This window comes from Coregonus lavaretus (assembly GCF_964263955.1).
Source record: "Coregonus lavaretus genome assembly, chromosome: 8".
NCBI lineage: Eukaryota > Metazoa > Chordata > Actinopteri > Salmoniformes > Salmonidae > Coregonus > Coregonus lavaretus.
This window is the reverse complement of record NC_139995.1, coordinates 5,298,710-5,370,798: the sequence shown is the minus strand read 5'-3', so window position 1 is coordinate 5,370,798 and position 72,089 is coordinate 5,298,710. Positions and strand designations below refer to the sequence as shown.

At 44.9% G+C, this 72,089-nt stretch overlaps 1 protein-coding gene across 1 annotated transcript; it reads right to left on the bottom strand.

Moving 5' to 3' along the window:
* Positions 1-33,145: 33,145 nt before the first annotated feature.
* Positions 33,146-34,637, bottom strand: LOC311133419 (uncharacterized protein; the record flags this gene model as incomplete). The annotated part of the gene is made up of 3 exons (XM_084166912.1): positions 34,525-34,637; positions 34,329-34,437; positions 33,146-34,089 (listed from the first exon to the last, which is right to left on the bottom strand). The coding sequence occupies exons 1-3, from the start codon at positions 34,597-34,599 to the stop codon at positions 33,146-33,148; spliced, it is 1,128 nt and encodes a 375-aa protein (XP_084023038.1). The 5' UTR covers positions 34,600-34,637.
* Positions 34,638-72,089: the final 37,452 nt, after the last annotated feature.

The following is a 72,089-nucleotide window of genomic DNA, read 5'->3' as shown; positions in this document are numbered from 1 at the left end:
TAAAAGACACCTGTCCACACACTCAATCAAACAGACTCCAACCTCTCCACAATGGCCAAGACCAGAGAGCTGTGTAAGGACATCAGGGATAAAATAGTAGACCTGCACAAGGCTGGGATGGGCTACAGGACAATAGGCAAGCAGCTTGGTGAGAAGGCAACAACTGTTGGCACAATTATTAGAAAATGGAAGAAGTTCAAGATGACGGTCAATCACCCTCGGTCTGGGGCTCCATGCAAGCTCTCACCTCGTGGGGCATCAATGATCATGAGGAAGGTGAGGGATCAGCCCAGAAATACACGGCAGGACCTGGTCAATTACCTGAAGAGAGCTGGGACCACAGTCTCAAAGAAAACCATTAGTAACACACTACGCCGTCATGGATTAAAATCCTGCAGCGCACGCAAGGTCCCCCTGCTCAAGACAGCACATGTCCAGGCACGTCTGAAGTTTGCCAATGACCATCTGGATGATCCAGAGGAGGAATGGGAGAAGGTCATGTGGTCTGATGAGAAAAAAACAGAGCTTTTTAGTCTAAATTCCACTCGCCGTGTTTGGAGGAAGAAGAAGGATGAGTACAACCCCAAGAACACCATCCCAACCGTGAAGCATGGAGGTGGAAACATAATTCTTTGGGGATGCTTTTCTGCAAAGGGGACAGGACGACTGCACCGTATTGAGGGGAGGATGGATGGGGCCATGTATCGCGAGATCTTGGCCAACAACCTCCTTCCCTCAGTAAGAGCATTGAAGATGGGTCGTGGCTGGGTCTTCCAGCATGACAACGACCCAAAACACACAGCCAGGGCAACTTAGGAGTGGCTCCGTAAGAAGCATCTCAAGGTCCTGGAGTGGCCTAGCCAGTCTCCAGACCTGAACCCAATAGAAAATCTTTAGAGGGAGCTGAATGTCCGTATTGCCCAGCGACAGCCCCGAAACCTGAAGGATCTGGAGAAGGTCTGTATGGAGGAGTGGGCAAAAATCCCTGCTGCAGTGTGTGCAAAACTGGTCTAGACCTACAGGAAACATATGATCTCTGTAATTGCAAACAAAGGTTTCTGTACCAAATATTAAGTTCTGCTTTTCTGATGTATAAAATACTTATGTCATGCAATAAAATGCAAATTAATTACTTAAAAATCATACAATGTGATTTTCTGGATTTTCACCCTCCCCACTGCCGCAGCTCACATAGTCAATTCTCTATCAGATACAGAGGTACCATACTCTGGAATTCTTATCTTCACATTGCCAAAACCTCATCATCCCTCAATAAGCGAAGACTGTGGGTCAGCCTGATGAACCAAACTACCCAAGAATCCCCTCCATGTAGCCTAACTCTCACACTCACAGACACACACATAATCAAACATGTTTTTTCTTGTATACTGAGTATATCATGTACAATTATAATTAATATGCTTTTTAACTGATTAAACAGACTATAATTTTTTGTACTTATATTTGTGGTGTTGTTTTCATATAAGCCCTTTGGGGCTTCCAACCTCACCTGCACATCGTTTTTACCAGTTTTTTTATCTGTACTGTTTTGTCTTTCACATATTTTCTTTGATGCAAATAAATAAAACCTAAATAAAACCTAAAACTTACCTTGCTCTCAGTATTCCCTCTCAACTGTGTGTTATCTGGCGAGTGTCCACTTCTGACCAATGCAAAGCTTATCATTGTTTACATTGTGTAACCCTGTGACTGGAGGTGACATTCCTGCCCTGGAACAGCACGGCAGGCAACCTCAGTTCCGAATATAGAATAGATAGGGTCTGAGAGGACTTCAGGCATACATGACTGCAAGATATAGGATCCGATAGGACGTTTCCCTATACTGCATGATGGAGCACCTTGCCATAAGGCAAAAGTGATAACTAAGTGGCTCGGGGAACAAAACATCGACATTTTGGGTCCATGGCCAGGAAACTCCCCAGACCTTAATCCCATTGAGAACTTGTGGTCGATCCTCAAGAGGCGGGTGGACAAACAAAAACCCACAAATTCTGACAAACTCCAAGCATTGATTATGCAAGAATGGGCTGCCATCAGTCAGGATGTGGCCCAGAAGTTAATTGACAGCATGCCAGGGCGGATTGCAGAGGTCTTGAAAAAGAAGGGTCAACAATGCAAATATTGACTTAATTTAATGTAATTGTCAATAAAAGCCTTTGACACTTATGGAATGCTTGTAATTATACTTCAGTAGACCATAGTAACAATTTACAAAAATATCTCATAACACTGCAGCAGCGAACTTTGTGAAGACCAATACTTTTGAACACGACTGTAGGTAACCTTGTTGATCCTCCTCAGGACTTTGAACGGCCCCACAAACCACGGGCTCAGCTTCCGGCAGGGCAGGCGGAGGGGCAGATTCCGGGTCGAGAGCCAGACCAGATCACCCGTTACGAAGACCGGGGCCTCACTGCGGTGGCGGTCAGCGTTGGCATTCTGACGACGCACGGCGTGTTGGAGGTGGACGTGAGCAGCGTCCCACGTCTCCTCCGTGCACCGAAACCAGTCATCCACCGCAGGAGCCTTGGTCTGGCTCTAGTGCCACGGTGCCAGAACCGGTTGGTAACTGTTACGTGAATTATTTAACAAACTATTTCAGTTTCTCTGTGCATCTCCCAAAAGGTTGTAAGTCTTTTGGGATTTAAGTAACGGCCAGAGTCCCGGTCTGCATAGTCAGAGATATTTATTCATTGAGAATTCTGCCATCACAATTTCAGAGTCCATCTTTTATACTCATACGTCATACAAAAAGAAATCCCTTCCCTCTGTAGGCGGGCTGTAGTTTTCCACTCTAAAACTGCTCTACTGACCTTCAGTTCACACACACACACATACACACATGCATACACACATACATACACACACACACACACACACACACACATATCCTACTCCCTGCTTTACTCAGTTATTGCCGTTCTCACAATATTCTGCACCATGTTTTCATAACAGTTTCTCCCCTCCCTAAATTGGGAGGCCTCTTTATCTTAGTTTCTCAGTTGTCTTTGTTGTCTGGCCTAACTCTTACTCACATTGCTAAATAGTGGCTCAATGCCATAGCCTTTACTGGTCCTACACTCACACATTTCTAACACATTATACACAGTTTCAGGGTGTAATAATTAGTCATTAATAATTAATCTATCAGTAACCTAAAACACATTGGAATGGTGTTAGGTTAGTGGAGGAGTGACGGAGAGAGTTCTGGGCATATTCGGCCCATGGCAAGAACACCGACCACTCCCCCGGCCGGTCCTGGCAGTAGGACCGCAGGAAACTACCCACATCCTGATTTACCCCATTCCACCTGTCCATTAGACTCGGGGTGGAAACCAGAGGTCAGGCTGACCGAGACCCCCAGACGTTCCATGAATGCCTTCCAGACCAAGGATGTGAACTGGGGACCCCGGTCAGACACTATATCCTCTGGTACCCCGTAGTGCCGGAAGATGTGTGTAAACAGGGCCTCCGCAGTCTGCAGGGCCGTGGGGAGACCGGGCAGAGGAAGGAGGTGGCAGGCCTTGGAAAAGCGGTCCACAACGACCAGGATGGTGGTGTTACCTTGAGAGAGGGGAAGATCCGTAAGGAAATCAATACTAAGGTGAGACCATGGTCGTTGTGGAACTGGTAAAGGCTGTAAATTACCCGCTGGGAGGTGCCTAGGTTCCTTACTCTGGGCGCACACCGAGCAGGAGGAGACATACACCCTCACGTCCTTAGCCAAGGTAGGCCACCAGTACTTTCCAGTCAGGCAGCGCACTGTACGACCGATACCTGGGTGACCAGAGGAGGGTGATGTGTGTGCCTAGTAGATCAGACGGTCACAGACAAGAGCAGGCACGTACTGCAGCCCAGCTGGACACTGAGGTGGAGATGGCTCTGTGCGTAACGCCTGCTCTATATCTGAGTCCATCGCCAATACTACCGGCGCCACAATGCAGTAGGCCGGGAGTATGGGGGTGTTGTCTCTGGGCCCCTCCTCTGTGTCATACAGCCGTGACAATGCGTCTGCCTTCACGTTCTTCGTACCTGGGATATATGATAGAGTGAAATCAAACCGGGTGAAGAATAGGGCACACCTGGCCTGGCGAGGATTCAGCCTCCTCGCTGCCCAGATGTACTCCAGGTTACGGTGGTCCGTCCAGACGAGGAAAGGGTGTTTCGCCCCTTCAAGCCAGTGCCTCCACACGGTCAGGGCTCGGACAACAGCCAACAGCTCCCGATCACCAACGTTGTAGTTCTGCTCCGCCGGGCTGAGCTTCTTGGAGAAGAAGGCACAGGGGCGGAGCTTGGGTGGCGTGCCCGAGTATTGAGATAGGACAGTGCCTATCCCTACCTCGGATGCACCCACCTCCACTACGAATGGTAGTGATGGATCGGGGTGGGCCAGTACCAGGGCTGAGGTGAACAGACCCCTCAGGTTACTGAAGGCCCTGTCAGCCTCAGCAGACCAGCGGAGCCGGGATGGCAAAACCTTCAACAGAGATGTAATGGGAGCTGTGACCTTGCCAAAGCCCCGGATAAACCTCCAATAGTAGTTGGCAAAGCAAATAAAGCGCTGTACCTCCTTAACCGTGGTTGGAGTCGGCCAATTACGCACGGCTGAAATGCGATCTCCCTCCATCTCCACACCTGAGGTGGTAATGCGGTATCCGAGTAAGGAGACGGACTGCTGGAAAAACAGACACTTTTCTGCCTTGGCATAAAGGTCATTTTCCAACATTCAGGCCAGCACTTTGCGAACCAGGGCCACATGCTCGGCGCTCGTAGTGGAATACACCAGAATTTCATCGATGTAGACCACTACACCGCGACCAAGCATGTCCCGAAACACCTCGTTCACAAAGGACGGGAAGACAGATGGAGCATTCATCAAACCGTAGGGCATCTCCAGGTATTCATAATGCCCCGTGGTTGTGCTGAATGCCGTCTTCCACTCATCCCCCTCTCGGACACGCACCAGGTTGTACACACTCCGGAGATCTAATTTGGTGAAGAAGCGCGCCCCATGCATTGACTCGAATACTGAAGGAATGAGGGGGAGAGGATAACTAAATCGTATCGTCTCCTTGTTCAGTGATCAATAATCAATGCAAGGGCGCATCAAAAAAGAAGCTTGAGGAGGCGGGCGAAGTGAGGGGACGTATAAACCCCTGGCGCAGGGACTCGGTGACGTATGTTTCCATAGCCTCCGTTTCAGCCTGTGACAGGGGATACACATGACTCCTGGAAGGCACAGCGTCTACCTGGAGGTTTATCGCGCAATCCCCTGCCCGATGAGGTGGTAACTTGGTCGCCTGCGTTTTGGAAAATGGGTGCGCCAAATCGAGGTATTCGGGGGGAATGCGCTTGGTGGAGGTACTGTCTGGACTTTCCACCGTGGTTGCACCAATGGAAACACTGAGACACCTACCCTGACACTCTCGTGACCACCCCTTGAGGACCCTCTGCGGCCATGAGAAGGTGGGGTTGTGGAGTGCTAACCAAGGATTACCTAATACCACAGGGAAAGTAGGAGACTCAATAATAATAAAAAAGTGACTTGCTCGCAATGAGTCTCGTGGGTAACCATGGTGACTGGTGCTGTAACTTCCCTAACAAACCTGGACCCTAATGGTTGACTGTCAAGTGCTTTGATGGGCAGTGGAATGGATAGGGGAACCAATGAAATGCCTAGACTGTGTGAGAATGCCCTGTCCATAAAGTTCCCAGCTGCGCCTGAATCTACTAGCGCCTTACACTGGGGAACTACAATGTGATCAGGAAAGTGGATGGGTAGGGTACAGTGCGCAGCAGAGGGCTCTGAACGAGTGTGGGTGTTCGATACCTGGGGTGACGCGAGAGTGCCCTGCCTGCCGCCTCCAGACCAAAAGAACGCTGACGATATTGTGCGGTGTTATGTCCCTTCGTGCCACCAGAGTGACACTGGCGCTGTCGTCCTCCGCTCTCTCGGATCGCCGCTCCATCCAGCTCCATCAGCTCGGGATCCGAGTCGGGCGGGGTTGGAACAGGCAGATCCCCTCCAGGATGTCCTCTGGGCGCCAGCAGGTTGTCCAAGCGGATGGCAATGTCCACCAGTTGCGTGAAGGACAACATGGTGTCCCGGCAGGCTAGCTCCCTTTGGACGTCCTCCCGCAGATGGCACCGGAAGTGGTCGATGAGGGCCCGCTCGTTCCACCCGGACCCAGCTGCTAGAGTCCGGAACTCCAGGGCGAAGTCCTGCGCAGTCCTCGTCCTCTGCCTCAGGTGGACAAGCCGCTCGCTCGCCTCTCGACACTCGGGCGGGTGATCGAAGATAGCCCGAAAGAGGCGAGCGAACTCCCCGTAGTTGTCCAACGCAGCTCCTCCTTCGTTCCAGACAGCGTTGGCCCACTCCAGGGCTTTCCCCGAGAGGCAGGAGACGAGGGCGGACACCTTCTCCCATCATGATCTCACACACCTGCTAAACTGTCACGTAGACAAAGATTATAAAAGCTGAGACTCAACTCTTGTTCATTGGGCTCTTAACTGTGCACCATTGAATGAATTGTTAACCGCTCCAGAATTGCAATTCTTATAATAAAGTTGTTGTTTGAAGAATCTACATTCTCTTCCTTTCTGGTTAGAATTTCCACGACACTGGTCATAGGAGTAACATGAATTGGTGCATGAGGCAGAAATAATGCAGTGCGATTCGAGTTTCGCCATCAGCTGGAAGACCTTTTCTCAGCAAAAGGAAGGAGGCAGTCTCACCGCTCCTCCCTCTCCTCAGACCGACCATCAGATGGTAGGCCATCAGTCCAGTAAAAACAAAAGAAGCAAATGATTATGCTCACTTAGCTGTGCCTCACACAAAATTATCTATTACCAGTGTGATCATATACCCACATTAAAAAAATATAATTTCAAAATGGTCTGAGAAAAACAACATTGGCAAGGCAATTCAAGCATAGCCAATACAGTGAGGGAAAAAAGTATTTGATCCCCTGCTGATTTTGTACGTTTGCCCACTGACAAAGACATGATCAGTCTATAATTTTAATGGTAGGTTTATTTGAACACTGAGAGACAGAATAACAACAAAAAAATCCAGAAAAACGCATGTCATAAATGTTATAAATTGATTTGCATTTTAATGAGGGAAATAAGTATTTGACCCCTCTGCAAAACATGACTTAGTACTTGGTGGCAAAACTCTTATTGGCAATCACAGAGGTCAGACGTTTCTTGTAGGTGGTCACCATGTTTGCACACATCTCAGGACGGATTTTGTCCCACTCCTCTTTGCAGATCTTCTCCAAGTCATTAAGGTTTCGAGGCTGATGTTTGGCTCCCTCCACAGATTTTCTATGGGATTAAGGTCTGGAGACTGGCTAGGCCACTCCAGAATGTGCTTCTTCTTGAGCCACTCCTTTGTTGCCTTGGCCATGTGTTTTGTGTCAATGTCATGCTGGAATACCCATCCACGACGCATTTTCAATGTCCTGGCTGAGGGAAGGAGGTTCTCACCCAAGATTTGATGGTACATGGCCCTGTCCATCGTCCCTTTGATGCGGTGAAGTTGTCCTGTCCCCTTAGCAGAAAAATACCCCCAAAGCATAATGTTTCCACCTCCATGTTTGACGGTGGGGATGGTGTTCTTGGGGTCATAGGCAGCATTCCTCCTCCTCCAAACACGGCGAGTTGAGTTGGTGCCAAAGAGCTCGATTTTGGTCTCATCTGACCACAACACTTTCACCCAGTTCTCCTCTGAATCATTCAGATGTTCATTGGCAAACTTCAGACGGGCCTGTATATGTGCTTTCTTGAGCAGGGGGACCTTGCGGGCGCTGCAGGATTTCAGTCCTTCACGGCGTAGTGTGTTACCAATTGTTTTCTTGGTGACTATGGTCCCAGCTGCCTTGAGATCATTGACAAGATCCTCCCGTGTAGTTCTGGGCTGATTCCTCACCGTTCTCATGATCATTGCAACTCCACGAGGTGAGAACTTGCATGGAGCCCCAGGCCGAGGGAGATTGACAGTACTTTTGTGTTTCTTCCATTTGCAAATAATCGCACCAATTGTTGTCACCTTCTCACCAAGCTGCTTGGCGATGGTCTTGTAGCCCATTCCAGCCTTGTGTAGGTCTACAATCTTGTCCCTGACATCCTTGGAGAGCTCTTTGGTCTTGGCCATGGTGGAGAGTTTGGAATCTGATTGATTGATTGCTTCTGTGGACAGGTATCTTTTATACAGGTAACAAGCTGAGATTAAGAGCACTCCCTTTAAGAGTGTGCTCCTAATCTCAGCTCGTTACCTGTATAAAAGCCACCTGGGAGCCAGAAATCTTTCTGATTGAGAGGGGGTCAAATACTTTTTTCCCTCACTGTATGTAGTGATAATAATGGACAAACCTCATTGTTTTTAATTGGCCTGCATTTTGACTTAGAAAGTGATCTTGACTCAGAAAAGGTTGGTGACCACTGCATTAGATGTATTACATGTATTTACATCCATATGAATCCTCTTTACTTTGCTACTGTAGCTAGAGCTTAAGCTTACCTAGAATGCGTACATACACAGCTAAATAAATGCTTTCAAATGCTTGAGCTATCCTGCAACACCATTGGATTATGCCATTGTGTCCTATGTGCTGTAGTGAGCTGTTTGAGATGTATGGTTGGATTGATCCTTTGTCTTCCACAGTGAGCTGTTTGTGATCAACTACATCCAGGCCATCTACCACATGTTCATATCCATTCTCTTCCTCTTCATCATCAGTACATTGACCAGGGCAGCTGTGTGTGTGTGCCTGCCTGTGTGTGTTAGTGTTGCATGGTATACAGAAGCTTCTGTACTTTTTTGATACTAGAACATGAAAACAGTTCGGTACTACACTCTTAGAAAAAAGGATTCCAAAAGGGTTCTTCGGCTGTCCCCATAGGAGAACCCTTTTTGGTTGCAGGTAGAACACTTTTTGGTTTCAGGTAGAATCCTTTTGGGTTCTATGTAGAACTCTCTATGGAAAGGGTTCTTCACAGATCCCAAAAGCATCCTACCTGGAACCAAAAAAGGGTTCTTCAAAGGGTTATCCTATGGGGACAGCCGATGAACCATTTTTAGGTTAAACTTTCGGTACTTCTGTAAAATGTGTCTCATGGATGAAGCCTGTCTATCAGAATAGCCAACCTCTTATTATAGTGCGCACCGTGCCTGCTCCACTTACTCATTGCTAGCCTGCTCTGGGAGTCTGTTAACACACTTGAATAATGCGACATGGCATGTAGGAATGTTGAAACTGTTAATTACTGTTTGCAAAACAATGTCCATACAGGCTAGAACACTTTACAATTTAAGCAGATACCCCGGGCGCATCTAGCCTAGCGGTTAGAGAGGTGAGCCAGTAACCTGAGGGTTGCCAGTTCAAATCCTGGGTCTGATGGGGATGATCTGTCCGGATGTAAACTGGCAACTATAGGGTTGTTGGAATGAAATCCAGATGCCCTTGAGCAAGGCACAACAGCAGGGCGCCCAGTGTGGCAGCCCCTTGCACCTTGACAAAAAACCTGTGTACTGTATTCTGTGTGTCTTTTGAAGGGGTTGGGTTAAAAGCGGAAGTCAAATTTTGGTTGGACCTTGTGTGCAATTGACCAATAAAGTAATCTTGATCTTGTAGGCTAGCTGACAGCTAAAGCTAACATCAATTCAATACCCTAGTACTTTGTTTGTGATAATATGCAAACCACAACGCAAAATATGCTGATTTCAAAGCTGATTGTGACCAAAAACTTTATTCATTCACTTATTCGGTCTCTCTCTCTCTCACATCTCTCCCAAAGAATATCTGTTGCCTCAGCGAACTGACTGTGCTCCAACAGGCCGCCCCCCTCTTACCTAGTGAATGACATCATTACTCGTTAAAGAGACAGCACACATTTTTATAAAAAAAGCTACTTCTATGCCCATGTTGTTGACCAGTATAATAAAATAAGTCCCAAATGTAAGGGAAAGAGATTGTTTGTCATCTGTAGCCCCATGAAATCAGCCAAAACAAACTCAATAAGTCAACGCATGCACACACTCCTCCTTTTGAATATGCATTCACCAATATTGTGGATAGGCTACATCTCGATTTACCCAACAGATAATCTTTGGTAAAGATGTGAGAGAGAGAGACCGAATAAATGAACTAATAACGTTTTTGGTGGCAGTCCGCTTTGAAATCAGCATATTTTGCGTTATGGTTTGCACATAATCACAAAGTACCAGGGTAGTAATATTCAATGAAATTATGTGGCTCCAACATGGAATAGATGTTGAATTGACGTCTGTGCCCAGTGGGAGGGCACTCCACAGCAACTGTGGGAAAAGATTAACAGCTCAGAAAATCTCTGGCTGGCTGCCTCTGAGACTTGTTATTATTGACACTTCAACCATCTTCACACCCAAGAGTTTTGAACTGTCTCTTATCTGTCTTCCTCAATCTCCCTCATCCCGTTCTTAGAATCATATGTTTCTTAGAGTTTGGCGACAGCGTGGTTGTCTTGTGGTTAGTACAACCTTCCCACAACTTTCTGGGAATGGTGCAGTAAAGTTACTTGGCTTTGGAACATTCTCAGCACATTTAAGGAACTTGACAAAATAACGCTATTTTCTTGGTATTTCACTATTTTAACAGAACGTTTCCTAAAAGTTAAAACATGGTTACATTTTTTTATTTTTTTACAACGTTCTAAGAATGTCCTCTAACTGGTTTGACATTGGGAACGTTATCAAATAATTCAGAGAACATTTAGAAACAACGTTCTTCTTTGGGAATTTCAGTACTTCAGTATAACGTTTCCTCCTGTTCTCAAATTGTTCCAAGAACATTTGTCAGAAGGTGCTGTGTGTAGATGTGGTGCAGGAAATCAAGCGCAGGACGCAGAAGCTCAGTCCAACAGACTTTAGTAATCCAAAACTCAAACACGATCCAAAAGAGCCTTGAGACAAGCGATTACGCACACAGGCGTAAACCAAACATGAAAATACAAACGCGCACAACAAGTGCGAAAAACCTCTCCAAAACAGAGGAGGAACGAAGCACAGTCTAGTCGACAGTAAGCGCAATCACACATACCACATGACTAACAAAACGAGAACTTATAGGACACACTAATGAACGATAAACGATAACAGGTGTACAACATTAAGACAAAACCAAACGAACATAGAAACATACAACGGTGGCAGCTAGTACTCCGGGGACGACGACCGCCGAAGCCTGCCCGAGCAAGGAAGAGAGGCAGCCTCGGCCGAAACCGTGACAGTACCCCCCCCTTGACGCGCGGCTCCAGCCGTGCGCCGACCCCGGCCTCGGGGACGACCAGGAGGACTCGGAGCAGGGAGCGTCGGGTGACTAAAATGAAACTCTGTCAGGAGAGACGGGTCTAAAATGTCCCTCCTCGGCACCCAGCACCGTTCCTCCGGGCCGTACCTCTCCCACTCCACGAGATATTGGAGACCCCCCATCCGATGTCTCGAATCCAAGATGGACCGAACGGTGTACGCCGGAGCCCCCTCGATGTCCAATGGGGGCGGAGGAGTCTCTCTGATCTCATCGTCCTGGAGTGGACCAGCTACCACCGGCCTGAGAAGAGACACATGGAACGAGGGGTTAATACGATAATCACTAGGCAGTTGTAACCTGTAACACACCTCGTTCAACCTTCTCAGGACTTTAAACGGCCCCACAAACCGCCGACCCAGTTTCCGGCAGGGCAGGCGGAGGGGCAGGTTTCTGGTAGAGAGCCAGACTCGATCACCGGCCCCTCACTGCGGTGGAGATCGGCGCTCGCTTTCTGACGACGGATGGCCAACTGCAGGTGGACGTGAGCAGCGTTCCATGTCTCCTCCGAGCGCCGCACCCACTCATCCACCGCAGGAGCCTCAATCTGGCTCTGCTGCCACGGTGCCAGAACCGGCTGGTAACCTAACACACATTGGAAAGGGGTTAGGTTAGTTGAGGAGTGGCGGAGAGAGTTCTGGGCCATTTCTGCCCAGGGCACATACCTCGCCCACTCCTCCGGCCGGCCCTGGCAATGAGATCTAAGAAACCTACCCACATCCTGGTTAACACGTTCCACCTGCCCATTACTTTCCGGATGGTAACCCGAGGTCAGGCTCACCGAGACCCCCAAACGCTCCATAAACGTCCTCCAGACTCTGGAGGTGAACTGGGGACCTCGATCAGACACAATATCCTCGGGTACCCCGTAGTGCCGAAAAACGTGGGTGAATAGAGCTTCGGCGGTCTGTAGGGCAGTAGGAAGACCCGGCATTGGGAGCAGACGACAGGCCTTAGAGAACCGATCCACAACGACCAGTATAGTAGTATTCCCCTGCGAGGGGGGAAGGTCTGTGACAAAGTCCACCGAGAGGCGAGACCATGGTCGTTGTGGAACGGGCAGGGGTTGTAACTTTCCCCTAGGCAGATGTCTAGGCGCCTTACACTGGGCGCACACCGAGCAGGAGGAGACATAAACCCTCACATCCCTGGCTAACGTTGGCCACCAGTACTTAGCGCTAAGGCAGTGCACTGTCCGGCCAATACCAGGATGTCTAGAGGAGGGTGACATGTGAGCCCAATGAATTAATCGATCCCGAACCTCGAGCGGAACGTACGTCCGACCCTCCGGGCACTGTGGAGGACTAGGGTCGGTACGCAACGCCCGCTCGATTTCAGCATCGACCTCCCACACTACCGGTGCCACCAGACAAGACTCCGGCAGGATGGGGGTGGGCTCAACGGACCTCTCCTCCGTGTCATACCGCCGAGACAGTGCGTCTGCCTTACCGTTCTGGGACCCAGGGATGTACGTGATCTTAAATACGAACCGGGCTAAAAACATGTTCCACCGCGCCTGGCGAGGGTTCAGTCTCCTAGCTGCCCGGATGTATTCCAGGTTACGGTGGTCAGTCAAAATGAGAAAAGGGTGTTGAGCCCCCTCAAGCCAATGCCTCCACACCTTTAGGGCATGTACCACGGCTAACAGCTCCCTGTCCCCTACGTCATAATTTCGCTCCGCCGGGCTGAGCTTTTAGGAGTAAAAAGCACAGGGGCGGAGTTTAGGTGGCGTGCCGGACCGTTGCAAAAGTATGGCCCCTATACCGGCCTCGGAAGCGTCAACCTCTACCTGAAATGGTAAAGCGGGATCCGGATGCGCCAGCACCGGAGCCGAAGTAAACAGGTCCTTCAGTTTCCCAAAAGCCCTGTCCGCCTCGGCTGACCACTGCAAACGCACCGGACCCCCCTTCAACAGAGACGTTATGGGAGCTGCCACCTGTCCAAAACCCCGGATAAACCTCCGGTAGTAATTTGCAAACCCCAAAAACTGCTGCACCTCTTTTACAGTGGTTGGAGTTTGCCAATTACGCACGGCTGACACCCGGTCAACCTCCATCTTCACCCCTGACGCAGACAACTGATAACCCAAAAAGGAGATCGACTCCTGGAAAAACAGACATTTCTCTGCCTTGACATACAGGTCGTGCTCCAACAGCCTCCTCAACACTCGGCGCACCAGGGCTACATGCTCGGCTCGGGTAGAAGAGTACACAAGAATGTCATCAATGTACATGACCACCCCCTTCCCCTGCATGTCCCTGAAGATCTCATCCATGAAGGATTGGAAGACTGAAGGAGCGTTCATCAACCCGTATGGCATGACGAGATACTCGTAATGACCTGAGGTGGTACTAAACGCTGTCTTCCATTCATCGCCCCCTCTAATGCGCACCAAGTTGTATGCGCTCCTGAGATCTAGTTTTGTGAAGAAACGCGCCCCGTGCAATGATTCCGTCATAGTCGCAATCAGAGGGAGTGGATAACTGTATTTCACCGTGATCTGATTGAGACTACGGTAATCAATGCACGGGCGTAATCCTCCATCCTTTTTCTACACAAAAAAAGAAGCTCGAGGACGCAGGGGAAGTGGATGGCCGTATGTATCCTTGTCTCAGAGATTCGTCTATGTAAGTCTCCATAGCTCTCTTCTCCTCTTGAGACAGAGGATACACATGGCTCCGTGGGAGCGCTGCTCCTGCCTGGAGGTCTATTGCACAATCTCCCTGCCTATGAGGAGGCAACTGCGTCGCCCTCGATTTACTGAACACGATCGCCAAATCCTCATACTCAGGGGGAATGTGCAGTGCGGGCACCTGGTTTGGACTCTCCACCGAGGTCGCCCCCACGGAAACACCTAGACATCGCCCCACACACTGGGCAGACCACTCCATAAGAGCCCTCTCTTGCCACGAAATGGAAGGATTATGGGTACTCAACCAGGGAATTCCCAGCACCACCGGATACGCAGGAGAGTCGATCAGATATAGCTGGATCGTCTCCTCATGACCCCCCTGCGTACACCTCCTAAGTGGCGCTGTGACCTCCCTGATTAACCCCGATCCCAACGGACGGCTATCTAGGGCATGAACGGGAAATGGGACGTCAACCGGAAGAAGGGGAATCCCTAATTCTACACAAAATTTACGATCAACAAAATTCCCAGCCGCGCCTGAATCTACTAGCGCCTTATGCTGGGAATGAGGTGCAACCTGTGGAAATCGCACAGTTATGCAGAAGTGCACAACAGAGAGCTCTGGGTAAGTGGGACGCCTACTCACCTGGAAGGACTCCCCAGTGCGGGGCCTGCCGTCTTCTCCCCTAGGAGACCCTCCCCAGCACCTGGCTGCGGTGTGTCCTCCACGGCCACAGTTGGTGCAGGGGACGGCCCCCCTCGTGCTCCGACCCCTCCTCTCTCTAGCGCCAGCACCCCCGAGCTCCATCGGGCTCGGCTCGGAGGTGCTGGAGGGTGGAATGGACGAACCCCACTCGGGACGTCCGCGGGTGGCCAGCAGGGTGTCCAGCCGGATGGACATGTCCACCAACTGGTCCTCCCGTAGACTACAACGGTAGTGATCTATGAGGGCCCGCTCATTCCACCCTGCATCCGCCGCTAGAGTTCGGAATTCCAACGCGAACTCCTGGGCGCTCCTATTCCCCTGCCGGAGGTAGAATAGACGCTCCCCCGCCGCTTTCCCTTCAGGTGGATGGTCAAACACAGCACTGAAGCGGTGGGAGAACTCAGAGTATGTGATCGTGGAGGCGTCTATCCTCCTCCACTCGCCGTTGGCCCATTTCAACGCCTTGCCGGTGAGACAGGAGATGAGGGCGGAGACGCTCTCGTGTCCCGAGGGCGCCGGGTGTACGGTGGCCAGGTATAGTTCCACCTGCAGGAGGAACCCCTGACACCCGGCAGCGGTGCCCTCATACGCCCTCGGGAGCGAGAGCCTAATCCCACCGGGTTCCGGAGCTTGAATGGGCGGACTGGCCGATGGTGAGGGCAAGGTAGGTGGAGCTGTGGGTGCCCCTCTGTTCTCCCATCGTTGCAGGGTGTTTATCACGTCCTGAAGGGCGGTCCCGTTCCGAAGGATCTGGTCGTTCTGCCCGCGGACACGCTCCTCCAGTGACTCAGGTGCTGCTGCTGCTCCTGCTGATTCCATCGGGATGTGTGATTCTGTCAGAAGGTGCTGTGTGTAGATGTGGTGCAGGAAATCAAGCGCAGGACGCAGAAGAGCAAAAGAGCCTTGAGACAAGCGATTACGCACACAGGCGTAAACCAAACATGAAAATACAAACGCGCACAACAAGTGCGAAAAACCTCTCCAAAACAGAGGAGGAACGAAGCACAGTCTGCTCGACAGTAAGCGCAATCACACATACCACATGACTAACAAAACGAGAACTTATAGGACAAACTAATGAATGCTAAACGATAACAGGTGTACAACATTAAGACAAAACCAAACAAACATAGAAACATACAACGGTGGCAGCTAGTACTCCGGGGACGACGACCGCCGAAGCCTGCCCGAGCAAGGAAGAGAGGCAGCCTCGGCCGAAACCGTGACAACATTAAGAAACTTCTTCTGTATGAATTTCAGTACTTCAGCATAATGTTTCCTACAGGTTTCCTCATGGTTCTATTTGAAGTCACATTCTCAAATTGTTCCGAGAACGTTAAGAAAACTGATGTTTTAAAAAATATATACATTCCATTCTCAGAATCAACAAAACTCTCTCTGTCCTCTATCTTGTTAAGTGTGTACAGATGTGTTGGCTGTGCCCACTAATTGGTCACACCTGATCTTAGTGAGTGCTTGTTTCCTTATCTAAAGGGTCTGTTTGAATAAACTAAAATGAACAGCTTTGTATGCATAAAACATGGGATGCAAGCTCCATCCTGGTGGCGGAGTTGACTAATTCCATGGATAGAGAACAGAAGGTTAGAATCTCACTGATGCCGAGTCACAATAGAAAATATGTGTTTGAATGATTAATGCCTAAGGAAATGTATTTCCATGTGTCCTATCTGTGCTTGTAGTTCAAAAAAGTTTACCCAAAATAAGCTACCAGTATTATTAACAGTCTTATTGAAACATTCATTGAAAGTTTTAAGGAAGTTATTCAAAAACCTCCTAATAACCTATAATTTCTGTTCTCAGGGCGTTAATAAAACCTCCCAGGAAACTTTCAGAGAACCAATAGTAAAACATTCTCAGAACCTCCCTCCAACCTATAAATGAAAGTTACGAGAACAGGCAAAATTTCCACTTCCGTTCTCAGAAGGTTTAAAAAAAACTTTCAGTTTAACCAGTCAGGATATTATAGCTTTGTTCCCAGAACAAATGGGAAACCAAAAATGTGCGTTCCCTCAGCTTCGAAGGACCCAAATGTGCTAGCTGTGTATGTACTATGTGTATGTTATTGTATATACAGTGGTGAAAAAAGTATTTAGTCAGCCACCAATTGTGCAAGTTCTCCCACTTAAAAAGATGAGAGAGGCCTGTAATTTTCATCATAGGTACACGTCAACTATGACAGACAAATTGAGAATTTTTTTTCCAGAAAATCACATTGTAGGATTTTTTATGAATTTATTTGCAAATTATGGTGGAAAATAAGTATTTGGTCACCTACAAACAAGCAAGATTTCTGGCTCTCACAGACCTGTAACTTCTTCTTTAAGAGGCTCCTCGGTACTCCACTCGTTACCTGTATTAATGGCACCTGTTTGAACTTGTTATCAGTATAAAATACACCTGTCCACAACCTCAAACAGTCACACTCCAAACTCCACTATGGCCAAGACCAAAGAGCTGTCAAAGGACACCAGAAACAAAATTGTAGACCTGCACCAGGCTGGGAAGACTGAATCTGCAATAGGTAAGCAGCTTGGTTTGAAGAAATCAACTGTGGGAGCAATTATTAGGAAATGGAAGACATACAAGACCACTGATAATCTCCCTCGATCTGGGGCTCCATGCAAGATCTCACCCTGTGGGGTCAAAATGATCACAAGAACGGTGAGCAAAAATCCCAGAACCACACGGGGGGACCTAGTGAATGACCTGCAGAGAGCTGGGACCAATGTAACAAAGCCTACCATCAGTAACACACTACGCCGCCAGGGACTCAAAATCCTGCAGTGCTAGACGTGTCCCCCTCCTTAAGCCAGTACATGTCCAGGCCCGTCTGAAGTTTGCTAGAGTGCATTTGGATGATCCAGAAGAGGATTGGGAGAATGTCATATGGTCAGATGAAACCAAAATATAACTTTTTGGTACAAACTCAACTCGTCGTGTTTGGAGGACAAAGAATGCTGAGTTGCATCCAAAGAACACCATACCTACTGTGAAGCATGGGGGTGGAAACATCATGCTTTGGGGCTGTTTTTCTGCAAAGGGACCAGGACGACTGATCCGTGTAAAGGAAAGAATGAATGGGGCCATGTATCGTGAGATTTTGAGTGAAAACCTCCTTCCATCAGCAAGGGCATTGAAGATGAAACGTGGCTGGGTCTTTCAGCATGACAATGATCCCAAACACACCGCCCGGGCAACGAAGGAGTGGCTTCGTAAGAAGCATTTCAAGGTCCTGGAGTGGCCTAGCCAGTCTCCAGATCTCAACCCCATAGAAAATCTTTGGAGGGAGTTGAAAGTCCGTGTTGCCCAGCGACAGCCCCAAAACATCACTGCTCTAGAGGAGATCTGCATGGAGGAATGGGTCAAAATACCAGCAACAGTGTGTGAAAACCTTGTGAAGACTTACAGAAAACGTTTGACCTGTGTCATTGCCAACAAAGGGTATATAACAAAGTATTGAGAAACTTTTGTTATTGACCAAATACTTATTTTCCACCATGATTTGCAAATAAATTCATTAAAAATCCTACAATGTGATTTTCTAGATTTTTCTTTCTCATTTTGTCTGTCATAATTGACGTGTACCTATGATGAAAATTACAGGCCTCTCTCATCTTTTTAAGTGGGAGAACTTGCACAATTGGTGGCTGACTAAATACTTTTTTTCCCCACTGTACTGTGTCCTATGTCTTGTTTTTTATGATTCTGCTGGAAGAGCTATTTCCTTTTGGGGATACTACTATCTGAAAGTAGTGTTTGGTACAATGCACATGTTATGAACTCCCTCTGAATATCTGAGGTTCATCTGAGTTTTTCCTCTGGTCATTGAAAACAACAAAAGCATGGGTGATTTTTCCATGAAACCTCAATCTGTACCCCTCTTTCTTCACACAGATTCTGGGCAGTCTGTAATATGGTTATTTCATCCTGATGAGACTGTGCATCCCTGTCTTCATGAATAAGCACAGTAGTGGAGTGGAGAGGGATGGATACCAAGAAACCAGACACCACACAATGATATTTGTAATACAGTAAACTCCTAATGAATACTATTGACAGTCACAAATGCATCCAAATGTAAATAAAATGCAGGCTATAATTTGGAGTGGTGAAGATGGTATATCATACACTACAGTTGAGGAACAATGGGAAAGGAATTCTGCTTTGAAAGTTGATAAACTTGTAACCCCAGTTTTGAGAAAATGGCCCTTAAATGTTTTGGTACACCTACTGGAGAACTCTCCTTTGTCTACACCAGGGGTGTCAAACGTACGGCCATTTTTTTTTTTAAGTATAAAAATGTTTTGCAATTTTTCAATAAAATAAACTGCTGTTCCAATTGCGTCCACTGGATGGCGCAATAGCAATTGTGTTAAGCAAGCAAACTGTTTATACCGGGGCAGAGCAAGTAGGTCAAGCACGTGCAGCCAATGAGCTACTTTGTTTTGCCCGCAATATTTATTACGGCTTCTACTTTTAACATTATGTGCTTTGGCACCCTCATTGCCCCAATATGTCTCTGTCAAAAAAGAGAAAAGTGGACGCAGAGTGCAGAGTGTTCCAAGAAAAATGGTCATCCTATTTAATCACGGAATTGAATGGGAAAGCTGTATGTTTGGTGTGTTCAGAGCATGTTGCAGTGCTGAAAGAATATAACCTTCGTCGCCACTATGTGAGTCTTCATGCCGACAAATATGACAACTTTCAAGAACAGCGGAGATGAGAGAAGGTGAATGAACTGTTGGCGGGTCTGAAGAAACAGCAGTCTGTGTTTACTCACAGCCGAGACATCAGTGACGCTGCAGTGAAAGCTAGCTACCTCATTGCTAATGAAATCGCAGTGGCTTCAAAACCATTTAGTGAGGGTGAATTTGTAAAAACATGCATGATGAAGGCAGCGGATATTGTGTGCCCTGAAAAGCGGCAGGCTTTTGCACATATCAGCCTGACAAGAAACACAGTTGCAGACAGGATTTCCGATCTTTCAGTGGATTTGGACAGCCAGTTGAAGCAAAAAGTAAAGTCATTTATTGCGTTTTCGGTTGCAATTGATGAAAGCACGGACATTACAGATGTTGCACAACTGGCCATTTTTTCATCCGCGGAGTTGATGACACATTGACCGTCACCGAGGAGTTCGTGGAGTTGGTGCCGATGACAGATACAATGACAGCAGCTGATATTTTTACCGCACTTGTCGGCGCGCTGGACAGGGTCGGAGTGGACTGGTCCCACGCTGTCAGCCTGGCTACAGATGGTGCGCCCTCAATGATCGGGAAAAAAGCAGGCGTTGTGACAAAGTTCAGAGAGAAAGTGCAATCTGCAAATGGAGGACGTGATTTTTTGACTTTTCACTGTATTTTGCACCAGGAGGCTTTGTGTTGCAAGTCATTAAAGATGGATAACGTCATGAAGGTGGTCATCCAAACTGTTAATTTCATCCGATCCAGAAGCCTGAATCACCGTCAGTTTGACAGCCTTCTCAGAGAGAAAGACCATATCTATGGGCTGCCATACCACACTGAGGTAAGATGGTTAAGCCGAGGTGCTGTGCTGAGGTGTTTCTTTGATTTACGAGAAGAAATTGAACAGTTCATGGAAGAAAAGGGCAAACCAGTGTTAGAATTTCATTCCGCAGAATGGATGCCGGACCTTGCATTTATGGTGGATGTTACAGAGCACCTGAATAACTTGAACAAACAGCTGCAAGGGCGCAACAAAGTTGTCACGTAGTATTATGACAGCATACGTTCTTTCAAGTTGAAGCTGTCATTGTGGGAGACGCAACTTGCCGGTGGTGATGCAGCTCACTTCCCCTGTCTGAAAAATGTGTGTGCGACCCAACATGTGGCAGACATGAAGCGGTTCAAAGATAAAATAACTGGACTGTTTCGGGAGTTTGAGCAACGCTTTCAGATTTATGTTTATATGTTTTTATGTTGATGTGCTATTGTTTTTAATTGTTTTTATTTTATTTGTATATTTAACCTATTCTTGACTCTGTGGTTCTTGCACTTGTTTGGGGAACAGGATTTCATTATTTGTATCTACATTTCTGCCTGAGAAATGACACCCTGATATAGTTCTGTGATCTGTGAAACAGTTATGTGAATCACTGAGGCATTGTGTGTTTGTGTGTTTTTTCTTTAGAATTTTCAAATAAACTTGAGGTGTTTTATGATTAATAGTGATGTTGTGCTTGTACTATTTTGGACACACTGTCCTCAGGCTCCAGCTTTATGTTTTATGTTGATAGTATTAAAACAAAGAAAACAATCTGAAGTTGTTGTTTTTAAGTTATATATACCATGATTTTACCAGTCCGGCCCACTTGGGAATAGATTTTCCTCCATGTGGCCCCTGAGCTAAAATGAGTTTGACACCCCTGGTCTACACCCATTCAGCATGGTTCACACCCTCTTAAGCCTTAGCCCCACCCATCTCTTTAAGGATTCACATGTGAGGCCATTTGCTAAACAGTGAGTACGGTAGTGTACTAAACAACCAAAGATTTCAAGACTTAAGGCTGGGTTATACTACAACTATCAACATGTCTGTATACAGTTGTCGCAGTGACATCATGAACATTCTATTGTCGTCCGTTATCAAACTTGTCGTTGTCGTTATGAAAAAGTATAAACACAAAAAAGACAGGCTGCATGACATCAGCAGCCCGATTGTCCAAAATAGCATAACTGGTGTATTTTAACACCAATAAACCCAACGGTTTCAAAAACAATTTAGTATATGTCAATCTAACAAACCAGGCATCTAAAAGCAACTTCCTAATCACTGATTTGGTTAGTTTCTAGCTTGTTAGCTAGCTAGCTAACGCTAAGTTCAAAGAGTTAATGTCTTAACTTTAGCGAATTTGTATGAATTATTACAGGAAAATAAACTCACAACAAGATCCTTAATTACAAGTTTATGGCAAGCTAATTACAGAAAATAGCTCAAGGTTGTGAGTGTGATGAAATAAATGCAGGGCATTCTCCCAGAGAATTTTAGAACTTGGACACTGTCTTGTTGGCCTAATGTTATATCCTAATTTGACTTTGGTGCAGGTCATGTTTTTCTTCACATTACCATCTCTGTTAAACACACACTATATCAAATAAAATCAAAGTTTATTTGTCACATGGTCCTCTGTAGCTCAGCTGGTAGAGCACGGCGCTTGTAACGCCAAGGTAGTGGGTTCGATCCCCGGGACCACCCATACACAAAAATGTATGCACGCATGACTGTAAGTCGCTTTGGATAAAAGCGTCTGCTAAATGGCATATTATATATTATTATTACATGCACAGGATACAGAAGGTGTAAACGGTACATTGAAACGGTTACTTGCATAGTGGAGTCTTTTGTTTAGACATGTAGCTAGCTAGCTAGCTAGCTAAACAATGAACCATAATCCCAACTCATAACGTTACTACCCTACATGAATCTACAGGTAGCTAAAGCTAACCAACTAGGTTCAATGTTAGCTAGCTAGCTAACATTAGGCCATAACTAGCAATGTAAATGGCTCTGAGATACAAATAATATTACTACACAGATCATACATGTAACGTTAGCTAGCGAGCAAGCCAGCCAGCTAACATTATCTAGCTAGCTAACAGTATGCTTTAACTTGAAACTTGCAATGAAGATGTAATCCAGCCTTCTGTGTGTTCTCTTTTCTGACTCCCTCCACATTATTGCAATCAAACGCCTGAATTCTCTCTATTTCCTTAGCTATCATACTCTGCCGGGCATTCCACTGATTTCAAAACTCGGTCCTCAAGAAAGTGGAAAGCATTAGCAACACTTTGGCAGTTCTTCGTGATATCTTTAAAAAAAGCTGCGTTAGAAAGTATTACCCACATATACTGAGCAGCTCATGTTATAGACAGAAGCGTGCTACATGGCAGACCAATCCGAACTCATCTCTCGGCATGTCCAGCCCATCCATTATCTCAGCCAATCATGGCTAACGGGAAGGTTCCTGTCTTTTTCCGTGGCTAAACCAACTAGGCTCATAATTTAACAATTGTATTTGTATTGCTAAATGTCTGCTAAATGACTAAAATGTAAAATGTAAATGTTTCCTAAAAAAAGTCACATATATAGTCTTGTCAGTGCAAGATGCGGTCACTGCAGTTAGTCTGGGTAATCATTTAATTAACTATTTAGCAGCTTTTTGGCTATTTAGCAGTCTTGTGGCTTGGGGGTAGAAGCTGTCTCGGAGCCTGTTGGTCCGAGAGCTGATATTAGGCTACTTATTTTTTGATAAGTACAACTTTAACTTTAACTATTGTGACCGATGGGATTAAATGGGTTAAATCAATGCATGCAACAAGAGAATAATCAGACCACATGCCAGGCTGCGATAGGACAACATGTTACCTCACCATACAACAATACCCCAACTAACAGATGTCACATGGTTTTCGGACATGGTGTATAAAACATTAGCAGGTATAGTAGGAAAGAACGTACTGAGAACTGCCTCACCCCATTGTAAACAGATGAGACCTGTCCCTCGCAACGAAGCCATTATCATCATCATCCGTCCCAATACAGCCAGTAGATGGATTGTGTCGATTCAGATTTCTCTGCCTGTGTCGGTGGTTGTTGGTCATATTTCGTTTTATTAAATTTTTATTTTCGGTACTATGCCAACATGCTGTCCAGTCCTACGCCTTTTATCAATTAGATTTGCTCACCTCCTGCGTCCCTCTCTCCTCCGTCCTCTCTCTCGCCTCTTGAAAAAGGTCCAGGTTAATCAAAGAGAGTCCGCTAGGAGAGTGAACTTGGATGGACTGCTTACTTGAAATGAGACGTCCATTTGCGTGTCATTAGGTCAATGACGTTTACAGGGGTGGACCCAAAATAAATGTGGAAAGTGATCAAAACAAATGAAGTTAGTTGTGCAAGACATTTTGTAGATAAAACAATAAGTAAAATAATTTACTAAAACTGGTTACAAATGACGGAGTCACCCATGATTCATCAAATTATATTTTGAAGGAGGAATCAAAGTACTTTAAGCATATGTTTTCGTTTCAGTCTCCTCCATCTCCTCTAACTGAAGCTGATTGTAGAGATTTGTTTTCTATTGATAATGTAAAATTAACAGCAATACAGAAAGACTCATGTGAAGGTGAAATTACAGAGGAGGAACTTCTGGATGCAATTAAAGACTTTAAGTCCAGGAAAACTCTGTGGTTGGATGGCATACCAGTCGAGGTATACCAAATCTTTTTTGATATACTCAGAGGACCGTTATTAGCATGTTTTAACCACTCCTATGTAAATTGTAGATTATCAGACACTCAAGAAGAAGGTCTGATTTCATTACTACTGAAACAGGATACAAGTGGAAAATACAAAGATCCAGTCCATTAAGAAAATTGGAGGCCCCTTACACTTCAGTGTTGTGATGCAAAAATTCTAGCAAAATGTATAGCTCAAATGTATAGAACACTATGAAAAATCTGGGATACCAGGCCTGCTATTCATAGCAGACTTCGAAAAGGCATTTGATAAAGTATGACTGGGGTTTATATATAAATGTCTGGAGCATTTCAATTTTGGAGAATCTCTTATAAAATGGGTTAAGATCATGTATAGTAACCCTAGGTGTAAAATAGTAAATAATGGCTATTTCTCAGAAAGTTTTAAACTGTCAAGAGGAGTGAAACAAGGTTGTCCACTATCGGCATATCTATTTATTATGGCCATCGAGATGTTAGCTATTAAAATCAGATCCTACAATAAAATCAAAGGATTAGAAATCCAGGGCTTAAAAACAAAAGTGTCATTGTACGCTGATGATTCATGTTTTCTTTTAAATCCACAACTTGAATCCCTCCACAGCCTCATAGAGGATCTAGATACATTTTCTAACCTCTCTGGATTACAACCAAATTATGATACATGTACTATATTACGTATTGGATCAATAAAAAATAAAAATGTTACATTACCATGTAGTTGACCAATAAAATGGTCTGATGGTGATGTGGATATACTCGGAATACATATCCCAAATGAAATAAATGATCTCACTCCAATAAATTTAAATAGAACGTTAGCAAAAATAGATAATATCTTGCTACCTTGGAAAGGTAAATACCTGTCAATTTGTGGAAAAATCACCTTGATTAACTCTTTAGCATTATGCCAGTTTACCTATTTGCTTATGGTCTTGCCTACGCCCAGCGAACAGTTTTTAAAATTATATGTGAAAAAATATTCCATTTTATTTGGAACGGCAAGCCAGACAAAATTAAACGGGCCTATATATATAATGAATATGAATTCGGAGGACAGAAATGATTAACTATTAAAGCATTAGACCTATCACTAAAAGCTTCAATCATACAAAAGTTATACTTAAATCCGAACTGGTTCTCTAGCAAATTAGTAAGATTGTCTCACCCAATGTTCAAGAATGGCCTTTTTCCCTTTATTCAGATTACAACCTCACACTTTCAGTTATTTGAAAAGGAAATGATCTCCCAAATATCACTATTTCTAAAACAAGCCATAGAAAGTTGGTTGCAATTTCAATTTAATCCTCCAGAAACGACAGAACAAATAATGCAACACATAGTGTGGTTAAACTCAAATATACTAATTGATAAAAAAACAATTTTTTTGACAAAATGTTTAAAAAAGGTATAATCTTCGTAAATAATATCATCGGTAGCACTGGTGGAGTTGTGTCGCACATGCAGCTAACAAAAACATATGGAAATGTCTGCTCTACCCAAAATTACAACCAAATAATTGCAGCATTCCCGCAAAAATGGAAGAGGAAAGTGGAAGGGGGAAAATGTAAGGAACTTGTCTGTCGGCCTTGCATTAAAGAACATAATTGGTTAAAGAAAACTGTGATAGTATACCAGTTTCTTTTAAGGACCAAAGGATTGACAGCCGTCCCATATAGATTGCAAAATAGTTGGAAAGAGATTTTTGACGTACCGATCCCATGGCATAGTGTTTATGAACTGATACACAAAACGATGCCGGATTCAAAACTTACAATTTATCAACTTAAATGATTATATAAAATTCTTGCAACCAATAGTATGTTATTTATATGGGGGATACAATCTTCCCAGCTCAAAAGATTTAGCTGCGAAGAGACAGAATCATTAGATCATTTATTTTGGTACTGTCCATTTGTAGCTTGTTTTTGGACACAGGTCCAGGAATGGCTAAAGGATTGCAATATTTACCTGGAGCTAACCCTGCAGATAGCATTACTGGGTGATCTGAAAAGTCATAGTCAATCGATCAATAATATAATAATGCTTTTAGCAAAAATATTTATTTTCAATTTACAATCTGTAGAAACAATGAGAATAGAAAGGTTCAGAACTTTTGTAAAACATCACAGTACAGTTGAAAAATATATGGCAAATAGAAATCCAATATGGATGGTGTTAAGAGATAGATGGGTGGTGTTGAATGGAGTTGAAGGATGGGACTAATAACAACTAACAACAACTAATAACAACAAGATAACTTATAATGTAAGCATACTGTGTCCATAATAAATATATAGGTTATAGGTTGAGAGCTTTTGTGAAAGAGCACAGTTAGAAAGATATGACATATAGAAGCAAACCGGATGGACATCATGAAAATGATCGGAGAGGTTGAGGGTAGAGGAAGTTCAGGAGTAAAAACAAACAAAATAGAATTATTGTAAAATTGCCTGTGTCCATAAAATACATATAGTATGTATAAGCTGGATGTAGAGGACTAAGCATTGTTGTTCACTAGTTTACTCCAATTAGGGAAGGGGTGGTGGGGTTGGAAAGTAATTGTCACGGTTTCGGCCGAGGCTGCCTCTCTTCCTTGCTCGGGCAGGCTTCGGCGTTCGTCGTCTCCGGAATACTAGCTGCCACCGTTGTATGTTTCTATGTTCGTTTGGTCTTGTCTGGTATTGTACACCTGTTGTCGTTTAGTGTCATTAGTGTCCTATAAGTTCTCGTTGTGTTTGTCAGGTGTTGTGTGTGATTGTTTTCACTGTCATGCATTTGCGCCTTCATACACGGTTTGCTCGGTTGAGCTGTTCTCCTCTGTTTAGGAGAGTTTATTCGCACATGTTTAGTGCGCCCGTTTGTTTTACGCCTGCGTGCGGAGTTCTCGCCTCAGGGCTTTTCTTCGTGTTTCAGTTTGTGCATTTACTAAAGTCTTTTGGACTTATTTCCTGCGTCCTGCGCCTGATTCCAACACCACACCCACCTACAGCAAACACTGACAGAATCACACACCATTAGAATGGAATCAGCAGGAGCTGCAGCAGCAAAGGAGACGTTGGAGGACAGGGTCCGGGAGCAGAATGACCAGATCCTGCGGATCGGGACCGCCCTGCAGGAAGTGATCACCACCCTCCAACGCTGGGAGACCCGAGGGACACCCCCAACGCCACCTTCCCTGCCATCACCATCGGCAAGTCAGCCCATTCCCGCTCCGGAACCCAGAGGAGTTCGACTCTCGCTCCCGAGGGCCTACGATGGGACCGCTGCCGGGTGTCAGGGCTTCCTTCTCCAGGTGGAGCTTTACCTGGCCACCGTGCACCCGGCGCCCTCGGGACACGAGAGCGTGTCCGCCCTTATCTCCTGCCTTTCCGGCAAGGCGTTAGAATGGGCCAACGCCGAGTGGAGGAGGATAGACGCTACCACCATCACTTACGCTGAGTTCTCCCGCCGCTTCAGGGCGGTGTTTGACCATCCACCGGAGGGGAAAGCGGCGGGGGAGCGTCTGTTCTGCCTCCGGCAGGGGAAGAGGAGTGCCCAGGAGTTCGTGTTGGAATTCCGTACTCTAGCGGCGGATGCAGGGTGGAATGAGCGGGCCCTCATCGATCACTACCGCTGTAGTCTACGTGAGGACGTCCGTCGGGAGCTGGCCTGTCGGGACACCAGCCTCTCTTTCGACCAGTTAGTCGACATGTCCATCAGGCTGGACACCCTGCTGGCTACCCGCGGACGTCCCGAGGGAGGTCCGTCCATTTCACCCTCCAGCGTCTCCGAGCCGAGCCCCATGGAGCTCGGGGGTGCTGGTGCTAGAGAGAGGAGGGGTCAGAATACGAGGGGGTCCATCTCCTGCACCAACTGTGGTCGGGGAGGACACACCGCGGCTAGGTGCAGGGGATGGCCTCCTAGGGGAGAAGACGACAGGCCCCGCACTGGGGAGTCCTTCCAGGTGAGTAGGCGCCCCACTCACCCAGAGCTTTCTGTTGCGCACTTCTGTATACCTGTGCGTTTTCCACAGGTAGCACCTCATTCCCAGCATAAGGCGCTGGTAGATTCAGGCGCGGCTGGGAATTTTGTTGATAGGAAATGTTTTTTAGACTTAGGGATTCCCCTTCTTCCTGTTGACGTCCCCTTCCCCGTTCATGCCCTAGATAGCCGTCCGTTGGGATCGGGCTTGATCAGAGAGGTCATGGCGCCACTTAGGATGTGTGCGCAGGGGGGTCATCAGGAGATGATCCAGCTATTTCTGATCGACTCGCCTGCGTATCCGGTGGTGCTGGGCATGCCCTGGTTGAGTACCCATAACCCGTCTATTTCGTGGCAGGAGAGGGCTCTGATGGAGTGGTCTGCCCAGTGTGTGGGTCGATGTTTAGGCGTTTCCGTAGGGGCTACCTCGGTGGAGAGTCCAAACCAGGTGCCCGCATTGCACGTTCCCCCTGAGTATGGGGATTTGGCTATTGTGTTCAGTAAGTCGAGGGCGATGCAGTTGCCTCCCCATAGGCAGGGAGATTGTGCGATAGACCTCCAGGCAGGAGCTGCGCTCCCACGGAGCCATGTGTATCCTCTGTCTCAGGAGGAGAAGAGAGCTATGGAAACTTACATAGACGAATCTCTGAGACAAGGATACATACGGCCCTCCACTTCCCCTGCGTCCTCGAGTTTCTTTTTTGTGAAGAAAAAGGATGGTGGGTTACGCCCGTGCATTGATTACCATAGTCTCAATCAGATCACGGTGAAGTACAGTTATCCACTCCCGCTGATTGCGACCATGACGGAGTCATTGCACGGGGCGCGTTTCTTCACTAAATTAGATCTCAGGAGCGCGTACAACTTGGTGCGCATTAGGGGGGGCGATGAATGGAAGACAGCCTTTAGTACCACCTCGGGCCATTACGAGTATCTGGTCATGCCATACGGGTTGATGAACGCTCCTTCAGTTTTCCAATCATTCGTGGATGAGATCTTCAGGGACATGCAGGGGCAGGGGGTGGTTGTGTACATAGATGACATTCTCGTCTACTCGTCTACCCGAGTCGAGCATGTGGCACTGGTGCGCCGAGTGTTGCGGAGGCTGTTGGAGCACGACCTGTATGTCAAGGCAGAGAAGTGTCTGTTTTTCCAGGAGTCGGTCTCCTTTTTGGGTTATCAGTTGTCTGCGTCAGGGGTGAAGATGGAGGTAGACCGGGTGTCAGCCGTGCGTAATTGACAAACGCCAACCACTGTGAAGGAGGTGCAGCAGTTTTTGGGGTTTGCGAATTACTACCGGAGGTTTATTCGGGGTTTTGGACAGGTGACAGCTCCCATAACGTCTCTTTTGAAGGGGGGTCCGGTGCGTCTGCAGTGGTCAGCCGAGGCGGACAGGGCCTTTGGGAGGCTGAAGGACCTGTTTACCTCGGCTCCGGTGCTGGCGCATCCGGATCCCTCTTTACCATTTCAGGTAGAGGTGGACACGTCAGAGGCCGGTATAGGAGCCGTGCTTTCGCAACGGTCCGGCACGCCACCTAAACTCCGCCCCTGTGCTTTTTATTCCAAGAAGCTCAGTCCGGCGGAGCGAAATTATGACGTAGGGGACAGGGAGCTGCTAGCCGTGGTACAGGCCCTAAAGGTGTGGAGGCACTGGCTTGAGGGGGCTCAACACCCTTTCCTCATTTTGACGGACCACCGTAACCTGGAGTACATCCGGGCAGCTAGGAGACTAAACCCTCGCCAGGCGCGGTGGAATATGTTTTTGACCCGGTTCGTATTTAAGATCACGTACATCCCTGGGTCACAGAACGGTAAGGCAGACGCGCTGTCTCGGCTGTATGACACGGAGGAGAGGTCCGTGGAGCCCACTCCCATACTGCCGGAGTCTTGTCTGGTGGCACCGGTAGTGTGGGAGGTCGATGCTGAACTCGAGCGGGCGTTGCGCACCGACCCTAGTCCACCTCAATGCCCGGAGGGTCGGAAGTACGTTCCGCTCGAGGTTCGGGATCGATTGATCTATTGGGCTCACACTCACCCTCCTCTGGACATCCTGGTATCGGCCGGACAGTGCACTGCCTTAGTGCTAAGTACTGGTGGCCCACGTTGGCGAGGGATGTGCGGGTTTATGTCTCCTCCTGCTCGGTGTGCACCCAGTGTAAGGCGCCTAGACATCTGCCTAGGGGTAAGTTACTACCCCTGCCCGTTCCACAACGACCATGGTCTCACCTCTCGGTGGATTTCATCACTGACCTTCCTCCCTCACAGGGGAGTACTACTATACTGGTCGTTGTGGACCGGTTCTCTAAGGCCTGTCGTTTGCTCCCTATGCCGGGCCTTCCTACTGCCCTTCAGACCGCCGAAGCGCTATTCACCCATACTGCCAGGACCGGCCGGAGGAGTGGGCACGGTACGTTCCCTGGGCAGAAATGGCCCAGAATTCCCTACGCCATTCCTCCACTAACCTAACCCCTTTCCAATGTGTGTTAGGTTACCAGCCGGTTCTGGCACCTTGGCAGCAGAGCCAGATCGAGGCTCCTGCGGTGGATGAGTGGGTGCGGCGCTCGGAGGAGACGTGGAACGCTGCACACGTCCACCTGCAGCGGGCCCTCCGTCGTCAAAAGGCGAGCGCCGATCTCCACCGCAGTGAGGGACCGGTGTACGCACCTGGTGATCGAGTCTGGCTCTCTACCAGAAACCTGCCCCTCCGCCTGCCCTGTCGGAAACTGGGTCGGTGGTTTGTGGGGCCATTTAAAGTCCTGAGAAGATTGAACGAGGTGTGTTACAGATTACAACTACCTGTTGAGTATAAATGTATTAACCCCTCGTTCCATGTGTCTCTTCTCAGGCCGGTGGTAGCTGGCCCACTCCAAGAAAATGAGATCAGGGAGACTCCTCCGCCCCCATTGGACATCGAGGGGGCACCGGCGTACTCCGTGCGGTCCATCTTGGATTCGAGACGTCGGATGGGGGGTCTCCAATATCTGGTGGAGTGGGAGGGGTACGGCCCGGAGGAACGGTGCTGGGTGCCGAGGGGAGACATTTTGGACCCGTCTCTCCTGACGGAATTCCATCGTAGTCACCCGACGCGCCCTGCTCCGCGTCCTCCTGGTCGTCCCCGAGGCCGGAGTCGGCGCACGTCTGGAGCCGCCTGTCAAGGGGGGGCTACTGTCACGGTTTCGGCCGAGGCTGCCTCTCTTCCTTGCTCGGGCAGGCTTCGGCGTTCGTCATCTCCGGAATACTAGCTGCCACCGTTGTATGTTTCTATGTTCGTTTGGTCTTGTCTGGTATTGTACACCTGTTGTCGTTTAGTGTCATTAGTGTCCTATAAGTTCTCGTTGTGTTTGTCAGGTGTTGTGTGTGATTGTTTTCACTGTCGTGCATTTTCGCCTTCATATACGGTTTGCTCGGTTGAGCTGTTCTCCTCTGTTTAGGAGAGTTTATTCGCACATGTTTAGTGCGCCCGTTTGTTTTACGCCTGCGTGCGGAGTTCTCGCCTCAGGGCTTTTCTTCGTGTTTCAGTTTGTGCATTTACTAAAGTATTTTGGACTTATTTCCTGCGTCCTGCGCCTGATTCCAACACCACACCCACCTACAGCAAACACTGACAGTAATAAAGGGAAATATATTTAAAAAAGGAAATGTATATGTATGTGTATATATGTATGTATATATGTATGTGTATGTATGTATGTATGTATGTATGTATGTATGTATATATATATATATATATATATATATATATATATATATATATATATATATATATATATATTTGCGAGAGAAAAAAAAGATATGGGGGATTGGATGTGATGCAGACAATAGGCCCTTTTCACGATGACGTCAACTAACTTCCGCCTTTCCGCGTAGCAGGTTAACTTCACTTCCGTTCGCCCGTTACCTGAGACTTCTCTTCTGAGGTACGTTTAAGTTAAATTAGTAAAGTTAAGAGTAATAATGTTTACGTATATGCAATGGTTTGTAACTTGCTAACGTTATTGTTAATTCATAATTGTTCACTGCCTTAGTTACTTAAAAGTGGGCTAACGTTAGCTAACAACAACTTAGTACCAGATACCGATAACGTTAAAAGGTAGCGTTACATTGCTGCCTGGCTGTAATGTAACAAGTTTACTTAGCTAGCTATCTAACCCTTTGTTAGGCAGTTAGTTTATTCATGAATGTATAGTAACTCACCTATTCAAATACTGTTGTGCATGATAGCTAGATAAATATTGATTCCTGGTCAAAGCTGAATGTTAATTTAGCTGTTTCTTTTCTCCCGGTGTCTGTATCGCAACAGTATCCCATCCAACACCGAAGCATGGCACAATCTTCGAGAAGATGCTATTGCAGTGTACCATTTTGTTCAAACAACAAACAGAAATTCCCGTATCTTCCCGTAAAAATCTCCTCAGCTCAGCAGGGAGGACACTCTTAAGACCCAGGCCATCGCCCGGCTGAGGATTTTAGTCGAGAGGGCCATACGGAGGGTGAAGGAGTACCATATCTGGGATGGGCTTGTTCCTCTTTCCACAGTGGGTTCAGTGAATCAGCTGTGGGCCATCTGCTGCCTCATGTCGAACTATCAGGGACCTCTTGACATTAAAGGAGACAAACCAGTCTGATGTTTTTGTCAACTGGAAGTTGTATATTTCCTGAGTAAGCTAGATGGGCTGTAAATAGAAGTACTTTTATATTACTGTATTGTATGTACAAAAAAATGTAAATATGAATTAACTTTGTTGGTAATTTAATTGATCTAATGTTATACTGTATGTTTTTGTTAAGGGTAATAACTTTTTCATAGCTATTAATGAACCTAATGTGATATATTGTAAAAATATCCAACTATTAACCATGTTATGTGCTTATGTGTCATGGCACTGATGGAACTATTAAATATATGTTTGCAAGCAACTGCTTCCAATCCTTTTTGATTTTGGTAAGAGCATTTACAACATCGCAATCCTTTTCAAAATTTGTATTTCAATACATAGATATACAGTATATAACACAATTAAGTTCATTTGCAGTTAAAGAAAAACATGTCGACATTTACATCACAATCCTTTTCAAAATGTGTGTTTCAGTACATAGGAGATATACAGTATATGACAAGTTAATTTGCAGTTAAAGAAAAAAATGTCAAAGGTTCACCTTCCACATTTACCTTAACACTATTTACACATAAAATTCTGCCTTATGTTTTATAACTTAAGAAGACATCCATGTAGATGTTATAATAGAAATGATCAAGCTTCTGTTGCATTGAGTGGATAATCTCCTCATCCCTAAAGATTCTCTCAACTGTGAAGTCAGTGCGGGTATCTGTAATGAAGTCACACCACTGAAGTCCGCTTAAGGCGAGTTGGCCTTGAACCTGATAGTAGTATTTGTGGCTCTTCTTAAGGCAGGCCTGGCCTTTAACTGTGATCAGGTGTTTAACTTGGGTAACATTTTCAACATCGCAACTCTTAACCTCAGCAAGACCAAATGGTGGTGCTTCTGTTGGGCAGAAGACTTTAGCATCCGGGCTGGCTGCAAGGTGAGGTGAATCAGGGTGGATGATGACCCCGCATTGTTTCAGAGAGACATCACAAAAATCAGAATATTGCCTCAGTATCTCAGGTTCCAGATCCAACCCTCTTCTCATAGCAGCTGTCTGAGGAGTTCCTCTCAGAATGCGGGTTGCCAAAGCCTTGGCAGACAACTCCCCACGAACATGGCATATTTCACGGAATCTGCTGGCTGTCAGTCGGGGTTTGCGTACCTGGCTCCACAGCTGGCATTCTGACTGCATTCTTGTTTCTGCTTCAATAGCAGCAGACATCTCCTCTGACACAATCAGGCTGTCCAAATGACATTGTTGTATGTAGTTGGGCTCAAAATCAATGGGAAATTTAAAGTTGTAACCTTCAATAGGCAACTGAGGAAACTCACTGGCACCAGGGTGTTTAATAATATCTCTACTTAATTCTAGAGGGCACTGGTAAGAAAGCACAGACCCAAATGGCACAGGGCCAAATTTAGAGTCCACCAAATTAAGGCCCTCAAGCCCGTGCAGCAATTTGCAAATCCCTGGTTGTGGACGGATGTCTTTCAGTTTCTCAGCACTGGCCATGACGTGAGGATCCGGAATAGGCCCTGGCATGAAAGTGAGATATGTCAAGTTTAGATTTCATTAAATGCCACCTTATCTTTTTCACTAAAAAAGACAACCACACTCATCCAGTCTCGTACATGCTTCTAATACAAATAAAAAAATATCCACTGAAAGTCTATATAAAAAGTAACAAATAATAATCACTTTTATGTTTGTATTATTTTAGAAATGCACTAAAGTCTTTGTGCTCTAGTACAGGCGGGGGCTCATTCAGACTCACCATCATAGGCTCGGTACAGTGTGCACTTCACACCAGCTCTGACACTTGTTTTTTTCTTAGCCGCTGGTTTACACACCGCCATATCATTGGTGGCCTCTGGTACAATTCCCTGTGATATAATAATGATGAACAATACATTGTCAAAAGTCAATACAAACTGCAAAGTTCTGCATCAGTGTAACAAATAATGTCTGACCTGTGTCCTAGGCCGGTGCCAGGTCTGCAGTGCGCTGGTGCATGACAGAGGCAATGGCACTGTCTTAAAGCCCATGGTAACATAGTGAGCACTTTGAAAAAGAAGTGCTACTATGTGATCACATAGTGCTTTCCCAGCAGAGCAGGAACATGACATGTGATTGAGTACCACAGGAACCTCTGCAGAGTCTAGTGTAACCTGTTCATAGAGACATAACAATTAGTGCTGTACTTACAAAACATTTTTTCTGCGTTTCATTATAAACTACTGTACACAATTTTCAAAACCCAATTTCTTTTTTTAATTAAGAAAAATTGGCTGTTCTGAAACCTTTGACAAGTAGTGCCAACACTTATCGAAAATTTGAACATTTTGAGTTATCACAGAATCTTTCCCAGTCTTTATTGCCGTCAACAACCCACATCGGTTTGTAAGAATTTCGTTGTGTATTAAGTTTAATGATACAAAATCAGAGCTCAGACTGAGAAACAAACTGATCCACAGTGGAACATTGTGGAATCATTCTTATTAAATCTGCAACCGCAGCAAAACACAACAAAAAGAAAACTTATCTATCTTAACCTATCTTATCATAATGTTAGAGAACTGTTTATCTGAGAAACCTGAAGCCGATGAGCCTCCTCATTTTTCTTCATGGACCTGTAACATCGCCCTCTCACTGTCACCTCACCGTTAACTACACTTGAGACTGTTTCAATACAGTGATTGGGAGAAAGGGCGCAGCATTAGCCATTAATACATTACTGACTCTTATCTTACGGTCGATACAAACAGCAGTAATATTAAAAAGAGGCTGCAAAACAGAAACTCGTCAGCTCATAACCTTCGCTAGCATAGGGCTAATTTAAGCTAAATAAAGATAAACACGTACCTTCATAATCAAACAGGTAACCTTCAACGAAGAACTTGTAGCCTTTATCAAGCTTCGATCTTGAAGTAAGGGACCACTTGTCAGCAAGTCGTTCTACGTCGTTAAGTCGTATTGGTGGCAGATGTGAAAGGGACTGGGTGAACTCCATAATGATGTGCTACTAGCTAAGCGTTCCTAAGCGACACCGGATGTAAACATAACCTGCATCGCGGCAGAACGGAAGTTGTCTGACGTCACGTGAAAAGGGCCTATTACATTGATGGAAGTTACAATCTATCAGTATGAAAAATGTATGCACACACTAACTGTAAGTCGCTCTGGATAAGAGCGTCTGCTAAATGACTAAAAAGTAAATGTAAATCTGCAATATTAAAGCTGATCTACCCCCTACATAAAAAAAAATATATATATTAAAAAATTAAAACAATAAGTATGTGTGCATGTTTTCCTCCTCTGACAAAACAAAAGCTGATTCAAAAGGGGTGTGGCAGATTTCAAAACTATTCTGCTGTAGGATCACTTGCATAGCACACACCCCTGTCATGCCAAATAGTGTCCCCTGCCAAATCGTGTCGCTAGGGCTGTTGCTAGAACTTGCAAAATTCTGACCGGATTACGTAATGAACCAAATCGTCCGTTGCTATGTGGTTGCTTGGCTCTATTTCACCTCATAAACGCTCTCTCAGTCCGCGCAAAATTATTACCTCAGAATTGCTCTCCAAGGACGGTGTTTATGACAGTGACAACCAGCTGACTACCTGCTGCTTCAGTGGACCGAAAAGACTGGAAAGAGAACACTCTTTCTTTACCATATATTTGTCTTTATATAAGAACGTATTGTTAAATAGGAATACATAATTGAAGCTGTTTTTAGATTGATGTTATATTGACATTGCTAGATACTTATTTACCTCAGCCTGCCTAGTCAGCTAGGTAGCCAGACAGTTTTATTTAGCTAACGTTATCTAGCTAGCAAACTGTTATTGTACATTTCTGTTTGTATGTAGCTTGCACTTTAATGGCATCCCTCGAGGAGATTTTATTTTATCTTTCCAACCAGGTGAAGTACTATGAAGGCACCACTGATCTCGACAAGAGGCGCAACACTCGTAGGAGGGCAGAGAAATTCACAATTCAGGGTAACGTTAGGCAGTTAATTTCTATTACTGTTAGATAACTGGAAGGATTTATGTACAACCATTTAACAACCATTTTCCATCTAACTAGCTAGTTGGTCATCTACATGTCGCTAGCTATACATTTAGTTATATGTCTGTCATATTGAGATATCTAGCTATAAGTTAACCCTGATCAATCAAATGGATAGGTGTAAGCAATTATGGTAACTCCAACTGCCCTTAACTAGATGTCTTTGCTTGACAGAGAGAGACCAATACAGAGAGACAGACGAAGAAATTGAGAGAGATGGAGAGAGAGAGAGAGAGAAACAGAAAGAGAAAGACAGCAGTGCAAATTTACTTAGACTTTAGTATTTCAACAACTCTTCTCTTCCAACTTGTTAGGCAATCATATGTACCTATGGGGGAAGGATGGCCAGCCACACAGGAGGGTGATTTTCACTAAGGAGGAGGAGGAGGCCGTGCTGACGGAGATGCATGCTGGACATTTCGGAGTGAAGCGCATGATTGCCAAAATCAACCTACGCTTCTTCTGGTGTGGGATTGTCAAAGATGTGGACAGCTGGGCAAGTGAAATAACCTTTTGTTTATCAATACATGCTATTATATCTGAAATGATTATGATTTCAATGAATGTCATATCAGAGCACACACAGTGTTTCAATTTGTCACTTTGTGCTTATAGGTCAGTACCTGTCTCGCCTGCCAGAAGTTTGAGAGGGTGAAGACTGTGGTGCCAGAGTTGAAGCCAATCAATGTTGTTTCACCATGGCACATGATCGGTAAGTGTGTCACAATTCAAATTTTGCATTGATAAGTTATTTTGTAATGGTTGCTTTATTTGACCCCAGCAGAGTTCAGTATTATAAAATGTTTGTGTCAGTATCCTTACAAATATGAAAACTGCATACTGTATGACACAGATACAGAATAAAGTAATCTTCTCTCTAACACTTTAAATGTTAGGGATGGACCTCATCGGACCCTTCATGAAATCCAGGAATGGCAACCGCTGGTGTCTGACGGCGACCGATTACTTCACCAAGTGGATGGAGGCAATACCCATTAAGGTCAGTAAAGGAAGAGAATGTGCTTAACTCTAAATTCCCTTCTGTAACCCATTAAAAAGGGTGCTTGGAACCAAATATCGATTTTCATGTTGTATAATACCCATCAAGGACAAGACTGGCGAGGCCACCTCCAAGGCGATGATGGACATCTTCAACACCCACGGTGCTCCTGAGGTCATCTTGAGTGACCGAGGTCGTGAACTCTGGAACAAGGTAATAATATTATAGGCTATATTCTGTCACCAACTATAAAATAGCCAAGTTTATTTACTGATGTGCGATTTTCTTTAGACCAACAAAGCCTTGTTTGAGGACTGGGGGGTGAAGCACTGGGTCTCCGCTGCATATCATCCACAGACCAACGGTTTGTTTTTGTATTTTTACCATTTGTTTTTATAGTTTTTTCATGGTACAGACAAATTTCAATATCTTACATTGTCAATAGATATCCCTTTCCTACCCCCTCCTCCAGGTTTGGATGAACGGACCAACCAGACACTCAAGACTGCCATGGGCAAGTCTCTTGACGGGTACTAGAAACGGTGGGAGGAAAACCTGAAGGTAATTCTCTTTGCCCACAACAGCAGTGTCCAGGCCTCCATCAAGTACTCGCCCTATCGCCTGCTATACGGACAGGAGCCGCAGCTGTTGACTGAGGTAAACAAAGCAATCGTATATACAATTATATCAAATTATTGCATATACTGAAGTCATTCAAATTTGTGATTGACTTAATGTGTTATTGTTTGTCTATTGCTATTTTTGAATAACATACTTTCAGATCACTGAAACTCCACCTGATGTGGTGGAAGTTGTCGAACCAGATCAGACTGACTTTGAGGACTTTGTTCAGGCATGGGCTGAGAAGGACGCTGGGGTCATCATCCATTAAGGTGAATATAAAAATCTCAGATAATAACTATTTGAATTTGCACACAAAATAACCTGAAGCTAGTTTAAGTTTTCCTAACACTGCCATTTATCTCTTTGTCTTCATAAGGGTTACCTCAGTGGAAGCCAACAATCTTCTCCAGTTGGACGGTCGACCACTGACAGCCCTGACGCCCTACACTTCGGTAAAGCCTGTGAAAGAAAGTATGTTAAACTTTGGTTGACATTTGAGAAAGCAAGAAATGGTAGTTATGCTGAGCTCATAAAAATGTACCTCTTCAATTTACAGTTGAAGTCGGAAGTTTAAATACACATTAGCCAAATATTCCCTGTTTTAGGTCAGTTAGGATCACCACTTTATTTTAAGAATGTGAAATGTCAGAATAATAGTAGAGAGAATGATTTATTTAAGCTTTTATTTATTTCATCACATTCCCAGTGGGTCAGAAGTTTACGACTTGCCAAAACTATAGTTTGTTAACAAGAAATGTGTGGAGTGGTTGAAAAACGAGTTTGAATGACTCCAACCTAAGTGTATGTAAACTTCCTCTCCAAATGACTTTAGGACCATCGACTGTCCGAGCCACCCAGGAGGTATCCCGTCAACCAGAGAGGGAGTTCAGATCAGTCTGATTCTCTGTGCTCTGAGTCGGAAGGGGACCAGCTTGAGGTAGGCTATACTTTCAAAAACGGTTGAAAAGTACATATCTCCCCTTCATAACACTGCACTAATCCATCAAATGTTCTCACAGGTGGCTTGTGTCGGACTGGAGGAACAGGGGCAGGTAAGTCCAGTCACTGGACTAGAAGACACTAGTGAGGTTCTCATCACTAGTGTCCAACAGGGGCAGGTAAGGCCAGCTGCTCTCTGTGGCCGGATGGAGGACCTTCGGGGGGGTCATTCTTCCGTCACACTCCTGGTTAGACAATTTTACAATTGATCATGTTCAAGCTCTTTTGCAGGTGCAGCATCCAGAAGTAGGAGGCCTCCTCGCGGTGGGCAGCATCACCATGCTGTCAGCAGTACCAACACTGGCCCAGGGGTTTGTCCAAATAGTCAATCTCAAGGCTAACCACTGGGTCACGGTAAGTAACCTTCACTGCCAGGTAGGTACTGTTAAGGTGTATGACTCCAGTGGTCATGACACCACCCCATTGAAATGTAATTTTTATAGTTGAAATAAATACTTATTTTGTTGAGCTTAGAATGTATATTTAAGGGAATTTAATAAGGGAAAAGATTTGTTTTGGGGATTTTCTAAATACTTTCAATATTATTAATTTCAATGTCTGCACAAAGGAGCAAAGGATCCCAATTTCAAACTCCAAAAAAGTGTTTAAAATTCTACAAACTGGCAATAATGGATGAAAAATAGGGGTAGGGTTGAAGAGAATCGAAGGACCATGAATGTAATAAGAAACCTTAGGTACTGGCTTAAGGCCGATAGCAGAATATCCGGATGAGGCGGATGTCCAGGTTAATGGGAGTTTAATTGAAGAAGATGTCCACATTAATTGCAATTCATCTGATCACTCTTCATAACATTCTGGAGTAAATGCAAATTCCCATCATAAAAACTGAGGCAGCAGACCTTTGAATCTTGGTCCACTGACCTTTCATAGGAGGGCATAAAAATGTTTATCCTAGGCTTCCCTGAATTCCTGTGTGCGTGTGTGTGTGTTTGTGTGTGTGTCTTTGTGTCTGTGTGTGTCTCTGTGTTTGTCTGTGTCTGTGTCTGTGGGTGTATGGCTTTGTGCATTTCTCTGTCTGTCTACCGGTCTCAACTTTTTGAGTTCTTGTATTAAATACAACCACTAGATGGAAACATTGGCTTTTGAATGATGAACCAAGAGCCTCTGGTTGCGTCTGTGCTCCTTCCATGTACTGTAGTCTGTAAAGACCATAGAGATGGGTTGGTCAATCTTTTGCACAGTGGGTCTGTCTAACTTCGGTTTTTAGCATTAAATGTTCATTATTTGGCTAATAATAGGGCCCTAAGGAAAAAAAAATGGGCCGGTGTGGGGTCCTCAAGATAAAAAATGGGCTGGTGTGTTAAAAATGCCAGGGCCGATTTCTGGTTCCAATCCGTCCCTGGTTACGATCTCTATACATATCTATGGTAAATACTTTCTCTCCCTGCATCTGAGTTTGTCATCAGACAGAGCTCACTCTACTCTATTAACTGATAGACAGTTCCCTGAGCCCCGTACCCCCTGAATGTCCCCATCGTCCCCTGTCTGCATGGAAACAGACACAGCAGGACCATAGTGAGGTATGCTCCCTATCTGTCCCTCTCCCTCAGCATTGAAACATCAGCAAAGCCATGGTTAAAGTCATCAGAGCTCACGCTAAGCTCGGTTAGGGTACAGTATTGTTCCCTGGGGTGCAAAAATATTACACTCTCTACTACCAGTTGATATTGACAGTTGTTGACAGCATCCCAAGTTTCCCTCAGTTGACTGTGTTCAAATCTTCATATGAACGACGCAACGCGGAGTAACTGGAGTAACTGAATACAGCCCTTAGTCGTGGTGGTTCTCTGACAAATGGTTTTAGTGAATACTTTTAATTATCTGATTATTATATAATTATTTCATTTTATATGTATTATATTATATCCAGTTTTTATTATTTATTTTGGATCCAGCGACGCAGATAGCCACAGTGCTGGGACCGCTAGATTTGTCCCTGGATCCTATTAGTAGCCTATTTGGCTAGCAAGCGAAATGGCTGAATTGAGTAAAGTGTGTTCTCCTGCTTCTACACATAGCAGTGAAAACTCCCTTGACTCTATCGCCGACCAAAAGGCCATGAAATGCATTTTATGTGACATGTTCACAGTCATCCCAGTGAAGGACTTTTCTGAAAACTTCACCTGTGTCAAATGGCACAAACTAAATGCTGCCAAGAAGAGGATCATTACTTTACTTGAGGAAATTAAACATCTGGATGAGCGTCTAATTTTGAATTAGGACGCCTCACGTTTAACCGCATTTGTTGATGCCTCTTTTCAAAGAGACGACTGTAATGGAATGTTTACGGAACTTGAGCATTTCCCTACCTTACGGCCTTCTGAACCAAGCCAAAAGTCGGATGCTATCAGCTCTACCCCTGGTGGGCATGAATGGAGTGTGATTGGATCAAGGAGGAGGAAGAGACCCGAACCCCAGCATTCCGTTTTTTTTCTCTCAGCGTTGTGATATTAAACTCTCAAATCGTTTTGAGCCAAATCGTTGTCTTCCTCAGGGCGTATGGACACCGGGTACGCAGATGCTGTAGCTTCTACACTGACGACTACCTCCACTACGAGCTACACTATGGGCTCTCGTGTTCAGGGTGCCGGGCGGCTGGCGACTACCCCACGGCAATCGGGATCTATGCGGCCTTCTCCCCAGCCGATTTCCTGTCGCTGATCGGAGATACGGTAGCGGGGGGATCCGACCGACGCTCATCATTGGAAGCTCAATGGTAAGGAATATCTCCTTGCCAGGGATTAGAACCCTATGCTATCCAGGTGCAAAAGTAAAGGATATCACTACGCTACTTCCTGGAGCCATAAACCAAAATCCACAGATGGATACTGTTATAGCACATGTGCGATTTAATGACACTAAGTTGGCTAGCTCTGAACTGCTTAAAAGTGACTTCATGGAAGTAATTGCAAAACTGAAATACCTAAACAAGCGTCCCATTATATCGCGTCCCATATCCACGATGAGACGTGGATATGGTAGATTCAGTAGGTTGCTATCACTTCAGGTCTGGCTAAAGAGCTATTGTCACTCTGTCAATGTTGTCTTTATTGATAACTTTGACACTTTTTGGAAAGAGAAAAGATTCTACAAAGAAGACGGAATTCACCCAAACTATCTTGGGGCTTATACATTGCATGGCCATTTTAAGGCTGCTCTGAGAGACTGACTGGGATATAACCTGCACTCTACCCAGGTTATCACAACCATCATCACACATAAAATTGTTTCTGATGTTAAATACTCTAGTCAAGTCAAGGAAATCTACATTATCCCTGTCTTAATTTCAATAGGATTTAAACAGCCACCAAATATATGCAGCCGCAGGCCCGTCGGGGCAAGCTTTGATAACTTAATTTCTATTCCTATGAAATCTCCTGACTTACTTATTGATCAAGTTTATAACGACCTGGTTAGGGTAAATATGGACACCCCAGCTGTTTTTAAGTCTCGCAAAGGGCTGGGTTTGTTACATTTAAATGTGCGAAGTATGATGTCAAAGATGGACTTTATCAATATCTGGATGCATGACACGAACCCAGACATTATTGTTTAATCAGAGACTTGGTTAAATTATTCAATAATGGATAAGGACATTGACATTGCTAATTACAACGGTATATTTTTTACCCAATAATTTGAATATAAAGGTACAATAATCAGACTCACTCTAAAAAAAAAGGGGTACGTGAAGGTACATTTCTGTTTCCCAGGGTACAAACGTATTTGCGTACCCTCAATAACCTCAATAACCTCAATACCATAAGGTACAATGACGAATAAGGTACAATGACGAATTTTAACTAATCCAATCAGTGTCACGCCTACTCCTGCTCCCTCCCTCCGGCGCTCGACCTCGCCGGTCTGCTAACCACCGGTCCTGGCAACCCACATTGCGCACACCTGACAACCATCATTGCGCACACCTGCTCCCCATCGTTAAGCACACCTGGACTTCATCACCACCCTTATTTCTCTCCCTTCATATAGCCCTCAGCAGCCTCAGTCATCAAGCAGTATTGGTTTTGGTTACGTTCAGTAAGTGTCTCCTGTTTTGTATTTGTTTATTATTATTATTATTAAACTCACCTTGTGCACCTGACTCCCTGCATATACGTTACAATCAGTTAGTTTGATTTTTTGCACCGGTTACTGAAATGGTTGTTCCAGTTAAATGGCTTAGTCTCCTTACAATGTTTCTAACCCAGTTATCCTAACTCTGGCTGGATTTCAGTAGGACTTGCACATCACTTTACAAGCCAGCATAATGTGACTTGCAGGTAGGGTTGCAAAACTCCCAAACGGGAGGGAATAAGCAGGAAATCCTTCAAACAAAATTTCTTGAAAATCTGTGAATGATGGGAAAGTTACCATAATTTTGCAACCCTACTTGCAGGCCTGATGTGGCTTGTATAAACCATGAGTACCAGGCCACTGTATTAAGGTTAAACTAGGCCTTAAAATAAAGCCTTATGAGATATGTAATGTATTGTCATAGAGTTTCATTTGAATGATAACATACGCCTAGGAACTCACTTGGTGAAGGCCACAGGACTGAAAATGAATGAATTCAACAACCATGTCTCTGTTACTATCAAATACGGTCATGGGTGGTAACTATACAATTCACTCGAAAAGGCAAGAAACACTGCACAATTATATTGTAGGTGTGGCTTAGTGGGGGCATGGCTTTCAGTTAGTTATTTTTGGAGTGGAAGTGTACCAGTTTAACTGGTCTATGGTATAGGTACATTTTTGTCACTTACTAGGAACATACAGTGCATTCGGAAAGTATTCAGACCTCTTCCCTTATTCCACATTTTGTTACGTTACAGCCTTATTCTAAAATTGAATAAAAAAATAATAATCCTCATCAATCTACAAACAACACCCCATAACGACAAAGTGAAAACAGGTTTTTAGAAATGGTTGCTAATTTATTAAACATAAAAAACAGAAATACCTTATTTACATAAGTATTCAGACCCTTTGCTATAAGACTCGAAATTGAGTTCAGGTGCATCCTGTTTCCATTGATCATCCTTGAGATGTTTCTACAACTTGGAGTCCACCTGTGGTAAATTTAATTGATTGGAGATGATTTGGAAAGGCACACACCTGTCTATATACGGTCCCACAGTTGACAGAGCATGTCAGAGCAAAACCCAAGCCATGAGGTCGAAGGAATTGTCCGTAGAGCTCCGAGAGAGGATTTTGTTGATGCACAGATCTGGGGAAGGGTACCAAAAAATGTCTGCAGCACTCCACCAATCAGGCCTTTTATGGTAGAGTGGACAGACGGAAGCCACTTCTCAGTAAAAGGCACATGACAGCTCACTTGTAGTTTGCCAAAAGGCACCTAAAGGTCTCTCAGACTATGAGAAACAAGATTCTCTGGTCTGATGAAACCAAGATTGAACTCTTTGGCCTGAATGCCAATTGTCACATCTGGAGGAAACCTGGCATCATCCCTACAGTTAAGCATGGTGGTGGCAGCATCATGCTGTGGGGATGTTTTTCAGAGGCAGGGACTGGGAGACTAGTCAGGATCGAGGGAAAGATGAACGGAGCAAAGTACAGCGAGATCGTTGATAACAACCTGCTCAGGACCTCAGACTGGTGCGAAGGTTTACCTTCCAACAGAACAATGACCCTAAGCACACAGCAAAGACAATGTAGGAGTGCCTTCAGGACAAGTCTCTGAATGTCATTGAGTGGCCCAGCCAGAGCCAAGACTTGAACCCGATCAAACATCTCTGGAGAGACCTGAAAAAACTGTGCAGCGACGCTCCCCATCCAACCTGACAGAGCTTGAGAGGATCTGCAGAGAAGAATGGGAGAAACTCCCCAAATACATGTGTGCCAAGCTTGTAGCGTCATACCCAAGAAGACTCGAAGCTATAATCGCTGCCAAAGGTGCTTCAACAAAGTACTGAGTAAAGGGTCTGGATACTTACTATATATTTCCATTTTATGGGGTATTGTGTGTAGATTGATGAAGGGAAAAAACAATTTAATCAATTTCAGAATAAGGCTGTAACATAACAAAATGTGGAAAAAGGCAAGGGGTCTGTATACAATCCGAATGCACTGTATGGCTATGTCACTGTGGTGGTTCCCTATTAAGGCAAATTGTACCTTTTCTAAAGTACGCTTTTGTACCTGTAGACTGTTGGAATGCATATGCAGCAGCCTCCTCTTCTCCTCTCTGTTTCCCATCTTTCCACAAGACAAGCACATATTTGGGATCCATTCTTGGGTATACCCTCAACCATGTGCTGTTTTATCACCAGAGCAGAGCACGCTGTACTGCCTGGCCTCACTGCCACATGGGAGCAGTGTGTGTGTATTTGTGTGTGGTGGGGGCATCCATCCGTGTGTGTGTTTTTGTGCATGCATGTGTGAGTCTGTTCGTCTGACTGCTAGAGAAAATACCCCAAAAATATTTTAGGTTTTGACCTATTTCAAATCTGCTACCGTACTCAACTATTTGCTAGCTAAGATGTTGACCATTCCAGACGATTTTTGTCCCTCAGAAACAGAGTTGATTCTTCAAGTTAGAGGCTGATAAGTCAGAAAAAGACTTGAATGGAAACATTGTGTGTCTGAAATATGTCCTAAAAGCAGAAAAAGCTATGTAATATTATTTATTTTAACTAGTGATGTCTTTCGTTAGGAATTGGAACAGTACATTTTGGTTTATATAAAGCAGGGGTACTCAACCGGGGGTCCGCCGCCCCCTAGGAGTCCGATACTGCAGGGGGTCCGCAGAAATGTGAATATCAAAAGGAAAGTGGAACATATTTTGGGGGAGATACATTTCTGCCAACACATAGCTAACCTTTGGGGGGGGGGGGGGGGGGCTTCTACTAAGCTAACATGGAATTGTTTTAAGATGGTCATACCAAGGATCATTTTGCTATTTGATTTGGAATTTTAGGACCCCTTAGGTATCAAAAAATATATATACCTTTTTTTGAATTAGGCTTTACTTCTATTAGCCAATAGAAATGCTTTGAATAACAGCTTAATACTGTACATGGATAAACAGACAGTTAAATAAATATATCTGAAGGAAGTTTATTGAAGTGTCCTATATCTGAGAGATCAGGAAACTATTTCTATATTTTTTAAACATGTATTTAACCCCATATTTCAGGCACTAATCTATCTCCATATACACTGAGTGTAAAAAACAGACTGACCAGGTGAATCCAGGTGAAAGCTATGATCCCATAGATGTCACTTGTTAAATACACTTCAATTAGTGTAGATGAATGGCAGGAGACAGGTTAAATAATTTTTAAACCTTGAGAAAATTGAGACATGGATTGTGTATGTGTGGCATTCAGAGGGTGAATGGGCAAGACAACATTTTTACGTGCCTTTGAACGGGGTATGGCAGTAGGTGCCAGGCACACTGGTTTGTGTCAAGAACTGCAGTTCTGCTGGGTTTTTCACACTCAACAGTTTCCCGTGTGTATCAAGAATGTTCCACCACCCAAAGGACATCCAGCCAACTTGACACAACTGTGGGAAGCATTGGAGTCAACATGGCCCAGAATCCCTGTGGAGCGCTTTAGAGCCCTTGTAGAGTCCATGCCCCCAACGAATTGAGGCTGTTCTGAAGGCAAAAGGGAGTGCAACTCAATATTAGGTGTTCCTAATGTTTTGTACACTCAGTATATACTTCCATTAGTTTTTTAAACTAGTACCCGGCTACCTTCAGACTAGTTTTGTGAGGCTTGTGAGCATCCTAGAGCAAAACAACCAACATGTACGTGTTCGTCTTTCCATATATGGGTCATACTAGTTCGGACTACAGAGATAATAATATATAATATATAATATAATGATAATATATCATATCATATCTCTAGTTTAAACTGATGGATTTTGCTGAGGATTTTTTTATTATGCTAATTTGATTTCCGTGGGGGCGCAGACATCGACTCTAGGCAGTGGTGATTTTAGCATGTAAATCTTGGTGGGGCAATCCAAAAAAATGTGGGATGCATGCCAGCAAAGCCACTAAACTACACAACACAACACTAAATAATACATTAATTGCACTATAACTGTGACAGACGGTGCCCACAAACTGTTAGGGCCTACATAAAGCTTTCCCAACAGCAGAGTCCCAACATCCGTCCCAACACCTTATCACTGCTACATCTGGCTATCAGCGGAGCCTTGTCTGGCAGCCTCATTTACTGCCTCTTAAAAAAATATAGCTGATATGGCTGACTTGCTTAAACAAATGTGGTTGCTACTGACAATTGAGATGTACAAACTATGGCATAAGGGGATGACAAGCGGATAAGAGGCAATCCGTAATTTCGATTAAGACATTAATGAGCGAGCTACATCGGATGTAGACAATATAACTATTTGTTCAGTGTTCTCCCTGTACACCAAGTCAGAACCGTAAGATAAATAAAGGGGGCATATAAGCAGACAATGTGTCGCAGTCGTTGAAGGACGGGTCAGACCAAGGCGCAGTGTGAAATGCGTACATGTTTATTACAACGATAAACACACTAACAAACCAACAACACGTGAAGTCCTAAGGCTAAACACAAAACAAGCCTACACACGGAACAAGATCCCACAACTAACGAGTGCCAATAGGCTGCCTAAGTATGATCCCCAATCAGAGACAACGAGCGACAGCTGTCTACGATTGGGAATCACACCCGGCCAAACATAGACATACAATCCTAGAATGAAAACATAGAAAACACAACATAGAACACCACACCCTGACTCAACATACCAGAGTCCCATAAGTCAGGGCGTGACACAATGAAAGCTCTTACAATATTTGATGATTACATTTCTCTAAAACAGGTTATAGGCTACATATGCACCACCAAGTCAGAACAGTTGGCAAAATTAAGAGGTGAAAATAGACCAAATGATTAGGGTTAGGCACATGGGCTACTAACAGCTTTCTACACAACATACACTTAGTATTACTTTCTTAGCTACAGTATACATATCTCCCTGGCATATTACATCATTTATGCAGCAGCATACAATACATTTTTGGACTCACCTTGTTGTGCTGTGCTCACTTGAACAGGAAGGTGGTGCGGCGGTCCTTTGTGGGCAAATTCTGTCATCGAAGTCTGGCAATCTCTTGATTCATGGAGCTTACAAGACAACTGGGAACTCTGGGGAAAAAACACACAGCCACTCCACTGAATAGCAGGCTAGTGATTTGCTTTGCAATGCTTGCAGTTAGCCACTGATTCCTTTCAAACCACTCATTGTTGAATTTGCGATTCCCAACTTGTTGTGTAATGTTTATGTCCAATGGCCTATGAGCACCGATACATTTTATCTATAATTTCACTTCATTATTTATCTTCATATGACAAGGATTAAAAAGGATTTGCCAATAGTTTGTCGACTTGATTCATCATGAAGACTGCTAGCTAAGATTTTGAAAGTATGATGTTGACATGATCAGTCCAATCAAAGCTACTGTAGATATAACATGATTTGATGTCATTTTATCTGTGGCCAATGACCTTGAGCCTTCTTGGATGGGCACTTCTAATGTAACTCTATGGCAGCACCCAAGGGGTTTGCATTTTCGAGCTCTACCCTTAGACTTGGCGGTGATGTAGTGTCCCCATGAGTGACAGAACACTGAGCAAATCACGGCGCAACGCTCCATATTTTCCGCTGGCTGCCCCACCACCACAGAAAGCACTGAGCTAGGCTGAAACGCCTGCATTTTGGAGCTGATTTACTCAAGTAAACAAAAAACAGACAATGTTTGTATGCGGCTTTAAAAACTCAATGATATATATATATATATATATATATATATATTTAAATTGTTTGCAAACTGATATGTGTCATGTATTAATGCCAAAATAACATGCAAAACAGGCAAGCCCAAAAATAAATAAACGTTTTTTTTTTGTTTTTTTGTTTGTTTTTTAGCTAGAAATGTGGGGCTCAAAACAGGTGGGGCTCACCTGCCCTGAATGACGGGTCGCCACTGACTCTAGGGGGTTTTAACCAGCTAAACAGATGCTCTTAGCGAAAATTTATTTAGAGTTACCTTTCTAGCTAATAGGCTATGTTAGAGTTTACACTAACAATTATAATGTGGGGAAGTCCAAATAATGACAAAATACAGTATATACCAAATCTCCAAAAGGACAAATTCAAGGCAGAAAGGAGTTGGAGGACTCAACATAAAAGATAATTATTTATTTATTTATTAGCTCACTTTAATCCATTGTTCAGGATGAGTACAGGTGACTAACGTTTTGACGTCAAGCTGACGTCTTCGTCAGTGTCGAAACGTACTCACCTGTACTCATCCTGAACAATGGATTAAAGAGAGCTAAAATATATTATCCTCTGCCTTTTTTGTTGAGTGCTCAAACTCTTTTCTGTCTTGAATCTTCTTGGTACGCCCTTTTCATGATTTTTGGCTTTGTTGTCGAGCACCCCTCCTTTCCACTCTTATCTACCAAATCTTTTCATTTTTAAATGTTGATTAAAATGTTGATTAAAATGTTGATTACTTCTCCTTGCCATTATAATTATCCTGATAATAAGACAAGACGTGAAAAAATGTATAATATTACTAACGTATGATGGGGGTCCCTGGGTCGTTGGTTAGCCTCGGCAGGGGTCCCTGGGCAAAACATAGTTGAAGACCCCTGATATAAAGTATGAACATGTACAATATGTGGAAATTATGCATCAACCTCTAACATAAAGAATGTCCTTTTCAAGCACCAGTTGGTAGAGGGTTCAATTCCTGGAACCTCCCATACGTAAAATGCATGCAAGCATTACTGCTAAATGGCATATATTATTATTATTATTATATTATTATTATTATTAAGCCCCATGAAGTTATTTTATCCATTGCTTAGTCGGTTTGCACATTTAGCTGATCAACCCCAAGGTTGTGGGTTCATATCCCCTAATATTGGCTACATCCATCGACCATGGGCTAGTTTGCCAAACCCATATTAAGCTTACTCCAAGATAGTCTCTATCAAGCATGTTTTTTAGTCCCGGAGAAGGCTTACATCCAATAAACTAGCCCTGTGTGTTGTTGACTGTGTGTGGCTCTGGATAAAAGCTTTTTAAAGCTGACAAAGTAGACAACAAATGCAGAAAATGACATCTCTCAAATCTTGTTATGTGATTTGTCCTTAACCAGGGCTAACCCCTCCTACCATTATTCATATTTTCAGCACTAATTTACCTTGTCTGCAAGCCTTTCATTTGTTAGTTTTACTGTTAATTTATTGACATTTAATGTGATAATGAATGTGCTTTTATTTCCGCTCGTGTTAAATTATGGACTGAGACCAAAATGAACAGTACAGCACACACACACTCATACACACACACACATACCCTCAACATTTTAGAATGTGTGGGTTCCCTCTTGGCCAAAGTTATCAGTACAATCAAGATATATTTTAGGAACTAGTAGTTATATGAAGAAAAAAAATATTTTTCCCAATATGATGTGTTTCCTTTTTTGTGTGTGTTTTGATCCCTCTCTCGCGCGGCTGGGCCGCTCTCTGTGGTGATGCGCGGGTTCGAGTGGTGCTCCAGTGTTATTTTTGGCAGCAGCAGTGGCTCTTGAGGAGAGAGGAGACAGGGTCCAAACCCAAGACTGTTTAAAGGATTGCTGTCTGAAGGAATTGCTCTGTAATGATCAAGAGTTATTATGGCCAAACACACACAGGATAAGACTTGCATATGCATGTTTGTTTCATTTATAAACTCCATGAATGAACACCCATTTATAGGCTACATTACAGAATGGTAGCCATGGACTCCTTGCACTCTTAAGATCCCAAGATGTCAATTAGGGGCTCAGATTTCATTGCTATAGATCCACCTTTACAATTTTCAAAGTTGTACCTCCAGCACTTCAACTTTGAAACACACACACTTCTTGATCTTGAAGACGCGTAAGCATCATATGTGAGGTATTTTGTGTTTGCTGCAAGGATCTCCACATCTCCAAGCTACGTCAACACTTCCATCCCTCTCCACTGAATGAGTCAGACATATGCAGCGTCAGGCATTCACTCCTCCTACTACACTGATGTTGAAACTTTCTGTAAAAAAGAGAGGTTCTCTCTGCTCTTGGTCTCATTTTATTTTATTTATGTGCGCGCCAGTGTGTCTGTGTGTTAGAGTCAGTGTATGTGTGTGTATTGTGGGGGGTGGGGGGGGTTGTGGCCGTGGCTCTGGGGGGGTGAGGCTGCTCATGGTCATGTCCCCCGCCGGACACACTGGCGCCTCGCGCTGGAGAACTTCTGAACCACCACACTCCTCCCTCCACCAAAACCATGCAAACCCCAGCTCCATGCTCCCGTTTCCAACCAAAATTAAAAATGTATCCTATCTTTCTCTCTCCCCCTCTCTCTCATTCTCTTCATCCTCTTCTGCTTTCATTTTTTTTTCTTTGACTCTCTTTCCAAATTGTAATCCACGTTTTGTTTTCCTCTCTTTGCCTCTGACATCGTGTACTTTTAAAGGCAAAGTTATCGTATCGTGTTCTCTCTCCACCTTTCTTTTTTCAGACGATTTGCCTAACTTTCACCATTCCCCCTCTCTGTCTCTCTTAAATCCCTTTCCTTTAAATGTTCCAAGGAAGTATTTAGTGGCTTGTGCTGAAAAAAGAAAAATAAGGACGGTTTGGACTTAGTAGCTAGGTTTCCATTCAATTTGCGACAGATTTTAATGCAAATATTTCTAAATTCTGCATAAAACAATATGCACCTTTTCCCACCAGAGATGTGTTTCCATCAAACAGACGTTTTGCGGATAAAAGGATGTGTGTGATGATGTAGTGCACGTAAAAATAACTTTTGCCACATTTTCAACTCTACTGATGGTTTTGTAACAAAAACTGTTGCATTATATAGCAAATGTGCCTACCCTGGTCTTGGCACATTCGTTCTAGCCAACAGCTCACAAGTTCATAAGAGCAAGAATATTTTAATTTGTTAAACGGCAGTCAAGCATCGATCATCATGTCACCAGAATCAGACCCTCAACATTTATTGGAAAGGAGCATCAAGATCACTGTGCACTTTCACCACCCTGTGAAATTCATCTGTAGCCTAATAGCCTAAACTGCATTGTTTCCTGAGTTGTAGTGGGAGGACCACACACCATATCATTGCGTGACTCCAAGTTTATGTGATGAGGTGATGTCGAAGGAGTCAGGCGCAGGAGGCTAAATCACAGAATAACAGGCTTTATTCCGCAAATACAGAGTTACGCAGAAATGCGTCAAAACACTCTAGTGCGCAAAACAGGCGCACTGCAAAATACAATACACACAGGGAAATAACCCGGCGATACAAAATACACAGAGCTCCACCGAGCTTCACTATCCTCCACAATAAACAATTACACACAAAGACAAGGGGGCAGAGGGAACACTTATACAGGTACTGATGAGGGGATATGAACCAGGTGTGTGTAATAAACAAGACAAAACAAATGGAATGATGAGATGAGGAGCGGCAGTGGCTAGAAGGCCGGTGACGACGAACGCCGAAGCCTGCCCGAACAAGGAGAGGTGGCAGCTTCGGAGGAAGTCGTGACAGTTTACTTCGATATGATGGTTATTATATCAATATTTGCACATAACAGTGTTTCCACCGTATTCCGTATAACTTTACTTGCATAAAAACTGGATGGAAACCTGGTTACTGTTCCAAAAATGTTATTGTTACGTAACAGGACAGTTAACCCACACTGCCCTCAAACCAAGGCTGTTATGTGGGCAGCTTGTCTCTCCCTTTTCTGTTTCCCTTCCTCCTTGTTTTGTCCCCTCTTTTTCTGTTGTATGTGTGTTTGTCCCCTTTATGTGGGTGTGTCTGGAGTGGAGCAGGGGGCGTGCTCAGGATCTGCCTCTCCTGTGCAGCTGCGGGTTGTTTCCAGTGATTCCTGCCTACGCAGCTGCATCCTATTCTCTCATCAACCTGCACTACTTATTCCTGGGCATGGCTCTCCACCGGCGCCAGATCGTTGTTCTTACCAGAGCGGTAACTTGGCTCACCAGTAAAGTTTTTTTGTCTTTGTCTTCAGCCTGGCTCTCCACTCTCCTTTACCTGTCGTTTGTTTTGTCTTCAGTTCGGACCTACCTCCCAACCTGCCTGCCTTCCTGCCGGTCGGTCTGTCTGCCTGCCTGCCTGCCTGCCTGCCTGCCTGCCTGCCTGCCTCAGCCTCTCCTTCCTCCGGAGCCGACTAGCCCACTCTGTTCCTTTACTTCAGTTGTTTTTGGACTAAGACAATTTGAACTTTTATTAAAACATTTTTGTTTCTTCCACTCCCTTTGTCGTGTTGGTTTCTCTGAGTGCTGGGTTGAACCATAGCCTTAACAGAACGATCTGGCCATGGACCCAACAGAGAAACAGCACGGGGCAAACAAAGACAGCTTCCAACAAGCTATCCAGGCTCAAGGAACGTTGCTAGGACAGCATGACCAGTTGATTCGGACTCTTGTGGAAGATAATCATCAACTGCTGAACCAGGTGACTCAGTTAACTACACACGTCTCTAAATTGTCTGTTATCAGTTCTCCATCTCTCTCTGACCCCCAGTTTGATGCACCCCAAGTTGTTTCCTCGGACACTAGGCAGGCTTCGTTCCGTCGGGAACCCCCTGTCACGTCGCCTGAACCGTTCAATGGAGAATTGGACAAGTGCCGGGGATTTTTGCTTCAGTGTGACTTGATTTTTCGGCAGAGACCACTGTCGTTTTCTACTGATTCATCTAAGGTACATTATGTTCTGGGGCTGTTAAGAGGGAAAGCTCTGGTTTGGGCTGAGGCTGTGTGCTCAGATCAAACTTTGACTGGATTGACTTTTGCTGATTTCTCTGCTAAATTGAAGACTGTTTTTGACCATCCTGACCATGTGGGTAATTCCTCCAAGATACTTTTTAATTTGAGGCAGGGTTCTAACAGTGTGGCAGAGTACTCTATTGAGTTCTGGACGTTGGCAGCGGACTCCAAGTGGAACAATGTGGCACTTCAAGGAGCATTTCTAAACGGTTTGAATGAAGCCATTAAGGATGAACTGGCTGCTCGTGATGAGCCACATGATTTACATTCTCTCGTTTCCCTGTCCATCAAGCTAGACAATCGGTTGCGGGAGAGGCGTCGGGAGAGAGGCGATCGGCCACATCTAGGAGGACGAGTTCCCCAGCCTTCAACCACTCGAGTCTCGCCTCTCCGGAGTCGGCAGCTTCTTGTTCCTGATTCCATCCCGAGCACAGAGGAGGAACCTATGCAAGTGGGTCGAGCTCGACTACCTCCAGCTGAGCGGCAACGGCGCCTCCAGGCGGGTGAGTGCCTGTACTGTGGAGACGCCACACACATTCTGGCTACATGCCCTAAGCGGCCAAAAGACAAGGCTCGCTCGTAACGGTGGGTCTACTTGCGAGCCCAGAGTTAGATCCTGAACCCATCATTCCCCGATTACAAGTACCTGTAACCTTACGTTTCCAGAGTCATTCCCTGCCACTCTCAGCTCTCATAGACTCAGGTGCAGAAGATAACTTTATTAGCCACCAGTTCGTTACACAAGCTCGTATCCCCATGGAGCCACTACCTACCCCCATCCGGGTCACAGCCCTTGATGGGCGCCTCCTCGCGGAGATAACTCATCAAACCACCCCCGTCTCCCTAGTGATTTCTGGCAATCATTGTGAAAGCATTCAGCTAAGAGTTATGTCTGGCTCAGCTACCTCCCTAATCCTTGGCTTCCCCTGGTTGGCTCTTCACAACCCACAAATTGATTGGACACGTCACACCATTCTCAGTTGGAGCACTAACTGCCATTCCGAGTGCCTGAGGTCAGCGGTTCCCCCCACTAAGTGTAACCCAACTCCTCCCTCAGCTCCTCTTGATCTGTCATCTGTCCCCAAAGAATACCATGACTTAGCGGAGGTTTTCAGTAAGGACAAGGCTCTGTCTCTACCACCACATAGGCCTTATGATTGCCCTATTGAACTGCTCCCTGGTGCTCCCTTGCCCTCTAGTCGGTTATACAATCTGTCCCGACCGGAAAGAGGCAATGGAGCAGTACATTGGTGATTCTCTGGTCTCGGGCATAATCCGTCCCTCGTCGTCTCCTTTGGGTGCAGGTTTCTTTTTCGTGGAAAAGAAGGACAAGTCGTTACGCCCCTGTATCGATTTCAGGGGTTTAAACAACATAACTGTTAAAAACAAGTATCCCCTTCCACTCATCAACTCAGCTTTTGAACCTCTGCATGGCGCCACAGTGTTTTCCAAGCTCGACCTCAGGAATGCTTATCACCTTGTCCGAATCCGAAAGGGAGATGAGTGGAAAACCGCTTTCAACACTCCACTGGGACATTTTGAGTATTTGGTCATGCCCTTTGGGCTTTCAAATGCCCCTGCGGTTTTCCAAGCCATGGTGAACTATGTTCTTAGGGATTTTTTGAACCGTTTTGTCTTTGTATACCTGGATGATATTCTTGTTTTTTCCAAGTCACCCGAGGAGCATGAGTCACACGTCCGTCAAGTCCTTCAACGGCTCTTGGAGAACAAGCTGTACGTCAAGGCAGAGAAGTGTGAGTTCCACAAACAGTCTACATCGTTCCTTGGATTCATAATTGAGAGCGGGCAGGTGAAGGCGGACCCCGAGAAGATCCGGGCAGTGACGGAATGGCCCACACCCACCACCCGTAAGCAACTTCAACGATTTTTGGGCTTTGCTAACTTCTACCGTAGATTCATTAAGGGTTTTAGTAGAGTGGTGGCACCCCTTACAAGACTCACATCTCCTAAAGTCCCTTTTCGGTGGTCCCCCGAGGCGGAGCAGGCGGTAGGGGTTTTGAAGGAACTGTTTTCCACCTCCCCCGTGTTGATACACCCCAATACCTCTCTGCAGTTTGTTGTGGAGGTGGACGCGTCGGACTCAGGTGTGGGAGCAGTCCTCTCCCAGCGCTCCCCCACTGACCAAAGGCTTCACCCCTGTGCTTTTTTCTCCAAGAAATTGTCACCCACAGAACGGAATTACGACGTTGGAAACCGGGAACTGCTGGCGGTCAAGCTTGCACTGGAAGAATGGCGGCACTGGCTGGATGGAGCTGAATTGCCGTTTGTGGTCTGGACTGACCACAAAAACTTGGCTTACATCCAAGCCACTAAGAGACTCAACTCACGCCAAGCCAGATGGGCCCTGTTTTTTAGTAGGTTTAACTTTATTCTTACATACAGACCGGGGTCAAGAAATGTTAAACCAGATGCTTTGTCCCGCCAGTTTGCTGACCCTTCGGAGACCAGCGAGCCTGAGGCAGTCCTGCCTTCCTCATGCGTCGTGGCGGCTGTTCAGTGGGAGATCGAGTCTCTTGTGAAGACTGCACTTGCCACGGACCCGGGACCGGGTGATGGTCCTCCCAACCTACTCTTTGTTCCCGAGACGGTCCGGTCTCAGGTGTTGCAGTGGATTCACACCTCCCGTTTTGCTGGTCACCCTGGGATGAGACGCACGTTGACGCTGCTTAGGAGACATTTTTGGTGGCCTTCAATGGAAACTGACGTTCGGGCTTTTGTGGCAGCCTGTTCAACCTGTGCTCGGGGCAAAGCCTCCCATCAGTCCCCTTCGGGGCTGCTGCTACCCCTCCCAGTTCCCAGCCGTCCCTGGTCCCACATTGCCATGGATTTTGTCACCGGCCTACCCAAGTCTGAAGGTAATGATACTATACTTACCATTGTGGACAGATTCTCTAAATCTGTCCACTATATAGCATCACCAAAATTACCGTCTGCCAGTGAGACAGCGGACCTCCTAGTCCAACATGTATTCCGTCCCCATGGAATACCTGTGGACATCGTATCTGATAGAGGCCCACAGTTTACTTCCCGTGTTTGGAAGGGTTTCTGTTCTGCTTTGGGTGCTTCCGTTAGTCTGTCCTCAGGGTTTCATCCCCAGACCAACGGTCAAACAGAAAGAGCCAATCAAAACCTCGAAGCAACCCTTCGTTGTGTGGCTGCTCAACATCCATCATCCTGGGCTAAACATCTGCCCTGGATAGAGTACGCCCACAACTCCCTCACCGCCTCTGCCACCGGTCTTTCACCCTTCGAGGTTACCATGGGTTATCAACCCCCTCTGTTTCCTGCTCAGGAGAAGGAATTGGCTGTTCCTTCGGTTCAGGAGAACCTCCGCCGCTGCCAGAGAGTGTGGAGCGACGCTCGGGAAGCATTGCTTCGGACCACCGACAGGAACAAGACAACAGCGGATAGGAGCAGGACTCCCGCACCTGTGTTTCATCCTGGTCAAGAGGTTTGGCTGTCATCTAAGAACGTACCTCTTCGTACCAAATCACGCAAGCTGTCTCCTCGGTACCTGGGTCCGTTTGTGGTGGAATCCATCATTAACCCCGCTGCGGTTCGTTTGAAGTTGCCTTCAGCCATGAAGATACACCCTACCTTCCACGTCTCCCAACTGAAACCTGTGTCCTCCAGCCTTTTGTGTCCGCCGGCTGATCCACCTCCACCTGTTCGCCTCATTGACGACCATCCGGCCTACACCGTCAGTAGGCTCCTGGACTCTCGGAGGCGGGGTAGGGGTCTCCAATACCTAGTCGATTGGGAAGGTTATGGACCAGAGGAGAGGTCTTGGGTCCCTAAGCGTTTTGTGTTGGATCCTCAGCTGATCACGGACTTCCATCACGACAACCCTGACAGGCCTGGTGGGTCGCCAGGTGGCGACCATTGAGGGGGGGGTACTGTTATGTGGGCAGCTTGTCTCTCCCTTTTCTGTTTCCCTTCCTCCTTGTTTTGTCCCCTCTTTTTCTGTTGTATGTGTGTTTGTCCCCTTTATGTGGGTGTGTCTGGAGTGGAGCAGGGGGCGTGCTCAGGATCTGCCTCTCCTGTGCAGCTGCGGGTTGTTTCCAGTGATTCCTGCCTACGCAGCTGCATCCTATTCTCTCATCAACCTGCACTACTTATTCCTGGGCATGGCTCTCCACCGGCGCCAGATCGTTGTTCTTACCAGAGCGGTAACTTGGCTCACCAGTAAAGTTTTTTTGTCTTTGTCTTCAGCCTGGCTCTCCACTCTCCTTTACCTGTCGTTTGTTTTGTCTTCAGTTCGGACATACCTCCCAACCTGCCTGCCTTCCTGTCTGTCTGCCTGCCTGCCTGCCTGCCTGCCTGCCTGCCTGCCTCAGCCTCTCCTTCCTCCGGAGCCGACTAGCCCACTCTGTTCCTTTACTTCAGTTGTTTTTGGACTAAGACAATTTGAACTTTTATTAAAACATTTTTGTTTCTTCCACTCCCTTTGTCGTGTTGGTTTCTCTGAGTGCTGGGTTGAACCATAGCCTTAACAAAGGCAAGCTGCCTGCTAATTATCTATAGGCTGTTCCAACTTGTCAATTTCAAATTATTGTGTTTCGCCGTCTCATTCATTCACATGGAATTGTTCCATGTGTCCATTTCAGCCCATTCAGCCCATTTCAGTGTGGCAGACAATTTACGTTTGAAGCATTACGATTAGCCGGACAAACTTCTCTCTTTGATGAGAGCCCAAGCACTTCCCCAGTGTTTCCCGAGTACGCAGACATTTGCACAATCCAGTCAGAATAGAACCTGCACAAACCCCTTATCCTCCTGGCGCATTTTCCGTCTGGTGCCCTCATTGCCTTCATTGTTGTTTTCCTTACTAATAATAATTTTGGAAATGTGTGCATTCCTATCAAAGTAAGTGCCTTATTACGTTATCATAAAAGTTTCTGTATATCGTGTTATGTCATTTCTACTGTATGTATGGAGCATAATTTATTATTTGTGTATTCCTTTATAACCGTGAACACGCAGGGTACTAATTTTGTAACCTTAATGGTGTTATACTCAATTGTGCTTATGTAGCAAGGTAAATTATTCTATTAGCTCTGTAAAACAATGCTAATGGTGTCAGAGAAGAATGGCATTTTCCCTTCATTCAAATTACAACCGCTCACATTCAGTTATTTGAAAAGGAAATAATTTCCCAAATATCACTATTTCTAAAACAAGCCATGGAAAGTTGGTTGCAATTTGAATTTAATCCTCCAGAAACTCCAGAACAAATATTGCAACAAATATTGTGGTTAAACTCAAATATACTAATTGATACAAAAAAAAATGTTATTTTTTGAGAAAATTTTTTAAAAAGGTATAATCTTCGTAAATTATATCATAGGTAGAACTGGTGGAGTTATGTCGCACATGTAGTTAACAAAAACATATGGAAATGTCTGCTCTACCCAAAATGACAACCAAATAATTGCAGCATTACCGCAAAAATGGAAGAGGAAAGTGGAAGGGGGTAAAAGTAAGGAACTTGTCTGTCGGTCCTGCATTAAAGACCATAATTGGTTAAAGAAAATTGTGATAAATAAAAAAGTATACCAGTTTAATTTAAGGACCAAAGGATTGACAGCCATCCCATATAGATTGCAAAATAGTTGGGAAGAAAAATGTTTATTTTCAATTTATAATCTGTAGAAACAATGAGAATACAAGGGTTCAGTACAGTTGAGAAATATATGGCAAGTAGATATCCAATATGGATGGTGTTAAGAGATAGATGGGAGGGGTTGAATGGTGCTGAAGGTTGGGACTAATAACAACTAATAACAACAAAATAACTGTGTCCATAATAAGTATATACAGTTGAAGTTGGAAGTTTACATACACTTAGGTTGGAGTCATTTAAACTCGTTTTTCAACCACTCCACAAATATCTTGTTAACAAACTATAGTTTTGGCAAGTCGGTTAGGACATGTACTTTGTGCATGACACAAGTCATTTTTCCAACAATTGTTTACAGACAGATTATTTCACTTATAATTCACTGTATCACAATTCCAGTGGGTCAGAAGTTTACATACACAAAGTTGACTGTGCCTTTAAACAGCTTGGAAAATTCCAGAAAATGATGTCATGGCTTTTGAAGCTTCTGATAGGCTAATTGACATCATTTGAGTCAATTGGAGGTGTACCTGTGGATTTATTTCAAGGCCTACCTTCAAACTCAGTGCCTCTTTGCTTGACATCATGGGAAAATCAAAAGAAATCAGCCAAGACCTCCGCAAAAAATGTTTTGACCTCCACAAGTCTGGTTCATCCTTGGGAGCAATTTCCAAATGCCTGAAGGTACCACGTTCATCTGTACAAACAATAGTACGCAAGTATAAACACCATGGGACCACGCAGCCATCATACCGCTCAGGAAGGAGATACGTTTTGTCTCCTAGAGATGAACGTACTTTGGTGCGAAAAGTGCAAATCAATCCCAGAAGAATAGCAAAGGACCTTGTGAAGATGCCGGAGGAAACAGGTACTAAAGTATCTATATGCACAGTAAAACGAGTCCTATATCGACATAACCTGAAAGGCCGCTCAGCAAGGAAGAAGCCACTGCTCCAAAACCACCATAAAAAATCCAGACTACGGTTTGCAACTGCACATGGGGATAAAGATCGTACTTTTTGGAGAAATGTCCTCTGTTCTGATGAAACAAAAATAGAACTGTTAGCCCACAATGACCATCGTTATAATAATAATTATATGCCATTTAGCAGACACTTTTATCCAAATCAAATCAAATCAAATTGTATTGGTCACATGCACCGAATACAACAGGTGCAGACATTACAGTGAAATGCTTACTTACAGCCCTTAACCAACAGTGCATTTATTTTAAACAAAAAAAGTAAAAATAAAACAACAACAAAAAAAGTGTTGAGAAAAAAAAGAGCAGAAGTAAAATAAAGTGACAGTAGGGAGGCTATATATACAGGGGGGTACCGTTGCAGAGTCAATGTGCGGGGGCACCGGCTAGTTGAGGTAGTTGAGGTAATATGTACATGTGGGTAGAGTTAAAGTGACTATGCATAAATACTTAACAGAGTAGCAGCAGCGTAAAAAGGATGGGGTGGGGGGGCAGTGCAAATAGTCCGGGTAGCCATGATTAGCTGTTCAGGAGTCTTATGGCTTGGGGGTAGAAGCTGTTGAGAAGTCTTTTGGACCTAGACTTGGCACTCCGGTACCGCTTGCCGTGCGGTAGCAGAGAGAACAGTCTATGACTAGGGTGGCTGGAGTCTTTGACAATTTTGAGGGCCTTCCTCTGACAACACCTGGTATAAAGGTCCTGGATGGCAGGAAGCTTTGCCCCAGTGATGTACTGGGCCGTACGCACTACCCTCTGTAGTGCCTTGCGGTCGGAGGCCAAGCAGTTGCCATACCAGGCGGTGATGCAACCAGTCAGGATGCTCTCGATGGTGCAGCTGTAGAATTTGTTGAGGATCTGAGGACCCATGCCAAATCTTTTTAGTCTCCTGAGGGGGAATAGGCTTTGTCGTGCCCTCTTCACGACTGTCTTGGTGTGTTTGGACCATGATAGTTCGTTGGTGATGTGGACACCAAGGAACTTGAAGCTCTCAACCTGTTCCACTACAGCCCCGTCGATGAGAATGGGGGCGTGCTCAGTCCTCTTTTTTTTCCTGTAGTCCACAATCATCTCCTTTGTCTTGGTCACGTTGAGGGAGAGGTTGTTGTCCTGGCACCACACGGCCAGATCTCTGACCTCCTCCCTATAGGCTGTCTCATCGTTGTCGGTGATCAGGCCTACCACTGTTGTGTCGTCGGCAAACTTAATGATGGTGTTGGAGTCGTGTCTGGCCATGCAGTCATGGGTGAACAGAGAGTACAGGAGGGGACTGAGCACGCACCCCTGAGGGGCCCCCGTGTTGAGGATCAGTGTGGCAGATGTGTTGTTACCTACCCTTACCACCTGGGGGCGGCCCGTCAGGAAGTCCAGGATCCAGTTGCAGAGGGAGGTGTTTAGTCCCAGGATCCTTAGCTTAGTGATGAGCTTAGAGGGCACTATGGTGTTGAATGCTGAGCTGTAGTCAATGAATAGCATTCTCACGTAGGTGTTCCTCTTGTCCAGGTAGGAAAGGGCAGTGTGGAGTGCGATAGAGATTGCATCATCTGTGGATCTGTTGGGGCGGTATGCAAATTGGAGTGGGTCTAGGGTTTCTGGGATAATGCTGTTGATGTGAGCCATGACCAGCCTTTCAAAGCACTTCATGGCTACAGACGTCAGTGCTACGGGTCGGTAGTCATTTAGGCAGGTTATCTTAGAGTCCTTGGGCACGGGGACTATGGTGGTCTGCTTGAAACATGTTGGTATTACAGACTCAGTCAGGGACATGTTGAAAATGTCAGTGAAGACACTTGCCAGTTGGTCAGCACATGCTCGGAGTACACGTCCTGGTAATCCGTCTGGCCCTGCGGCCTTGTGAATGTTGACCTGCTTAAAAGTCTTACTCACATCGGCTACGGAGAGCGTGATCACATAGTCATCCGGAACAGCTGGTGCTCTCATGCATGCTTCAGTGTTGCTTGCCTCGAAGCGAGCATAGAAGTGGTTTAGCTCGTCTGGTAGGCTTGTGTCACTGGGCAGCTCGCGGCTGTGCTTCCCTTTGTAGTCTGTAATAGTTTTCAAGCCCTGCCACATCCGACGAGCGTCAGAGCCAGTGTAGTATGATTCAATCTTAGACCTGTATTGACTCTTTGCCTGTTTGATGGTTCGTCGGAGGTCATAGCGGGATTTCTTATAAGCGTCCGGGTTAGAGTCCCGTTCCTTGACAGCGGCAGCTCTACCCTTTAGCTCAGTGCGGATGTATCCTGTAATCCATGGCTTCTGGTTGGGGTATGTACGTACGGTCACTGTGGGGACGACATCATCAATGCACTTATTGATGAAGCCAGTGACTGATGTGGTGTACTCCTCAATGCTGTCTGAAGAATCCCGGAACATGTTCCAGTCTGTGCTAGCAAAACAGTCCTGTAGCTTAGCATCTGAGTCATCTGACCACTTTTTTATTAACCGAGTCACTGGTGCGACCATGACTGCACTGGTGCAGTCATGTGTGCATACATTTTTACGTATGGGTGGTCCCGGGGATCAAACCCACTACCCTGGCGTTACAAGCGCCATGCTCTACCAATTGAGCTACAGAGGACCACGTTATGTTTGGAGGAAAAAGGGGGTGCTTGCTTGCCGATGACACCATCCCAACCGTGAAGCACGGGGGTGGCAGCATCATGCTGTGGGGGTGCTTTGCTGCAGGAGGGACTGGTGCACTTCACAAAATAGATGGCTGCATGAGGAAGGAAAATGATGTGGATATATTGAAGCAACATTTCAAGACATCAGTCAGGAAGTTCAAGCTTGGTAGCAAATGGTTTTTCCAAATGGACAATGACCCCAAGCATACTTCCAAAGTTGTGGCAAAATGGCTTAAAGACAACAAAGTCAAGGTATTGGAGTGGCCATCACATAGCCCTGACCTCAATCCTATAGAAAATTTGTGGGCAGAACTGAAAATGCGTGTGCGAGCAAGGAGGCCTACAAACCTGACTCAGTTACACCAGCTTTGTCAGGAGGAATGGGCCAAAATTCACCCAACTTATTGTGGGAAGCTTGTGGAAGGCTACCCGAAACGTTTGACCCAAGTTAAACAATATAAAGGCAATGCTACCAAATACTAATTGAGTGTATGTAAACTTCTGACTCACTGGGAATGTGATGAAAGAAATAAAAGCTGAAATAAATCATTCTCTCTACCATTATTCTGACATTTCACATTCTTAAAATAAAGTGGTGATCCTAACTGACCTAATACAGGGAATTTTTACTAGGATTAAATGTCATGAATTGTGAAAAACTGAGTTTAAATGTATTTGGCTAACTGTAGGTTGAGAACTTTTGTGAAAGAGCACAGTTTGGGGGATATGGCATTTAGAGGCAAACCGGATGGACATCATGAAAATCATCGGAGAGGTTGAGGATAGAGTAAGTTCAGGAGTAAAAACAAACAAAATATAATTATTGTAAAATTGACAATGTCCATAAAATGTATATAATTTAGTATGTACAGTGGGGGGGGGGAAGTATTTAGTCAGCCACCAATTGTGCAAGTTCTCCCACTTAAAAAGATGAGAGAGGCCTGTAATTTTCATCATAGGTACACATCAACTATGACAGACAAATTGAGGAAAAAAAATCCAGAAAATCACATTGTAGGATTTTTTATGAATTTATTTGCAAATTATGGTGGAAAATATGTATTTGGTCACCTACAAACAAGCAAGATTTCTGGCTCTCACAGACCTGTAACTTCTTCTTTAAGAGGCTCCTCTGTCCTCCACTCGTTTCCTGTATTAATGTCACCTGTTTGAACTTGTTATCAGTATAAAAGACACCTGTCCCCAACCTCAAACAGTCACACTCCAAACTCCACTATGGCCAAGACCAAAGAGCTGTCAAAGGACACCAGAAACAAAATTGTAGACCTGCACCAGGCTGGGAAGACTGAATCTGCAATAGGTAAGCAGCTTGGTTTGAAGAAATCAACTGTGGGAGCAATTATTAGGAAATGGAAGACATACAAGACCACTGATAATCTCCCTCGATCTGGGGCTCCACGCAAGATCTCACCCCGTGGGGTCAAAATGATCACAAGAACGGTGAGCAAAGATCCCAGAACCACACGGGGGGACCTAGTGAATGACCGGCAGAGAGCTGGGACCAAAGTAACAAAGCCTACCATCCATCAGTAACACACTGCGCCGCCAGGGACTCAAATCCTGCAGTGCCAGACGTGTCCCCCTGCTTAAGCCAGTACATGTCCAGGCCCGTCTGAAGTTTGCTAGAGTGCATTTGGATGATCCAGAAGAGGATTGGGAGAATGTCATATGGTCAGATGAAACCAAAGTAGAACTTTTTGGTAAAAACTCAACTCGTCGTGTTTGGAGGACAAAGAATGCTGAGTTGCATCCAAAGAACACCATACCTACTGTGAAGCATGGGGGTGGAAACATCATGCTTTGGGGCTGTTTTTCTGCAAAGGGACCAGGACGACTGATCCGTGTAAAGGAAAGAATGAATGGGGCCATGTATCGTGAGATTTTGAGTGAATACCTCCTTCCATCAGCAAGGGCATTGAAGATGAAACGTTGCTGGGTCTTTCAGCATGACAATGATCCCAAACACACCGCCCGGGCAACGAAGGAGTGGCTTCGTAAGAAGCATTTCAAGGTCCTGGAGTGGCCTAGCCAGTCTCCAGATCTCAACCCCATAGAAAATCTTTGGAAGGAGTTGAAAGTCCGTGTTGCCCAGCGACAGCCCCAAAACATCACTGCTCTAGAGGAGATCTGCATGGAGGAATGGGCCAAAATACCAGCAACAGTGTGTGAAAACCTTGTGAAGACTTACAGAAAACGTTTGACCTGTGTCATTGCCAACAAAGGGTATATAACAAAGTATTGAGAAACTTTTGTTATTGACCAAATACTTATTTTCCACCATAATTTGCAAATAAATTCATAAAAAATCCTACAATGTGGTTTTCAGGAATTTTTTTCTCATTTTGTCTGTCATAGTTGACATGTACCTATGATGAAAATTACAGGCCTCTCTCATCTTTTTAAGTGGGAGAACTTGCACAATTGGTGGCTGACTAAATACTTTTTTTCCCCACTGTATAAGCTGGAAGTGGAGGCCTAAGCGTTGTTGTTCACTAGTTTACTCCAATTAGGGGAGGGATTGTGTGGTTGGAATGTAATAAAGGAAAATACATTTCAAAAAAGGATATATATATATATATATATGTATGTATATGTATTTATATGTATGTATGTGTATATGTATGTATGTGTATGTATGTATGTATATATATGTGTATATATATGTATGTGTGCGTCGCAGTGCTAACTGTGCCACTAGATCCTGGTTCGAATCCAGGCTCTGTTGCAGCCGGCCGCGACCGGGAGACTCATGGGCGGCGCACAATTGGCCCAGCGTCGTCCAGGGTAGGGGAGGGAATGGCCGGCAGGGATGTAGCTCAGTTGATAGAGCATGGCGTTTGCAACGCCAGGGTTGTGGGTTCGATTCCCACGGGGGGCCAGTATAACAATAAAAAAAAATGTATTCACTAACTGTAAGTCGCTCTGGATAAGAGTGTCTGCTAAATGACTAAAATGTAAATGTAAAAAAATATATATATATATATATATATATATATTATTTTTTTTGTGAGAGAAAAAAACATGGGGGATTGGAAGTGATGCAGACAATTACATTGACGGAAGTTATTATCTATCTGCAATATTTAAAAAATGTTAACCTTTTTTTTTTTTTTTTAAAGGGTGTAAGAGAAGTCTTAGCTTGTGTTGTATCTTTTGAAGCTGCCCTGGCCTGATCATGACCATGGCCTGTGTTTTCATTTGGCCGGTTTAGCATAGGTCTGCCCTGCCCTGTACCCTTTTGGAGCCTTGTGGAGCTCTTCAGTTACTGTTTCTTACTCTTATAGCATTCATAATTGTGATTTTGTCAATGCAACTTATTGTTTTTATAGCAGTGTTATTATGTTAATTCATTGTAATATTGTTTTGTTGCTATATCCTGATATTGTATTCTAATTACTAATAATTCCTCTTTATTCTATACTTTCAGAAACCACACACATTATTTGCCAACATCATAATTGGAACTGGACATCTTTCTTGCCAAAGATTGAGGCCAGTTTTTGTATGCTAGCAACGTACTGTTCGGAAAGTATTCAGACCCCTTGACTTTTTCCACATTTTGTTACGTTACAGCCTTATTCTAAAATGGATTTAATCATCATCATCAATCTAACACAATACCCCATTACAGTGCCTTGCAAAAGTATTCATCCCCCTTGGTGTTTTTCCTATTTTGTTGCATTACAAACTGTAATTTAACAGGATTTTTATTTGGATTTTAAGTAATGGACATGCACAAAATAGTCCAAATTGGTGAAATTAAATAAATAACTTGTTTCAAAAAATTCTAAAAGATAAATAACGGAAAAGTGGTGCGTGCATATGTATTCACCCCCTTTGCTATGAAGACCCTAAATAAGATCTGGTGCAACCAATTACCTTCAGAAGTCACATAATTAGTTAAATAAAGTCCACCTGTGTGCAATCTAAGTGTCACATGATCTGTCACATGATCTCAGTATATATACACCTGTTCTGAAAAGCCCCAGAGTCTGCAACGCCACTACGCAAAGGGCACCACCAAGCAAGCGGCACCATGAAGACCAAGGAGCTCTCCAAACAGGTCAGGGAGAAAGTTGTGGAGAAGTACAGATCAGGGTTGGGTTACAAAAAAATATCAGAAACTTTGAACATCCCACGGAGCACCATTAAATCCATTATTAAAAAATGGAAAAAATATGACACCACAACACACCTGCCAAGAGAGGGCTGCCCACCAAAACTCACGGACAGGCAAGGAGGGCATTAATCAGAGAGGCCACAAAGAGACCAAAGATAACCCTGAAGGAGCTGCAAAGCTCCACAGCGGAGATTGGAGTATCTGTCCATAGGACCACTTTAAGCCGTACACTCCACAGAACTGGGCTTTACGGAAGAGTGGCCAGAAAAAAGCCATTGCTTAAAGAAAAAAATAAGCAAACACGTTTGGTGTTCGCCAAAAGGCATGTGGGAGACTCCCCAAACATATGGAAGAAGGTACTCTGGTCAGATGAGACTAAAATTGAGTTTTTTGGCAATCAAGGAAAACGCTATGTATGGCGCAAACCAAACACCTCTCATCACGCTGAGAACACCATCCACACAGTGAAGCATGGTGGTGGCAGCATCATGCTGTGGGGATGTTTTTCATCGGCAGGGACTGGGAAACTGGTCAGAATTGAAAGAATGATGGATGGCGCTAAATACAAGGAAATTCATGAGGGAAACCTGTTTCATTCTTCCAGAGATTTGAGTCTGGGACGGAGGTTAACCTTCCAGCAGGACAATGACCCTAAGCATACTGCTAAAGCAACACTCGAGTGGTTTAAAGGGAGACATTTAAATGTCTTGGAATGGCCTAGTGAAAGCCCAGACCTCAATCCAATTGAGAATCTGTGGTATGACTTAAAGATTGCTGTACACCAGCGGAACTCATTCAACTTGAAGGAGCTGGAGCAGTTTTGCCTTGAAGAATGGGCAAAAATCCCAGGGGCTAGATGTGCCAAGCTTATAGCGACATACCCCAAGAGACTTGCAGCTGTAATTGCTGCAAAAGGTGGCTCTACAAAGTATTGACTTTGGGGGGGGGGGGGTGAATAGTTATGCACACTCAAGTTTTCTGTTTTTTTGTCGTATTTGTTGTTTGTTTCACAAAAAAAAAAATTGCATCTTCAAAGTGGTAGGCATGTTGTGCAAATCAAATGACACATACCCCCCAAAATCTATTTCAATTCCAGGTTGTAAGGCAACAAAATAGGAAAAATGCCAAGGGGGGTGAATACTTTCGCAAGCCACTGTATGACAACGCGAAAACAGGTTTTTAGATAAATGTTTGCTAATTTATAAAAAATCTAAAAATACATATATTATTAATATAAGTATTCAGCCCCTTTGCTATGAGACTCGAAATTGAGCTGAGGTGCATCCAGTTTCCATTGATAAATCTTGAGAAGTCCACCTGTGATAAATTCAATTGATTGGACATGATTTGGAAAGGCACACACCTGTCTATATAAGGTCCCACAGTTGACAGTGCATGTCAAAGCAAAAACCAGACCATGAGGTCGAAGGAATTGTCCGTAGAGCTCCGAGACAGGATTGTGTCGAGGCACAGATCTGGGGAAGGGTACCAAATAATTTCTGCAGCATTGAAGGTCCCCAAGAACACAGTGGCCTCCATCATTCTTAAATGGAAGATGTTTGGAACCACCAAGACTCTCCCTAGGGCTGGCCGCCCGGCCAAACTAAGCAATTGGGGGAGAAGGGCCTTGGTCAGGGAGGTGACCAAGAACCTGATGGTCACCCTGATAGAGCTCTAGAGTTCCTCTGTGGAGATGGAAGAACCTTCCAGAAGGACAACCATCTCTGCAGCACTCCACCAATCAAGCATTTATGGTAGAATGGCCAGACGGAATCCACTCCTCAGTAAAAGGCACATGACAGCTCGCTTGGAGTTTGCCAAAAGGCACCTAAAGACTCTCAGACCATGAGAAACAAGATTGAGCTCTTTGGCCTGAATGCCAAGTGTCACGTCTGGAGGAAACCTGGCACCATCCCTACAGTGAAACATGGTGGTGGCAGCATAATGCTGTGGGGATGTCTTTCAGCGTCAGGGACTGGGAGACTAATCAGGATTGAGGCAAATATGAAGGACAGAGAGATCCTTGATGAAAACCTGCTCCAGAGCACTCAGGACCTCAGACTGGGGCGACGGTTCACCTTCCAACAGGACAACAACCCTAAGCACACAGCCAAGACAACGCAGGAGTGGCCTCGGGACAAGTCTCTGAATGTCCTTGAGTGGCCCAGCCAGAGCCCGGACTTGAACCCGATCATACATCTCTGGAGAGACCTGAAAATAGCTGTGCAGCAACGCTCCCCATCCACCCTGATAGAGCTTGAGAGGATCTGCAGAGAAGAATGTGAGAAACTCCCCAAATACAGGTGTGCCAAGCTTGTATCGTCATACCCAAGAAGTCTTGATGCTGTAATCGCTGCCAAAAATGCTTCAACAAAGTACTGAGTAAAGGGTCTGAATACTTATGTAAATATGATATTTCAGTTCTTTATTTTGAATAAATGTGAAACATTTCTAAAAACATATTTTTGCTTTGTCGTAATGGGTATTGTGTGTGGATTGATGAGGATTATTTTAAAATAGAATAATGCTGTAATGTAACAAAATGTGGAAAAAGTCAAGGGGTCTGAATATTTTCCGAAGGCATTGTTCTACTTTACAGTTTTACTGGAGGTAAAAACAGCAAGAAAAGACATAGGCCTATATGAAATGGTTGTCTATTTTTTTTTAAAGTATTGGTAGTGGTTGAAAAACAAAATACAAACACATTTTTAAAGACTGACAAGTTATTAATAGGCAAAACCCATGTTTCAATATTCATATAATGATTGTACAACAACTGCATTCCCACCCTCTACCACTAAAGGCATAGTATTATAGACACCTGTCAAGTCAGTCAGTCAGTAATTGCTGCAGATTTGCTCAGTGGTGCTTGAGCACATGGTACTCCCCAAAGCATGGCGCAAGTCACATGGCTGTTTTACAAGCTAAACACATGTATTTTGTCAACCTCCTCTGCTTCCTTCTGCTGGTGCCAGACAGGCAGACTTTGCAATGCCTCCGTGCAGCAGTTTGAGGGACTTCGGAGGAAAGATGCTGTGCAGTGAGGCGTAGGGGATTGTCTGCAGCAGGACGGCCCCCAGTGGACGCTCCTCCAGCAGCTCTCTCATGAGGTTCTCTCTGTACTTGTGGTAGGTAATCACCTCACCTATGAGGGAGTGGGGATGATGAGGAGAGGATAATGAAGAAGTGGGTAGGTGGGTGAGATATTCAGAGCGCATTCCACAAAGCTGTTTATCATGTCCGCATTATCAACTGCCCCCATTTTGAGGTTATAGTCAAGCACACAGTCTGGTTTGATCTTTCTCTCTCCCGTCAGGTGGTCCACCTTCCCTGTGGCCGACATGGTTGCTGTATGGACAGTGGAGAAGACATGGACGTCTCGTTTGTCGTGCCACTTTACTGCCAGCTGTTGACCGTTCTCCTTGAACTCCACCTCCCCTCTCTGCATCTCCCTGCTTCCGAATGCTGGCATCCCTTTCCTGTTCGACCTGACTGTGCCACAGGCCCCTGTGCTGTTGGAGAGCAGATGCTAGAAGAGTGTGGGACTGCTGTACCAATTGTCCACATACAAAGTGTGGCCCTTCCCGAGATGAGGAGCCATCATTGTGATCACCACGGACCCGGACACCCCAAGCCCCTCATAATGTTGGATGTCAGTGGTGGACCCTGTGTAGACTATAATGTCCTGGACAAATCCTGTCTTCACATTGCACATAACAAAGAACTTGACCCCAAACCTGTGCCCTTTGGACGGAATATATTGACGGAACGCCAGCCTACCCTTCCATAACATCAGGGACTTGTCGATGCATAGGTCCTTGTATGGCACAAAAACAAACCAAATGCTGATGTCAGGCTGGTAAGAACATTTCATATTTTGTGTAAGGGGTCATTTAGGTTGGCAGTAACATTGTTGACAAAATGCAGGGATCGCAGCAGAAATAGGAAGCAGTGTTGTGAAAAGTGAGTGGCAAAGAAGGGAATTTGCAAACATACACTACATGACCAAAAGTATGTGGACACCTGCTCGTCGAACATCTCATTCCAAAATCATGGGCATTAATATGGTCCCCTCTTTGCTGCTGTAACAGCCTCCACTCTCTGGGAAGGCTTTCCACTAGATGTTGGAACATTGTTGCGGGGACTTGCTTCCATTCAACCACAAGAGCATTAATGAGGTCAGGCACTGATGTTGGGCGATTAGGCCTGGCTCGCAGTCAGCGTTCCAATTCATCCCAAATGTGTTTGATGGGGCTGAGGTCAGGGCTCTGTGCAGGCCAGTCAAGTTCTTCCACACTGATCTCGACAAACCATTTCTGTATGGACCTCGTTTTGTGCACGTGGCATTATCATGCTGAAACAGGAAAGGGCCTTCCCCTAACTATTAGCACAAATTTGGAAGCACATAATCATCTAGAATGTCATTGTATGCTGTAGCGTTAAGATTTCCCTTCACTGGAACTAAGGGGCCTAGCCCGAACTGTGAAAAACAGCCCCAGACCATTATTCCTCATCCACCAAACTTTACAGTTGGCACTATGCATTCGGTCAGGTAGCGTTCTCCTTGCATCC